At 33.3% G+C, this 71,014-nt stretch overlaps 8 protein-coding genes across 8 annotated transcripts; 3 read left to right on the plus strand and 5 right to left on the minus strand.

Moving 5' to 3' along the window:
- Positions 1–16,168: 16,168 nt before the first annotated feature.
- On the plus strand, positions 16,169–17,563 carry LOC133321076 (DNA polymerase interacting tetratricopeptide repeat-containing, protein of 47 kDa). Its single transcript, XM_061530176.1, has 4 exons — positions 16,169–16,618; positions 16,678–17,154; positions 17,216–17,380; positions 17,455–17,563. Exons 1-4 carry the CDS (start codon positions 16,170–16,172, stop codon positions 17,555–17,557), a joined length of 1,194 nt encoding a protein of 397 aa, XP_061386160.1. The 5' UTR covers position 16,169; the 3' UTR covers positions 17,558–17,563.
- A 7,211-nt stretch (positions 17,564–24,774) lies between these two features.
- On the minus strand, positions 24,775–33,669 carry LOC133321069 (probable serine/threonine-protein kinase DDB_G0282963). The gene is made up of 4 exons (XM_061530170.1): positions 33,225–33,669; positions 26,782–27,918; positions 26,282–26,661; positions 24,775–25,646 (listed from the first exon to the last, which is right to left on the minus strand). The coding sequence occupies exons 1-4, from the start codon at positions 33,667–33,669 to the stop codon at positions 24,780–24,782; spliced, it is 2,829 nt and encodes a 942-aa protein (XP_061386154.1). The 3' UTR covers positions 24,775–24,779.
- On the minus strand, positions 27,993–30,190 carry LOC133321079 (uncharacterized). The gene is made up of 5 exons (XM_061530179.1): positions 29,220–30,190; positions 29,113–29,160; positions 28,875–29,029; positions 28,657–28,810; positions 27,993–28,579 (listed from the first exon to the last, which is right to left on the minus strand). The coding sequence occupies exons 1-5, from the start codon at positions 29,299–29,301 to the stop codon at positions 28,455–28,457; spliced, it is 564 nt and encodes a 187-aa protein (XP_061386163.1). The 5' UTR covers positions 29,302–30,190; the 3' UTR covers positions 27,993–28,454.
- Positions 33,670–34,409: 740 nt separating the features above from the next.
- On the plus strand, positions 34,410–37,206 carry LOC133321070 (sister chromatid cohesion protein DCC1-like). The gene is made up of 5 exons (XM_061530171.1): positions 34,410–34,456; positions 34,535–34,616; positions 35,765–36,655; positions 36,712–36,875; positions 37,107–37,206. Exons 1-5 carry the CDS (start codon positions 34,410–34,412, stop codon positions 37,204–37,206), a joined length of 1,284 nt encoding a protein of 427 aa, XP_061386155.1.
- A 90-nt stretch (positions 37,207–37,296) lies between these two features.
- On the plus strand, positions 37,297–38,263 carry LOC133321073 (sister chromatid cohesion protein DCC1-like; the record flags this gene model as incomplete). Its single annotated transcript, XM_061530172.1, has 3 exons — positions 37,297–37,710; positions 37,767–37,930; positions 38,162–38,263. Coding segments are annotated over 3 exons (678 nt in total), but the record flags the coding sequence as incomplete, so codon positions are not given.
- A 51-nt stretch (positions 38,264–38,314) lies between these two features.
- LOC133321077 (ATP-dependent RNA helicase ddx24) lies at positions 38,315–41,820 on the minus strand. Its single transcript, XM_061530177.1, has 11 exons — positions 41,622–41,820; positions 41,301–41,562; positions 41,026–41,216; positions 40,293–40,737; positions 39,906–40,229; positions 39,716–39,835; positions 39,338–39,654; positions 39,002–39,137; positions 38,753–38,936; positions 38,560–38,688; positions 38,315–38,487 (listed from the first exon to the last, which is right to left on the minus strand). Exons 1-11 carry the CDS (start codon positions 41,805–41,807, stop codon positions 38,331–38,333), a joined length of 2,451 nt encoding a protein of 816 aa, XP_061386161.1. The 5' UTR covers positions 41,808–41,820; the 3' UTR covers positions 38,315–38,330.
- A 2,871-nt stretch (positions 41,821–44,691) lies between these two features.
- LOC133321075 (solute carrier family 25 member 3) lies at positions 44,692–46,022 on the minus strand. Its single transcript, XM_061530174.1, has 4 exons — positions 45,844–46,022; positions 45,193–45,769; positions 44,932–45,122; positions 44,692–44,862 (listed from the first exon to the last, which is right to left on the minus strand). Exons 1-4 carry the CDS (start codon positions 45,983–45,985, stop codon positions 44,702–44,704), a joined length of 1,071 nt encoding a protein of 356 aa, XP_061386158.1. The 5' UTR covers positions 45,986–46,022; the 3' UTR covers positions 44,692–44,701.
- A 4,682-nt stretch (positions 46,023–50,704) lies between these two features.
- On the minus strand, positions 50,705–57,555 carry LOC133321074 (VWFA and cache domain-containing protein CG16868). The gene is made up of 5 exons (XM_061530173.1): positions 57,043–57,555; positions 55,745–56,981; positions 54,936–55,196; positions 52,842–54,869; positions 50,705–51,534 (listed from the first exon to the last, which is right to left on the minus strand). The coding sequence occupies exons 1-5, from the start codon at positions 57,553–57,555 to the stop codon at positions 50,705–50,707; spliced, it is 4,869 nt and encodes a 1,622-aa protein (XP_061386157.1).
- Positions 57,556–71,014: the final 13,459 nt, after the last annotated feature.

The following is a 71,014-nucleotide window of genomic DNA, read 5'->3' on the forward strand; positions in this document are numbered from 1 at the left end:
GAAAATCGGATCAGATTTAGATATAACTCCCATTTATAGTTTTGTCCGATTTTATGTAAATGGTGCACCAAAGTCTCTATATGTCTTTCGATATGCGCATATAGTGTACAGATTTGCTCCCATATATAGGCTAGAATGTAAATGTGTGTCAAGTTCCGACCGGCACACAATTTTGTACAATGTACAGAAGTTACTATATTTGAATGTTTTGTACGTTGAAGTATTTCTAACAAACTCCTTTAAATATATATATTTGTTCGCTCATGACTTGTGTATTTACAGAAATTTCATGATTTTTTCTGTATTTGTATTTACACTTGATGTTGTTGTTGTTCTGCATATTCATGGGGATTTTCGTGCCTTTGTGATGGAAATCTGTCCCTGCCATAGCTCGTGTGTTATGTTTCGAGAAAATCGATTCAAATTTAAGTTCGTTCAATTTCATGTCAATGCTCCTCCGAAAAGGCGGCGTCTGTTTAGGATACAATGTAGAATATACCCAAAGTGATGAAGGGTATCATATAGTCGGCCCAGTCCGACTTTACTACTTTCCTTACTGGTTTTTATATGTCAATCTTGTTTAATCCTCTCATTAAGGATCGCAGTACTTTCTTTCAATTCCAAGTCCGCAAATCATTATTTCAACGCCGTCAAAATTTATCTCCATTACTCCACTCCCTCAGGATGACATTTACAGTATCTCTTCCCCCACAATATTTCTCTCTCATCTAAATGTTGCTAAAGAGAGAAAGAGAGAGAATCCATTATATCCTCTTCTAAAGAAAAGCCCTTCCCCACAAAGTGTTAAACTATCATCTGTCAAAACAAAAAAATGTGTTATGCGCGCGCATGAATAACAAAACTAACAAAAGCACGAAAAAAAAAACAAAACTTAAACGGAAATAAACAACTGCTGCTAAAAGTGTCAACTTTGTTGTTGACAGCAATTGCAACAACAACAACACCAGCAATATGCGACACAATGTACTGCCGGTGTGTAGTGCAATTTTTTTTAGTTAGTTCGCTTATTTGTTGTTGTTGTTGTCAACAAAGCTGGGTGTAAATCCCTTGAAGAAAATTATGATGATGATCATGATGATGGTGATGCTGTAATGTAATTGGTAAATATGTTACACCTTGAGGGGAAGATGGAAAAAAAAATTTAAAAAATTCACGCCTTAGAATGGACCATGAAAAATTTAAAAATCCACGCCAAGAAGAATTTTTTTAAGGATCTTGAAAAATATATTTTTTTAAAAATCCACGCCATGAAGAATTTTTTTAAGGATCTTGAAAAATAATTTTTTAAAAATCCACGCCAAGAAGAATTTTTTAAGGATCTTGAAAAATATATTTTTTTAAATCCACGCCAAGAAGAATTTTTTTAAGGATCTTGAAAAATAATTTTTTTAAAAATCCACGCCAAGAAAAATTTTTTTAAGGATCTTGAAAAATATTTTTTTTTTAAAACTCCGCGAGAATTTGTTTTAAGGATCTTGAAAAATATTTTTTTTTTTAAATCCACGCCTTAAAGATTCTTATATTATATATTTAGGGAGGACTTGGGAAAATTACTCTTTAAAAAATCTGGTTCCCAATGGGTTAATTTCACACTTAGCTCTCTGTTTGTGTTTCTTTTCAACAAATTATGCATAATTTTTTTTACTTCGTGTAAAGTGTGCACTGTGTGAACTTTGATGTGTGGCATGTTGCCTAATAGATTTGAGGTAGGCTACCCTCAAATGCAGGACAAACAAACATTTGGTGGCATTTGTGATGTGTTCCAATTCCAACATTACACACACACACACATGTGTGTATGTAAACGTCACACACAAATGTCAATTATTTTGTTTTGAAAAAAATAAAACTCCCCCCCGGTGAGAACAATCTTCGAAAGGGGGTGATTTGAGTGCATGAGAATTGAAACTAAGATCGGATTGGGGTTGTTGACAATGACTTTCCTGAGCTTTTTTTTCGTGCGGGCTATGCGTGACCTACCCCTAAAATGTGGTATTTTGAAATGTCCATAACCCCCTTTTCAAAAACTATGTCATTTCAATTCCAAAATGAGAGCACAACCAACACACATGGTGTTCGTCAAGAGAGAAAGTGGCAATCCAAGGGTCACATATATATGGGAATTTGAAAATGTGTGCCCATAATAAATTATTTAAAAACACGAGAATTATATTTTCTTTTCTAAAACAATAACAATTGTAATTACAAATCTAATTGCTTATTATCGCACACAAATTGAATTGAAAATAAAGAAGAAAGTGGAATAAAAATAGAATAAACCCCATAAATATTCAATTACGTTCAGACACCAATCAATTAGACCAACAACCTGGCATTGGGACTGAGTGGTCTGGGAGGGCGTTTTGAAGATTGGTGGTGAAAAAGTATTTAAAAAAAAATAATTTCATAACAATTTAGTTACGCATAAATGGAAATGTATTTTAGTAATAATTATTTAAATTAAAGGTGGGTAATTTTTATTTTAAAATTTGAAGGGGAAGAAATTTCAGCACACAGAATAAAATATAAACCAGCAAGGAAAGTAGTAAAGTCGGACGGGCCGACTATATGATTCCCTTCATCACTTTGGGTATATTCAACAGATGGAATCCTAACAGACGTCGCATTTTTGAAGGACCATTAAGATGGAATTAAATATCGAAACCTTCAAACGGCCAATGAAACCGTCACACGCTGCCCGATTGTTGTATTTTGGCTCATTCCCGGCGAAGCGCTTGCTTGAGGTGATCGACACTTTGGTATTTTTTAGTGCCAACCATGCTTTCCAAAATACTCCAGACACAATAGTCCAATGGATTGGTATCAGGATATGTTGGTGGCCAATGTGCGCTGGAAATGAAACGAGAAACCTCATTTTGTAACCATTCTTCGGTGGGTGGCGTCCACCATCGCACTCAGGATGGTCCTGTTGAAATGTCCAAGGTCTGCGGCCAAAATGTTTGCGTGCCCAAGGCTTTAATACACCCTCCAGAATATATTCGCGATAATATTCAGCATTTATTCTGATGATATTCGATTAATACTAGCGAAGAGCTACCATCGGCTGTTATGGCGGCCCACACCATCACCATGGCCGGGCGCCTTGGGTTTTGGTGGCCAACCAAAGGTCCACATTTTCAGCTGACCTCTTTGGCAAGTAAACACGATAATTTTGTTTGTTTACAAACTGCTGGACAACGAATGCTTTCTCATCGAATTAGGCAGTTCACCACATTCGGCCATACTCTTTAGCTCTTTTCAGTCTATTTTCTTTCTGTTCCATTACGAATAACATTTTTCTGGAAAATTCTTACCAAAATGCTTTGGTGCACCATTAACCTTAAATCGGACGAAAATATATAAGGGAGCTTTATATAAATCTGAACCGATTTTCACGAAACTTAATACACATCATTCTAGACGCAATTCAGTTAGCTATGCCAAATTTCGTGCAAATCGAAGGATATATAGAGACTTTGGTGCACCATATACGTAAAATCGGAAGAAAAGATATATGGGAGGTATATCTAAATCTGAACCGATTTTCACAAAATTTAACACACATCATCCTAGACGTAATTCAATACCCCGTGCAAAATTTAGTGCAAATCGAAAGTTATATAGGGTGTTTGGTGCACCATTTACCTTAAATCGGACGAGCTATATCGAAATCTGAACCGATTTTCACCAAATTTAACACACATCCTTCTAGACTTAATTCAGTACGCTATGCCAAATTTCGTGCAAATCAAAAGATATTTAGGGACTTTGGTGCACCATTTACATTAAATCTGACGAAAATATATATGGGAGCTATATGCAAATCTGATCCAATTTTCTCGAAACTTAACACACGTCATTCTGGACCTAATTCAGTGCCATATGCCAAATTTCGTGCAAATAAAAAGATATTTAGGGACTTTGGTGCACCATTAACCTTAAATCGGACGAAACTATATATGGGAGCTATATCTAAATCTGCACCGACTTTCACGAAACTTAACACACATCATTCTAGACCCTATTCATTACGCTGTGTCAAGTTTCGTGCAAATCGAAAGAAATATAGAGGCTTTGGTACACCATTTACATTAAATCGGACGAAAATATATATGGGAGCTATATCGAAATCTGAACCGATTTTTACGAAACTTAACACACATCATTCTAGACTTTATTCAGTACGCTGTGCCAAATTTCGTGCAAATCGAAAGATATGTATGGACTTTGGTGCACAATTTACCTTAAATCGAACGAAACTATATATGGGAGGTACATCTAAAACAGAAACGATTTTCACGAAACTTAATACACATCGTTCTAAAGTAAATTCAGTACGCTGTGCCAAATTTCGTGCAAATCGAAGGATATATACGGACTTAGGTGCACCATATACCTAAAATCGGAAGAAAATATATATGGGAGCTATATCTAAATCTGAATCGATTTTCACGAAACTTAGCACACATCATTGTAGACCTAATTCATTACCCTATGCCAAATTTCGTGCAAATCGAAAGATATTTAGGGACTTTGGTGCGCCATTTACATAAAATCGAACGAAACTATATATGGGAGGTATATCTAAAACTGGAACGATTTTCACGAAACTTAACACACATCGTTCTAGAGTTAATTCAGTACGCCGTGTTAAATTTCGTGCAAATCGAGAGATATTTAGGGGCTTTGGTGCACCATTTACCTTTAATCGGACGAAAATATATATGGGAGCCATATCTAAAACTGAACCGATTTTCTTCAATTTCAATAGGGTGCGTCCTTTGGCCAAATAAGTTACTTATACCAAACATCATCCAAATCCGATCATAAATGCGACCTGTACTTTGTTTACAATTTAACACCAAGAGACGGACAGACGGATGGACACGCATAAATCGACTCAGAAAGTGATTCTATGCAAATTCTCAAAAGGAACCATGTGTCTATCTCGTTTCCTTTTGCCTGTTACAAACATATACACAAAGACATTATACCCTGTACCACAGTGTGGTGAAGGGTATAAAAAGGGGGTTATAGGGGGACTACCCCAAAAAATGGGGTAAATATTAATATTTTTTGGTTTGGTCAGTTGAAAAACGCATTCAAGAACCCCAAAGTACCGAAAATTAATTAATTTTTAAAATTGAAGAATTTATTTCTATATGTGAAAAAATAATTTTTAAAAGATCTCGAAAAAAAATAATTTATCATTTTTTATAAATTATAATAAATTAAGTTTGAAAAACCACCGCTTATTTTGTCGACTTCTTTTTTTTTATATCCACGAATTTTTTGTCTACCTTTTTCAAATATTTTTTAAAAAAATCACACTTATTATTTATTTATTTTCATTTGCCTTCAAATATTATTATTTCTCACTTTTATATTTATTTTTAATAAATTTTATATTTTTTGTATATCATATTTTTTTAGGTATTTCCCAGATCCACGATTTTCAAATATACAATTCGCAATTTGTTAAATGTTAACGCGCCAACACGAAAATTGCAACTGCACTGGTATTTCGAATTCAATCATTAGTTTGAAGTTCGTTTTCGTGTTGTTGTTGTTGTTGTTGCAGTGGCTATTGTTGCTGTTTGATTAACACAGCACTGGCATTTTCGACCCTTCCTCTCTGGGTGGATAAATGGAGACACACACGCCAGAGTGTGTGTGTGTGTGCTTCTTCAAAATGTTGTCATTTTCAAATAAAACGATTTTTTTCAAAATCGTCATAAGCTGTTGTCAGTTGACGTTTTTAAGGTTTTTTGAGAAAATACGCATCCATATCCACCTTCATACAGACGGCTTACTGCTGCATCCATCATCCCTGTAGCCCAGCCAAGTTTTTTTTTTTGTTTATTTATTTGCTGTTTTGAAAAAAAAAACTTTGTTTAAAATGCAAATCTATATTTGCTTAAGATGATGTGTTGTTATTGATGAAAAAAAATCAAATAATAAAAAAATAGTAATATTATTAGTAATAAAATACAACAACAAAAAACACAATAGTGTCAGTTGAGGTGTTATGCAGAGTAATTAACCCGGTGAAGATATGAGGAATTAAAAAATAATAAATTATTTTTTTAGGAATACCGTGGATTTTTTTAAAGTATATCTCAAAAAAATATTCTCGAGTATAATTTCAAGCAAGATTTTTATACCCTTCACCTGTGGTACAGGGTACCTTGGGCATATGTTTGTAACAGGCAAAAGGAAACGAGATAGACATATGGTTACTTTTGGGAATATGCATAGAATCTCTTTCTAAGTCGATTCACGCATGTCCGTCCCTCTGTCCGTCCATGTATTTTTGTGAATAAAGTACAGGTCGCATTTATGATCCGATTGGGATGAAATTTGGCACAGCTCACTCATTTGGCCCAAGGATGAACCTTATTGAAATTGGGAAAAATCGGTTCAGATTTAGATATAGCTCCCATATATATTTTCGGCCGATTGAATGTAAATGGTGCACCAAAGTCCCTATATATCCTTCGATTTGCACGAAATTTTGTATAACATTCTGAATTAGGTCTAGAATGATGTGTATTAGGTTTCAGAAAAATCGGTTCAGATTTAGATATAGCTTCCATATATATTTTCGTCCGATTTAAGGTAAACAGTGCACCAAAGTACCTATATATCTTTCGATTTGTACGAAATTTGGCACAGCGTACTGGATTGAGTCTAGATTGATGTGTGTTAAATTTCATGAAAATCGGTTCAGATTTAGATATAGCTGCCATATATATTTTCATCCGATTTTAGGTAATTGGTGCACCAAAGCCCCTATATATCCTTCGATTTGCACGAAATTTCGCATAACGTAATGAATTGAGCCTAGAATTATATCTGCCAAGTTGAGTGAAAATCGGATCAGGTTTAGATATAGCTCCTATATATTTTTTCGTCCGATTTAAGGTAAATGGTGCACCAAAATCCCTATAAATCTTCCGATTTGCACGAAGTTTGGCACAGCGTACTGAATAGAGACTAGAATCATGTGTTTAAAATTTCTTGAAAATCAGTTAAGATTTCGATATAGCTCCCATATATATTTTCGTCCGATTTCATGTAAATGGTGCACCAAAGCCCCTAAATATCCTTCGATTTTCATGAAATTTGGGAAAGCGTACTGAATTAAGTCTAGAAAGATGTGTGTTAAATTTCATGAAAATCGGTTCAGATATAGATATAGCTTCCATATATATTTTCGTCCGATTTTAGGTAAATAGTGCACCAAAGTCCCTATATATGCTTTGATTTGCACGAAATTTGACAGAGCGTACTAAATTAAGCCTAGAAATATGATGGTGAAAGTTCGTGAAAATCGGTTCAGATTTAGATATAGCTCCCATATATATTTTCGTCCGATTTTATGTAAATGGTGCACCAAAATCCCTATATATCTTTCGATTTGCTCGAAATTTGGCGTAGTACACTGAATAAGGTCTAGAATGGTGTGCGTTAAATTTCCTGAAAATCGGTTCAGATGTAGATATACTTCCCATATATATTTTCGTCCGATTTTATATAAATGGTGCACCAAAGTACCTGTATACTTTTCGATTTGTACGAAATTTGGCATAACGTACTGAATTGAGCCTAGAATGATGTGTGTTAAATTTCGTGAAAATCGGTTCAGATTTAGATATAGCTCCCATATATATTTTCGTCCGATTTTAGGTAAATGGTGCACAAAAGCCCCTATATATCCTTCGATTTGCACGAAATTTCGCATAACGTAATAAATTGAGCCTAGAATTATGTCTGCCAAGTTGAGTGAAAATCAGATCAGATTTAGATATAGCTCCCATATATATTTTCGTCCGCAGTTTTAGATATAGCTCCTATATATATTTTCGTCCGGTTTTAGGTAAATTGTGCACCAAAGTACCTATATATCTTTCGATTTGCACGAAATTTGGCATAGCATACGGAATTGTGACTAGAATGTTGTATGTTACATTTCGGGAAAATCGGTTCAGATTTCGATATAGCTCTCACATATACATACATATATTCGTCCGATTTTACATAAATGGTGCACCAAACCCCTAATGTTTGTCCGATTATACGAAAATTTGTTATTACGTTTTGTTGAAATTGGTGCAGATTAAGCCATAGTCTCCATATGTATTTCGAACGGGTGTCCGATTGAGATTAAATTTTTAACAGTGCGATGTACCGTTTTCCATAAATTAGTCCCATGGTACACATACGACTCTAAATCTGCCCGAATGAAATTAAATTTAGCATAGGTTGCAGAAATGCATGAGTGTGTTCCTTCGAGTGCACATTGATATGCAATTGTAAGGATGCATATGTACAATGTACCCAAACTTGTGAAGGGTATCATATAGTCGCCCCAGTCTGATTTTGCTATTTCCTTACTGGTTTATATATTCATATCTTATTCTACCTCTAGATCATTTTTAACGACTACTTTCGAATATTTTCTTTAAGACCAACCACTCCTCTTGGATATACTATCAACTTCTCGGATCTATGTCCTTCAGGAGTAAATATATTCCCTATAAAATAAAACTTTTGTCATTTTTCACACACCATCGATCTTTATCAAAACAGGCATGCTTATTCTTTGGCCCAATCCCCTTCTCCATGTAAAAATTCGCGATGCTTGGATAATAATTGTGTCCTCTGGAGCGACCAGAAAAACCGACTAAATTTAAGTATTTGGTCCATTTCATCCTCTAAATCTTAACCGATCTTTACCGAAAACAATAGGGGTCTTCATTGGCCAGAACCCATCCTAAATGCAAAATTTCGTGAAAATTGTTCCATAACTGTGGCCTATATCGTGTTTACAAATTGTAATGGACAGACGGACGGACACACATGTCTAGATCGACTCAGTTAGTCGAGATATGACGATCGGTATACTTAAAGGTGGTTCTACGACCAATATTTCGCGACGTTACAAACTGTTGGGGCTACACAAAGCTATAAAAACCTGACAACATAGTTGTCTAGGGCATAAAAATCATTTTTTAACGGATCCTCTGGCATGAATTTAGCCGATCCTCTGGTGTGGATTTTTTAAAAATTCGTTAACTTTTTCTTTAATATTTTTTAACAGACCTTCACCCCTTTCATTGAATTTTGACCACCCACATAAATTTACTTATTTGGCAATCTACAAAGTTTATTGCCATCCAATTAACCCCAAAATAATTTATAAATTAAATGAAAATGTTTAACAAATAAAAAAATACAACTTAATTTTAAATATAATACTTTTTATTTGGTCATATGCCTGGAAGTCAGGTTAACATTTTTGGTAAGTTTTGTATTTACCGGTCCATAATAATTTCACTCTTGTTTGGAAAGACAAAAGGCGAAGTAAGTGTTATGATAAAGGTAATAATATGTTTACACAGTATGTATTTAAATAAATATGGCTTTTGAAAAAATTCACAATATTAAACATAATTCGCTATTGTGAATATACATCAACATTTTTTAAATTAACGCGATTTATGAAATCCTGAAAGTAAGGGGCGAATGTCACATTCTGAGCCTGAAAGCATTTGTAAGTGACAATCAGCTGATTGCAAATCAACTGCATTCCACCCTGAAACATCTGTTTAATGTGTGTCAAATGTGTCACGTTTTTTGACAATTAATTGTGATACCATCAATAATGTCAACTAATTCTAGTTTCAAATTTTAAAACTACGTTTTTATTTTTCCAATTGTTTATTTTTTTCTATTCAAATTTATTGCAACATCGCACATTGTTTTATTAACACATTTGACTATTTGATTACTAATTTACAATAATCGACAACAATTGACACCGCTTAATTAGAATGTGCGAAGAAAACAACAACAAAAATAATTATCTGTAAACATTATCAAAAGCTGTCAAATTGTGCATTGCTTAATGCCAATGTAAAGGAAATAATAAAAAACGCCACTAAATTAACATAAATAATTTGTAGAATTTGTTTAACTAATTAAGGAAGCAACCAAATTAAAAAAATATATTTCCCCTTTAGTGGGTGATTTTTCTTAAAAATAAAAAATCACATGCTTTTTTTATCTCTTTAAAAACTGACACAATTGACAGGTCCTTCTCCAGCTAGTCCACTTTCTATTAGAATAGAAGGGGATTGGGCCTCGCTAGCGGCATTTATTTCAAATTTAAAAAAGCGTTAATTTTTTCACAAATCGATAACGGATGCTTTGATTAGATTTTTGACGTTTTTTATAAGCTCTACGATCAGCTGATCATTAGCTGTGAGCAGTCTAACACAAAATATGTTTTAGCAAGAGCTTTACAATATATTTTCTTTGTTGTGCGCATTGATTCCGAGCTCCTTGGAAAATTACAATTTTTACTTGTTTCATTAAAAGTGTGGCTTTTTATTAATTTCAAGGTATGTATTACATAAAAAATCTGTGTTTGTGACCGGTCTATAAATGTGCTGATCATAATTAAGTGTATTAACAACTAGCCCGCTATAGCACGCAGCTGTCGTTCGTGGAGTAGAACTTACAAGATTCGCACGGATTCGGTCTAACTCTTTTTTAGCAGGAAGTATGAGCCATTGTGCGTCCAAAATATGTAATATGAACTTCTATTACCTGCTAACCATGGCATTTTTTTGGAGCAATGTCGGTAGCAAAACGGGTAATTTTTTTAGTATGGCATATTTGTAGATGTTGAACATACCAAGTACACATGGAATTTGTCAAAGAGAGCTGCTAAAGAGCAAAACGCCTATATATATATATATATATATATGCTACGATAAACTGCGTTGTGGTACCATTAATAGTGCAGAAAGGACCGACCGTTTTATGGAAAAGCAATCGGCCTTCTTCTACCCGATATTATCGACCCATTAAATTACTTTACGAGAAAGAATCGGCAGACTTGTCTCGCAGAGAAATTGAAAACATTAACAGCTAAATATTAAATATTTTTCCAACATTTGTGAGTACCTTTAGAATTGATCACCAATTTCAGTGCCATATCGGAATCGGCTTCGCAAACATGTGGAATCTGCAGTGCGACTCCCAAAAATATGAACGATCTAAATTTGGTGAAAAACTCTCATTTTAAGGGAAACCTATTTGAATATGGCTTATCAAGTCTCCACAAGGATGTCGTCGAACAAAATAAAAGAATTATTCAGCAGAAGCTAAGGGAAGAAATACATTTGTTGGTGGATATCCCAATGGCTGGTACTGGCAGCACGAATAACGGAAACACTACAAGGAGTTTTTTCCAACAACAACCAAATTTGGCTGCTCGTATAACAGTAGAAAGGAATGATTTAATATATCGATTTAGCGTAGTCTTACGAGCATTGGCTTGTGGATACGAGATAAATTCGGTCGCAATCGAATCTTACGCATTGGAAACTGATAAAGCATGGGACAAATATAATAAACCATTTTTCCCTTCCGATTGGTAGATGTCCGAGGAAGCTCTTGAAGCCAGGAACATGGTCTATCGAAACATACGCGAGAGCAGTACAAGAAAAAATTCCAGGAAAAATACAATCAAAGATATCATAAATGCTTTATTAGTTTCGTCAGACCCTTTGATATGTTCATTGTCAATTGGGTCTTCAATTTCGTCTGCAAAAATATTATTATGGACTATGATGTTAAGAGCTTGCTTTTAATGGATCATCTAGATATGCCTGATTCTGATTCCGAAAATAATTTTGATTTATAAAATGTGAATTATGAAATTAAAAAAAATTTAAAAATAAAAAAATTAAAAATAATTTTAAAAATTAAAAAAATAAGCAAATTTTTTTTTCTTAAAAAAGTCTACGACTTTTTTCTGAACTGTGAAAAAACCCCGGCTGAAGATATCTTTTTTCGTTTAGAAGTTATTAATTAAATGCCGCTAACAAGGCCCAATCGCCCACAGTGCGTAGTTGTAATTAACTCTTTAAATGCGTCTTTCTTGTGAGCCGTCCGAAGACGAACTAAAATCACATGTTACATTGTAGCAAAAGATTGATCCAAAGGCTATTCAGAAAGCGAAAGACAGATGGAAGTCTATTCATAATTATGGAATTTGACAGCAAACACGATAATCAGCTGATTTGCAGCTGATCTCCCCGGGTGGCCTTATTAATAGACATTGGGATAATCTAATGATTATTTTTACATATAAATCAAGCCACGGCCTTTAAATATTGCCATTCAGGGAGACCAGCTGGATATCCGCTGTTTCTCAAGTTTGCTGTCAAAATCCATTATTGTGAATTGACTTCCAATAATGAAAACGTAAACAAAGACCAACTTTTTGACTTTAGACTTGAGAAAAAAAACAGCTGACTTTCACTAGCTGAGTGACCTTATTAATAGATCTTCTATAAAACACATATATTTATTCCAATCAATATTTTATATTGCCATATATTGCCGACCAATGTGTCAATATTTCAAACACTTGCCCTTTCTCTATAATTTAGCACCTCTTTGGTAGGCGCTCACAATTTTCCGATGCATATTTATGACTACGAAATTGCAATGTCTTAAAATATGTATATATTTCCTGGTTGGCTGTGGTTAAATTGCATAAATCGGAATAAAGCGACGAAACGAGCTGTGTAGGTTGTAAAAAGAATGAACTTTGTCTTCGTTTATCGAGTTCGATTTTAATGCATGACACACTGAAACTGGCCTAATAAATTAGTACTTTTATTTGTTAAATTGAATATTTTTAAATTAATAATAAAATAATATAAAATTTATTAGTGAGCGGAGCAGTATAGTCGGGACCGACCATACGATACCCTACACAACTACCACTGAACTCTTTTTATTTGTATTTGCTAAAAAAACTATGCGGCGCCAGTGTGGTCCGCTAACGTCAGTGCAACGCAGTGGAAAAGTCTTCAATCCTGCCAGAATGCTGCCCTGAGGACTGCAACAGAGTGTCTCCTCATGACTCCAATAGACCACTTACATGAGGAGACGAAGATCCTTCCTGTGCGTCAACACAACAAGATGTTATCGATGCAATACCTGCTTGGGTGTTATAAGAGCAGCCATCCAAACCACTACCTAATGGATAGGCACCCACCACCCAGGCATGTCAGGAAAGATCTCCATGATTTGGAGAGAGAGGTCCAGAGGTACAAAAGAGAGCCTCTACATCAACAGGCTTATCAAGCAGGATTGAATAGTATTGACACGGATGCAGTTGAGGAAGCAGTTCAAGAATATCGCGTGAATACCATACTCGGAGACCATCCGCCTTTGATAGCTGCATAAGAGCTGCAGCTACCTCGACAAACTAGAGTGGTCTTGGCATAACTGAGATCTGGATGGTGTAGCCGCCTCAATTCGTATTGGGCACGAATTGATGGAGAGGTCGACAATGTCTGCCCGGCATGTGGTAACGAACCACATTACACGCTACATCTGTTCAATTGCCCAGCCAAACCCACTCAACTAACCCCATCTTCTCTCTGGACTCAACCAATACAGGTCGCAGCCTTTCTGAATTTGGAGTTAGAGGCAGAATCAGATTAAAAAAATAGAAAAATACACAGCAGTACTAGCTGCTACAACAACAACCACGGAACTCTAACTTTCTGCGGATTTTTATTCCGTGCCTGTGTAATATTTCTTTGTAGTTCCACCCTCTTGCCCTATTAGAGGTCAACAGCACCTCTTCCTTATACTGACATATTTTCCGAATATTACTAATATTCAGTACAGTCCTTCTATTTACTTGTCCATATTCCCTTGACCGTGGGTTGTGATGTTTGGCTTATAATTGTGGCCTATAGATCGACTCGGTCCACTTCATCCCTAAATTATTATCTGATCATCACCGAATATTACAGGCGTTGTCCTTCATCATAACTGAAACCTCATGGAACATTTCACAGCGCTATATCTCCGCCCTCCAGTGGTAATCAGTTACAAAATAATATCTGAATACATAAGTACCTGTAAATATTTAAGTGTAACTCCCACATCCGAATACATAAGACAATATACTTGACATCAATTTAAAGGCCAACCACTCCTCTTGGATATACTATCAACTTCTCGGGCCTATGTCCTTCAGGGGAAAATATATATGCTCAAGAATACAATTTTTTTTTCGTTTTTCACCCAAATGTCACGGCTTATTTGATCCGCTAAATATTGACCGATCTTTATCAAAACAGGCATGTTTATTCCTTCTCCATGTCAAATTTCACGATGTTCGGGACATAATTGCGGTCTCTGGAGCGACCAGAAAAAACGTCAAAAATTAAGTATTCGGTCCATTTCATTCCCTAAATATTAATCGATCTTTACCAAAAACAATAGGGGTCTTCATTGCCCAGAACGCATACTACATGCAAAATTTCGTGAAGATTGGTCCATAACTGTGACCTGTATCGTGTTTACAAATTATAATAGACAGACGGACGGACACACATGTCTAGATCGATTCAGCTAGTCGATATATGACGATCGGTATACTTAAAGTTCAAGGACCAATATTTCGCGGCGTTACAAACTTTTGGGACTGCACAAAGCTATAATACCCCGACAACATAGTTGTGTACGGTATAAAAATCCACGCCTTGTTGTAGAACCTAAAAAAATATTTTTGTAAATTTCTTGTGATAGACACTGAATAAATATTTTTTTAATCCACACCTTCTAGAATACCCTGCAAAAATATTTGAATAAAAATGTAGTTGACGGGATAACCAAAAAATACAAGCAATTAATTTTTGTTCTCAATAAATTCGTAAATAAAAACAATTAATATTTTTACATGGACGACCATAACAAGAATTAATTTTTGTTCTCAATAAATGAATGAATCGGAACCAGAACCTGCCAGAATATACAAATTTCTATAAAATAAACCCTTTTCGTAATTCTAATAAAATAACTAGCTAGAACATATCGAATCCCCTATTTTATAATTGTCTTATTACGACACAAAACAAAAATGCAGCGTAAAATTTGTGTGTGCTTTTGCCTTAAGCAAATAAACATTAATTACGTACATGCTTATAGAATATTTGCAAATAACATTAAATCAATAAATTCGAAATGTAAACATAACCTATGAGGGTCATTAAATTGTCTGTTAGCTTTGAAAAATTATTGTTTACTACGGTATTTTTTATTGAATAATAAAACAGAAATATTTTAATTTAATTTGATATCGTATATAACGACTATTGCCTATAGCGACCAATATTGCCGGTCGTCACTATATTCGATTCCGATTGTACTGAAATTTGCTACTTATGTGAGGATAGGTATTATTAAAAGTTTATTATAGTTTTTTTTTAACATATTAAGGTAATTTTTAATGTAGACCACATTTTTTTTATAAAATTTAAATATTTTGCTAAAAATTTTATTAAAAATTAATTTAAAATAAACATTTTTAATTTAAGCGCCAAAAGTTCATGGCTTTGCTACTGAACACAGCTCACATTTATTGTTCTTATTCCCCTTAGTTTGTATGCAATTTTAAGATGAAAAATAATATGTTTTATTAGATTTGGATAATCTATATTATAATCTGCAACAAAATGTTGTTTATTTTTTAATATAATATATAATATTTGATAATTTATTTAAAAATTATTCATTGGATTTATTCATCTTTGCCATCGCTTTTGAGGAGTGCTTTTTAATTAGAAATTACTTGAAATGTTTTGTAATAATATTTTCTTATTAAATTTTTATTAATCTACTCAAAAAATCAATAAAAAGTAGATTTTAATTAATATTTTTCTAAATTCATTAATTAACCGCCAATTTGTATGGTTATGTCAACTGAACACAGCTCCCACACATTGCTTGTGTGAGTAACCAGTACTCACCAACACATGACATTGTTTTTGTTGTGAGTCTCCCTCCCACACCATTCGTAAACTTTCAATTATACCATTTTGGGTTTATCTTTATCGGCCATTTTGCTTCTCCGTCCATTCGTTAGCAGGTGGAACGTTTTTCAATTTTTCTTCAGACGAGGTTGTGTCTTGGAGCACATGTAAAGTCAAGTGAGTGTAAAGAGAAGGTGCACGGTGCAATAAACATCAACAAAAATAATAAATATTAAACAAATAAAATACAATTATTAAAAAATATAAATAAAAAAGTATCCCCCTACCCACAAAATGTCCCCACCCACCGAAGAAGAAGTCAAACAGAAACAATGGTCCGAACAGGAACGTTTGGAGTTGGCTGCCAAATTAGATGCTGAATTGGATGAGTTCATCAATGGTTTGGAACGAAAGCGATATGAGGAGGGCTGGCCGGAAGATCGTTGGCAAGAGGAAATGGATAAACATCCATTCTTTATGAAAAAGGAACCACAGCCGGGCGATGAGATACATCCCATGTTCGAGGGTTTACAGAAGCTGAAATATGATCCCGAGGAGAATACCTGTGAGGAGTTGGCCCTTAACTACAAAGAGGATGGTAATTTCTATATGAAACACAAGAAATTCCGCATGGCTGTTTACAGTTTTAGTGAGGGCCTAAAGGCTAAGTGTGAGAAACCGGAGGTGCTGTCCGTGCTCTATAATAATCGTTCGGCGGCACAGTTCTTTTTGAAGAATTATAGGTGAGATAAATATATTTTTCTAAATTTAAATAAATTTAACCCTTTAATCCCCTTTCCAGATCCTCCCTGGCCGATGCCCAAAAGGCCTTGGAATACAATCCCGAATATGCCAAGGCACGCTGGCGTGCCGCCCAATGTGCCTACGAATTGGAACGCTTTGATTTATGCGCGGAACTGTGTGAAGAAATTATTGAACGTGATCCGGACAATCAAGATGCCCAAAATTTGCTGAAAAAGAATAAAACCAAAAGGCAGGATATTGAACGTAATAAACGTAAGGAGCAGGCATTGGAAAAGAAAAAACAACAACGTTACCACAACCTTCTAAAAGCTTTGGAAGAACGTAAAATTAAATTTGATGATATACGGCCGGGAAACCCCATCAACGAGGAGTTGTTGAGACCAAATTTTTTACCCCTCGAAGATTACTCGGTGCATTTGGATGAAGACAATCAAACGCTTATATGGCCAGCGGCATTTCAATATCCGGAATTTATGTACAGCGACTATCAGCAACAGCTGTCGGAGGAGGCAACGTAAGGGATGATTTGTTTCTTTATTTAGAAAAATATTAATGTAGGTTTTCCTCCTTTGTAGCATGCTGGATGTCTTGGATTCCCTGTTTGCCGAACCCCTACCCATGGACAAAACTGGCAGCTATGCTGCGGATAAAGTTAATGTCTATTATGAAAATCGTAAAGTTGGTTGTGTGCACAAGGTGAAATTGGAAAAGACCATTAAGGAAATTTTACAAGAAAAGGGGTAAGTGGTGGTCTTGAGTTTTAACTTTAGGTTGGAATTTAAATTTTGGGTTTTTTCTTTTTCTTCTTTTGCAGCTTCTTTGTTAGCGGTGGCTCTTTATTGTTTTATATTGTGCCCAAGGATTCACATACGGAAATGAAATTCGTAAACGAACCAAGACGTTGCTTATTTAAGTAGAACAAATTTTTGATATATTAATAAAAATTAAAAAAAAATTGTTTTTTAAATTATTTTTCTATATCCCTACAAAATGGAAGCCGACTCGGCTTCTATTAGACTTAAAAATATTATTTTAAAAATCATAATCAAAAACCAGTAAGGAAAGTAGTAAAGTCGAACGGGGCCGACTATTTTGGGTATATTCAACAAATGAATCCTAACAGACGCCGAATTTTTGAAGGGCCATTAACATGAAAATGGACCCATAAACATGTCATTCTGCGACCCATACTAAATTTTTCATTTGGTCAGATATAGGGTTGCTTCTTACAATGGACAAAATTATGTAAATCAATTTAAAGCAAATATCAATCCGGATGTCCGATTGGATAAACATGAGTAGTTTGCTGCACCATCGGACGAAAGAATATATAAAAGCTATATCGAAATCTAAACCGATTTCATCGAAATTTTTTTTTGACACTGAAAGGGTTAAGTTTTACTAATTTCAGTATATTTTGTACATATCGGCCACATTTTGAGTTGTTGGTGCATCATATACTTAAAGTCGTGAGAAAAAATATATAGGAGCCCTATCCAAATCAGATCCGATTTTAAAACTTTCCACACGCTAGATTATATTAACTTCAGTACCTTCTGCAAAATGTTGTGTAAATCGTCCTACCTTGGGGTCTTTGGTGCACCTTTTACTTAAAATCCGACGAAAATATATATGGGAGCTATATCTAAATCTGGATCGATTTTCACGACCTAATTCAGGAATCCATTTACATAAAATCGGACGAAAATATATATGAGAGCAATATCTAAATCTGAACCGATTTTTAGGAAACTTAACACACACTATTCTAGACCTAATTCAGTACGCTATACCAAATTTCGTGCAAATCAAAAGATATATAGGGACTTTGGTTCACAATTTACATTAAATCGGACAAAAATATATATGGGAGCTATATCTAAATCTGAACCGATTTTTTTCCAATTTCAATAGGGTCCGTCCTTGGGCCAAATACATGAGCTATGCCAAATTTCATACAAATTGGATCATAAATGCGACCTGCACCTTGTTTACAATTAAACATGGACAGACAGACGGACATTCATAAATCGACTTAGAAAGTGATTCTATGCTTATTCTCAAAAGGAACCATGTATCTATCTCGTTTCCTTTTGTCTGTTACAAAAATATGCAAAAAGACATAATACCCTGTACCACAGTGTGGTGAAGGGTATAAAAATAGTTTTAAAAATAAATGATCAATCCTAACCTCAAACTAAATGTTTCTTTGCAATAAAAAAAACTCTTTAAATTTTGTTTTTTTTTTAATATCAAAGCATTTTATTAATATTATTATCTATATAATTGTATATATAATAGTATTTATGTATATATAAATATAATATAATTTATATATTTTACAACAATTAAGCAAAAAAATGCAAATATATTTTTTTAAAAAGCCATACAATTATAAAATATATGTATATATTATTATGATATATATATGTATGTATATATTGAATCAATATGATACTTCAGTTTTTTAGGGTTACAATATTTTTTTGGTGGTATTATTTTTCAATTATTGTTATTACATTTCTAATAATTATAATAGTTTTGGAGCAAATGCATTCATTATTAAGTCTTCTTTTTGGTTTAATTGATTTCAATTTTTTATAGTAAAACCGTAAAATTAACCTATAAATTTTAAAAATCATATTCATAACCTCACTTTTAGGAAAGGAAAATAAAAATAGAATAAAATTAAAATAATAAAAAAGGGAAGACTTATAATTTTAAAATAATATTGTTTAGAAAATATTTCATTAAAGCAATTTTGAGGTTATGTGCAAATCAGCTGTTTTGTCGTTCATTAAATACTGTTATATAAAAAGCTTATTATATTATTTCTATTAAATCTAAATTCTTCTTAAAAAATATTTATTTTTTCGATATGTTTTACAGTTTTAAATTGATTTATTAATTTATATTTTTTATTTTATTTATTTATTTCTTATAAAAAAGCGATTTTTCAAATTTAGAGTTCTGCAACGAAAATGTCAGTATAAAATAATTATTCATAGACAACAAGAAGCATAAATAGTCAACAATATATATTTAATTAATTTACATAGTAAAACAATGATTTTTTTATTTTTAATATATAAAAAGGCCAAATAAAATTTTGAAAAGTTAATTTCTTTAAAGCAGTTGGGTTTTTTTGGTTTAGAAATATGTTAACTAAAATTAGATTACAACTAAATTCTAAATTAAAGGGAGGTGGGGAAAACACATGAGAGGTTGGCAAATAGAACCTCGGTTTTTTTATGAAGACCAATAGGTCTTTATAGACCTTGAGTCATTATAAACACTAATTGGTCTGTATAAAGTCCTCGAGTCTTTATAGAGACGATTAGGTTTGTATAGAGACGTAGGGTCTTTATAAAGACCATTTGGTCTGTATAGAGACCTAGGGTCTTTATAAAGTCCAATTGGTATGTATAGGGACCTATAGTCTTTATAAAGACCAATTGGTCTGTATAGAGACCTAGGGTCTTTATAAAGACCAATTGGTCTGTATAGAGACCTAGGGTCTTTATAAAGACCAATTGGTCTGTATAGAGACCTAGGGTCTTTATAAAGACCAATTGGTCTGTATAGAGACCTAGGGTCTTTATAAAGACCAATTGGTCTGTATAGAGACCTAGGGTCTTTATAAAGACCAATTGGTCTGTATAGAGACCTAGGGTCTTTATAAAGACCATTTGGTCTGTACAGATAACAAGGGTCTTTATAAAGACCAATTGGTCTCTATAGAGACCTACAGTCTTTATAAAGACCAATTGGTCTGTATAGAGTCCTTGGGTCTTTATAAAAATCAATTGGTCTGTATAGAGACCTCGGGTCTTTATAAATACCAATTGGTCTGCATAAAGACCTAGGGTCTTTATAAAGTCCAATTGGTCAGTACAGAGACCCTAAGTCTTTATAAAGACCAATTGGTCTGTATAGAGACCTAGAGTCTTTATAAAGAGGCCCGAGGGAGACCAATTGGCCTTTTTGACATGCCATATTCTTATATATTTGGGTCTTAACTAATTTTTAATAGACTTCATCTTCTATGATAGTTTTTTTACATAACATATTTATTATTATGTTTTTTTTTTTAATCTTAAAAATATTTTTAAAATAATTTTTTAAGGAATATTGAGACAATATCATAAGAAATTGAACTAATTCCGATAGTATGTAATTATTTTTCATAAATTGAGCTTTCTATATTAATTGTTTTTTTAATATATTTTTAGTATTCCATAAATATTGTTACTCTTGTACCAAACGTAATAAACAACCAACATTACATCATGCACATTTAAAAGTTTACATTTTTTTGGGCTGGACTTATTATTTTTTTTATTTTATCATAAGTGTAAAATATGTTACATAAAATTATGGCAGTTTTGTTTAGCTATATATTTTTAAGCAGGCAATGGAATAGATATGTACTATGTAAGGGATTTTTTAAGTTTTTTCAATAGTATTTTTTGGTTATAATTTCCATTTATAGGTTATGTTCGGGAATACAATTTTTTTGTAACTCATAACCAATTAGTTAATAGCTTACAACGGATATAATATTCGAATAAAACAATTTTCTTCAGCATTTGCTTTTTTGAACATAACGCATTTTGTTAGTTTTTGTAACATAACCTCACTTTTTAATAGCATTGTATGGTTATAAATTTGTTTTATAGGTTATGTTTCAGAATAAAGAATTTTTGCAACACATAACCAATTAGTTAATAGCATACAGCGGATATAATATTCATTATTATTTGTTACGATAGGGAATCTTTAGCTGTTTTCTTTAGCGTTTAATTTTTTGAACATAACCCAACTTTTTTATTTTTTGTATCTTAACCTCAATTTGTTATTACTGCGTTTTATAGGTTATGTTTGAGAAGAAGGATTTCTGTAACACAAACCGTTATATTTTTTTACGATTGGGAATAAAACAATTTTCTTTAGTTTTTAATTTTTTTAACATAACCCAACTTTTTATAGTTTTTGTAAAATAACCTCATTTTCACCTTATAAGCAAATTAGTTTAATTGTAGGCTGATAATATAGTCTATTTTTTCCAGGTCATTGTTGAGCATTGAAAAAAAGTTAGTTGTTTGTATTGTTTTTTTAATTTTTTGAACATAACCCAACTTTTTTTAGTTTTTGTAACATAACCTCATAAGCAAATTAGTTTAAAACAATTAAAGAATTTAAAAATTTAGTGTTTTTTGAGCTTTACAGAAATTGACTGTTGGTATTTTTTTTTAATTTTTTGAACATAACCCTACTTTTTTTTTAGTTTTAGTAACATAACCTCATTTTTTTTTTTAATTTTAGGCTGAACATAATTTCTTTTCTAGGTTTTTGATAAGCATTGAAATAAAAAAAATTAGTTTGAATTGTTTTTTTTTATTTTGTGAACATAACCTCATTTTCTTTTAGGATAAAAATGTTTTAAATTATGTACCGCTATTAATTATTATTTTTTAATCCCATCCCTTTAATATTCTTTATAATTGTTGATAAATAATCTATTCTATAGACGTTTAAAATATTTTGGTATCAAAGAATTTGTATAAATATTTCAACATAACCTCAAATTTTAAAAATTTATAAAATATGGAAATATACCTAACATTTATGTTAATACAATGATTATTTGAACAATATTAAGTTCCTATTATAAACTCCGAAATGAACTAACCCATTAAATGTGTTTAAAAAATTGCGATAATTACGTTAAATATAACCTCAATTTTTATACCCTTCACCACACTGTGGTACAGTGTTTTATGACTTTGTGCATATGTTTGTATAGAGCAAAAGGAAACGGGATAGACACATGGTTTCTTTTGAGAATATGCATAGAATCACTTTCAGAGTCGATTTATGCATGTCCGTCCGTCCGATGTTAAATTGTAAACAAAGTACAGGTCGCATTATCATCCGATCTCGATGAAATTTGGCACAGCTCATGTATTTGGCCTAAGGACGAACCCTATTGAAATTTGGGAAACATCGTTTCAGATTTAGATATAGCTGCCATATATAATTTCGTCCGATTTAAGGTAAATGGTGCGCCAATGTGCCTAAATATTATTCGATATGCACGAATTTTTGCATAGCGTACTGAATTAAGCCTAGAATGTTGTGTGTTAATTTTGTGAAAATTGGTTCAGGATATAGCGCGTCCAATTAATAGAATGGTAAGTCGATATGCACGAAATTTGGCACAGTGTATTGAATTAAGTGTGGAATGATGTGTGTTAAGTTTCATGAAAATCGCTTCAGATTTAGATATAACTACCATATACATAACCTCACATTTGTCAAAATGTAATTTTTAACACGATTTTCTTACAAAAGATTTGGTCAATACAAGCTCACATTATTTTTTTAAAGAGAACAATAAAATACTTTTTTTTACATATTCCTAAGTTTATATAAAATCTGGTCGCATTCATTTTTAATACATGTATATAACCTAAAAATTTGAAGTTATATTGACAAAATCTCCATTATTGAAGTTTTAAAAATTTTGAAATTGAAGTTTGAAAATTTTGTTCCAAAAAAAGAATTATTAAATTATGTATGTGATCATTTTCAAAATTTGAGGTTTTTGGTATCTTTTTTCCCTTATTCAACCAATATTTTGAGGTTATGTTCTTAAAAAAACTTATTTTTTGAGGTTATGGATTAAAAAAATACAAAGATATTTATCTTCAATAAAAAATACTAAAATATTTTTTGTTTTTAATTTGAATTTAATTTTTCCGGGTTTTATAAGGCATCTGATCGCATTCATTTTTAATATACATGTATATAACCTACAAATTTGAGGTTATATTGACAAAATTTTCATTATTGAAGTTAAAAAAATTATTACAATATGTATGTGCTTATTTTCAAATTTTGAGGTTATGTTGGTATCTTTTTTTCCTTATTTAACCTATATTTTGAGGTTAAGAACATAACCTCAAAATAAAAACCCTTATTTTTTGAGGTTATTAAAGAAACGAAGCTATTTTGCTTCATTAAAAAATACTGAAATAAATTTTTTATACATTCCTAGGTTTATAAAAATGTATTCTACTTGATATTTATGTTTCATTATTATTAAAATTTGAGGTTATGTTACAAACTTTTGCCTTTGTGGAAGTAACATTTTGAGGTTATGTTCTCAAATTAATATTATTGAAATATTAATGTGATCATTTTTAAATTTTGCGATTATATTGGCAAATTTGTCCCTTATTCAATGTATATTTTGAGGTTATGTTGCCAAAATCGCTTATATTTATGAATTGCATTATTTAAAAAAAGAACTAAGATTTTTTTCTTTCTTTAAAAAATAATAAAAAAATATATATTTCTATAATGTTATTCTTCTAATTCATGTTATAAAGATTTATTTAAATTAATATTTATTTAATAGATATATTTAAAGTTTGAGGTTAGGTTATGTTGCCAAAATAGCTATACTTTGATACTACGATTTGTTTCTTCTTTAAACAAATTGTAAAATAATTTTCTTCTATATTTCTAGTTTTATAAAAATCTGACCACATTATTTTTTTTCAAATAATTTTATATATAATCTATAATACTGATTTTTACTAATCAAATTAATTTGCTTGCAATAAAAGTCTTTGTTTTAGTTTAATCGTTAATTGACCTAGCTAAATATATGGCAAAAGAAGAAGTAAAATAAAAACAAAATTTAAATTAAAAAATTATAAACATCGTAAAACTTAGCTTTTATTTTTCAAATAAATATGCAATAAAATAAAAGAAATAATAATAATAATTGTATATATATGATCACAATAAAAATGAGACAGTAAAAACGAGTATTTTTGTTTTTTTTTTTTTAATTCAATTTACATAGATAAAAAATATGAATAAAAAATATTAAATAGAAAAAATTTATTAAATATATAAAATGCATTAAATAAAAATTATCTTAAATAAAAATTCACTTAAATAAATATAACAAGCTAATGAAACACTTGAAATGGAAGTTCGAGTTCTTTTTTGTTTAAATTCTTAAAAAGAAAGGCTGTTAAAATAAATTAAAGCTTTTTTAAAATTTACATTACATGAGAGTAGTTTTTAAATTAAAAAAATAAAATAAATAAATAATTTTGAAGCTCAAAATTCGCTATGCTGATTTCTTTGTAAAACATTGTTAATTTTAAATTTGAGCGGTGAGAAATCGATTTTCTTAAAACGAGGTAATGAACCGAATTTTTTCGTACCCATAACTTGAGCGGTGGCCGTGGATGATAGATCACCGGCAATGCCATTACTTACGGGTGAGGAGGATGATTCCAATTTGGCCGATTGTGTCATTAAATCCTTGGGATTGTTTTTCAAATGTTGCTGTAGCTGTTGTTTGATACGCATCGATTGCTTGGGTGCCAATGTGGCATATTTGTGCAGGAGACGTGTGGCATCTTTGGTTGCCTTGTAACAATTTTCATATTCCAATTCTGCCTCCTCCAAACGGCGTATACCACTTTGTTTGGGGGTGGTGTTGTAATCCTTTTCCATGCGATCCTTATTGGGAGTAGAGTTTGTGGTAGATGGATCCTCTGCCATACTTCCGCCACCACCATTAATCGTATCATCAAATTTAAAATCAATATTTTGCAATAAAGCCAATTGTAGCAATTCCGTTTGTAGCTGCTCCTTCAATTGGACGGCATCGTCATTGAGATCATTGTAGGAAGATTTTTCGGTATTATTGTTGTTATTGTTATTTGTATTGAGCATTAGAGATCTGCGTTTATTGATATTGACGGTGTAAACATTTTCCGAGATTTTTTGAGCATTTTGGGTACGTCGAGGTATGGTGGAGGTACCTCCACCGCTACCTATTGCCGCTGTCGTCTGGTTGGAGGACTTCTTACGCTGATCCATGATTTTCTGGGGCGATGATATGTACAGATTCTCTTTGCGTTCTCGGCGCATTTTGATGTTGACCAAATGTTTAAGACCCAAATGGTGGGATGATTTCTGGAAAAAAGGAAAAATAAAAATATTTTGTCAAGTTCTTATAGAAGTCGTGGATTTTTAAAAATATTTTTTTAAGGTCTAATATGAGAAGATCCTGAGATCTTCTATGAGAAGATCCTGAGATCTTCTATGAGAAGATCCTGAGATCTTCTATGAGAAGATCCTGAGATCTTCTATGAGAAGATCCTGAGATCTTCTATGAGAAGATCCTTAGCTTTTCTATGACAAGATCCTGAGATCTTCTATGAGAAGATCCTGAAATTTTCTATGAGAAGATCCTGAGATATTCTTTGAGAAGATCCGGAGATCTTCTATGAGAAGATCTTGAGATCTTCTATGAGAAGATCTTGAGATCTTTTATGAGAAGATCCGGAGATCTTCTATGAGGATATCCTTAGATCTTCCATGAGAAGATCCTGGAGTCTTCTATGAGAAGATCCTGAGATCTTCTATATAAGATCCTGAGATCTTTGCTAACATCCTCAAATTTCTATGGAAATATCCTGGTCTTTGTTAGTTGCATTTCCGCCCTCTTATATCTAAATATTTAATAAATATTCATTAATCCAACTCACCTCCTTCTCTTCCGATTTATATGCCGTTGGTGGTGTTGTCTGCAACTTCGATGGACTAACGGACCCCCTTTTCATTTTCATTGTATCACAACTATTGGGATAATATGAGGGTACCTTATCATCGATGCTGATTATAGATTTCCTCGGGGTTTGATAATAATTTTCATGTTCCTCAGCAGCTGCCATAACGGCGGGAGAATCTTTTTCCGATGCCGAATCGGTGGGTGTACTTGTACATATTGTCACTGGCATTGGTTGTTCCAATTCTTGGGCTGCCTTAATGGTCAGTAGATTCTCATAGAGATTACCACTGAAATCTTTATTCAGCGGTGGGGTATGCTCATGCGGTTTGAGTATGATACTGGCATTTAATGGTGATCCAACCTGCATATTTTCATAGATATTGCTATCATTAACGGGAATGGGAGTTTTGCGCAGCGGTACCATATCGTAGTCACTTTCTACTTCTTCCTCTTTTTGTTTTTGGGATTTTTTGGCCTTGAGGGGTAGAGGCTTCAGGGGTTCTTCGGCGCCATTTCTTTCGTTATTTAGTTCTTTATTTGGCTCAGAATTCGATGAAGAGGATGATGAGGTGGTGGAACAATATGACCCAGTGGAATAACCCGATGATGTAGATGAGGTTGTCGAGGAGGTGGCAGTATTGGTGGTTTCACGATTTTCAGTCTTTTTATTTTGTATCGGAGCCATAATACAATAACCCGTCAGATCATCTTCGATGACAATTTTATTACGTTTCATTATCTGCAGGGATGGTACCGCACCACTGGCACCCACTAGATTGATGGAGGAGGTATTACATGCAGAGAAATTAAAATTCTGTGGCAATTGTTCGGAAATATTTAAACTTTCCAAGGAACCCGATTTCGATTTCAAGGCATGCAAACGTTTGAGAACAGCACGAGAATTGCAATGGCCAATTGAGGAGTCGTCTAAACTCAAGGAGCTATAATTGTGGACACCATCAACTTCGACAAATTCATGATCCTGCTCCAGTTCATCATTGGATGATGATTGTAGCAGCAACAAAGCTGCAATCTTCTCCTCATCAAAGGTATCCAAAAAGTTGATTTTCGATAAATCGGGACTGGAGAAACTGTTCCGTTTACTTTGGCTAATGGCCATCACTTCGGGACGTTTTAAAATTTCATTGGCATACAAAGGATTACCAAAGTCGTCTTTATCCGTATCACGATGGCCTCCCGCACCCCCTGTGCTACCATTAATAATATCCTCCATGGTACATGCCTGCGACTCACTAACACTTTCCGCACGCTTCGAACGACCCGTACCGAAAATGTTATCCAAAACATTTTTATATTTTTTCTTTTTAGCCAAGTCCACTTCGGGATTTGTATTAGAACGTGGTATATCATTTAGCGACCCGGTCATTTCACTTTCCAGAGTATTGATACGTTTACGATGTGGCGGCAGTGGGGGTAAAGGTGGTGGACAATCCAGATGTTCTTCCATTATGGCATTGATGATACTCTGTGAACATGGTTTCATTTCTTCATAGATACCCGAGGCAATAGAGGCTCGTGAAAGTCTGCGGGATAGGCGTGGTGGTATATTACCTTCAAATATTTCCTCATAGATTTCCGAAGCTCGTGATAAACGACCACCCGACCAATTAAAGCTATTATTTGAAATGGGAATTTGTGGTAGGGGTCCCAAGGCTGCCAGAGCATCTTTAACGGCACTGAAAAGAGTGAAAAACATACATTTGTTGAAAAAAGTTAAATTGTGGTTAGGTACCCAGTGGGAAAATGGAAGGTATGGTAAACGAAGAGGTAATGCATAAACACTATGATTTATACATTCCAGAATTCATTATTGTTAACACGGTCCATGTCCTAGGAAAATAATGCATTCCTTTTGTTTGCCTAAGCGATTCGTAATATAATGCAATCTATATAATGCATTTTGGACAATCTTTTAAGTATACATTATATAATTGATGTATCCCAATGCATTAAATAATTAATACTTTATCATTTGTTTTATAATTCATTCCCCCAGAATACATTAAAATTATGTTCTTTTAATTTGAAATATAATAAAATAATTTATTAATAATAAACATAGTTTATATGTATTTCATAAATATATGTACGTATTCTTAGAATACAAAAACATAAACAAACAAACTCATTGTGAATACATACAAAAACATAAAATGTAATTCATTTTTGGATTATGTTTAAATAAATTCTTATTTCTCGCTACGTTTTTTAGCGAGATGTGTTTTCTTAAACTGCCTTAATTTTATCAAATGGAATGCCTTTTTAACATCCTTCTTATATTCCTTCTCGTCGTATCCTTCCCTCTTTGACACCTCTGCAAAAAATAATATATGTATTAATATGTATATTCTAAAAGTATTTAATGTAGAAAATTTGAACAATTTTACTTACCATACATTAACTTATTTATATTTTCAAAGGACTTAAAAGCCATTTTTCCTTTTATTCCTTCAAAGTTATAGTTCATAATCAATTCTTCGGAAAGTACTCTACATAAGTTTTTTACAACTCCAGAAGGAAACAATATTCTTTCCATGATGGGTATCTGGAAAAAAAGAATTTGTCGTTAATAATCATATTAGCATTTTTTAATATTATTCAATACTTACAAACGAAGCGAAGTCTTCCCCAATTTTTTTCTCAACTTTGTGGAGATCTGCCTCATTTTGTATGGGAAAGTATATTTTTTTCGCATCCTGTGTCAATAGAGTATCTAGTTTTATTTCAATTTTGGTCAGTACATTTATACATGTATCAAATTTATCTGCAAAAGTATGAAATTAAAGTGTTGATTTAAATATATATAAAATTATTTATGATGTAATGTTTATGAAATAAAATACTTACCATTTAGTATTTTAATGTTTTTCTCAATATCTTCTATTCGGGCCAATTCTATAATATAAGAAATATGTTATTTATTTATTAATGTATATATATTTAAAGTATTTTACCTGATTTTTTATTTTCGTCAGTTTGAAGTATTGCGTTCTGGGGTGCAAGAGGTGACACAAATTGTTTTTTTATTATAGACATTTTAAAAGTTTTGGTTTGGTATCAATCTTGAGAATTTAATTCTGTTTATGGAGAATTGGGAGGAATACAAATTTATTTTGGTATGGCAATCGAATTAATTTATATAATATATCATCACAGTTAAACTGTTCAGCAGTTGTGCAAGTGCATCCTTCGCTTAAAAATATTCCAATTTCTAATGATTGCATCGGCTCCGTATAAAAATTTGTGCAATTCAAAATTTTATGTCCAACTATAAAGAGTTTATTTTCGTCATTAGAGAAATGTTTTATTTCTACTGCGAATCCAGATTTAACAAAACAAAATTTATCGGCACTTTTCAAACTTAAATAGAATCCTGGAAGATTTAGAGATGTTATTACTCCTTTTCTATCATATTTTACTGCACTCTCCTCAGTATCGTCTATATAATTATCATGTACAATTTTATTATTTAATTGCTGCAATATATTTCTGGGGCTCTTAACTTGTTGTTTTAAGTGCTGCAAAAAATTTTCAAAGTCGTAGGCTGAAAAACTTCCCAAAAATCCTACTTTTTTTACACACTCCGTAAGATGCAGTAGTGAATGTACATTGTACGAAACATAATGTTCGCCAAATATCACTGGGAAGGATTCGACATAGTATTGTATCATTTGTGATGCTGTGTCTAAATATTTATGATAACTTTGTTCTGCTATCAGAATCCTATATGCACAATGTAATAAGCAAAAATGATAGTAAAAATCGTTGTCAACAATATCTGCCAAAATAACTATTCCAGTGTATAAAACGAACTGCCTAAATTCAGTTGCTTTCCAACGATGTACTTCCTTTAAACCTCTAGGTTTTCTACAAAACTCCCTAGTTATAAATGGGACAAGGGATGCTAATTTGAACGAAATTTCATCTTTTTTGATCTGATTTATTTTAGTTTTAGTTTTGTTACCTAAAAGCAAGATTATAGTTTTTTTTGCAACACCTAAATCAATGAGATGCATAGGATCTAAAGGGAATTGACTTATCATACCAATTCCAATATCCTCTAGTCCTAAAGTCGCATCCATACTTAGTCTATGGAAACTGACATTTTTTCTATCTTTAAAATCTTCATCAGTTCGGGGAGATGCAACTGTCGTACTAAAAACCGTTCTATTTTCTAGTCGCCTACCTATTTGCGTACATTTGCAACATCCCTCTAAGGCATTGTGACCAACGGTTTGACAAAGGAACGCGCGTGCGGGAGCATCACAGATAAAGCTTCTTATTTTTATTGAAATATTTAATTCTCCAAGTTGAAGACCAGTTTCTTTTAAATCATTGAATTCCTTAAGAAAGTCGTGTAAATAACTATTTACACTAAACGGCTTTATGGTTCCTAAATAAATTCCAATTGGAAAAACTTTAGCTCTCGGGTTATCGGCAATTCTTGCCAAAATTGGCCATAGTGCCAAACTAGAAGATTTATAGAGTGGAATTCCATCCACATTTATATCTAAATAAATGTTATCGCAATGTTTTATTATACTTTCGAGTTTTAACAGTTGATTTTTTAGTCCAATGTGCAGATATGAACCAGGTGTCACTGTCCTAAGGGTACATGTTTGGTTTCTAATTAAGGATTTGGATGACACTGGCATATTAACTGACAGACTTTCGGAAGATAAAACTTTTAATAAGTCATCAAAACACTCTCTAGATATATTATGTTTCACTGCCCAATTTGTTAATCTGCGGTCAAAACTTTCTTCTGCTTCTTCTTCTTCGTTTTCTATATTCAAAGTAGGAATTTCTTCTACACAAATATTTTGTTCACTTGCACAAATTAAATTATTTTCATTTGATGCACTTGCACAACGTTTATTTTTATGTGATATTAAACGCCTCCAATGTCGCTTTGAATACATTTTATAAACTTACGTCTTCACTGTCACACAAATGAAACAAAACTAAACAAATTTACAAATTTCAACAATAACGCGACATGAAGTCGCCCGAAAATAACGGGACACAAAAAAAAAAACAAGAAAAAAACTATGAAACTACACATTCCATTATGTATAGATTCTGGAATATAGACGGTAATCAATTTGCAGATTTCGTCAAATGAAATTACCATTTCGCTTCTATTGGGATGAATAATATAATGCATTCCATAACAATAATGTTATAATCATTTTTTTCTCAAATTGCATTCTTTTCTCGAATATTTTAGACAAATTCTGTAATGTAAATCATATAATGCAAGAAATTATTCATTATCAATGTAATGCATTCTCCATTTTCCCACTGGGTAAGAGAGAGGGAGAGAAAAAGAGAGAGAATTAAAAAAAAAAATAAATAAATAAATTGAGGTTAGGGAAGAGATCGAGAGAGAGAGAGAGAAAATGATGATTGTGGTTAGGAATTATTAAAAATAAAATATTTGAGGTTAGGGAGGATAGAGAGAAATTACTATGCTCAGGAATTACTGATCTGATCTGATGGAAGACGCGAATTTTTAAAAATATTTTTTAGGTCTAGTGGAAGGTGTGGATTTTTAAAAATATTTTTTTAGTAGATCCTGAGATGTTCTATAAGAAGATTCTGAAGAAATGACTAAGCTCAGGAATTACTGATCTGATCTTTTAGAAGAGCTATCATCTTGACCACTAAGAGATATTTTCCAGTTCTTAAAAAGCCTTTCGTAGTAATTTTTTTTAGAAAACTGCTAGAAAGATTTTCGGATCTTCTCTCACAAGTCTATTCAGGTCTTCATTAAGGAGATTATAAGAAGGATATTCTGAATATCTATTAGTAGACGTTTCATACATTCAATTTGAAGGCATTTCTGAAGGCCCTAGACAAAATATTCGTTAAAAAATCTAATGTCCTGAAGGTCCTAGACACAATATTCGTAGAAAATCTACCATCCTGAATATCCTGGACAAAACGGACCTTCCTGAAGGTTCCAGAAAAAAAATCGACGGTCCTGAAGGTCCTGGACAAAATACATTTTTTAAAACCTACCTTCCTGGAGGCCCTACACGAAATATTCTTTAAAAATCTACTGTTCTGAAGGTTCTAGACACAATATTTGTAAAATATCTACGCTCCTGAAGGTCCTGGACAAAATATATTTTTTAAAACCTACCTTCCTGAAGATCCTAGACAAAATATTCGTGAAAAATCTACGATCCTGAAGGCCCTAGACAAAATATTCGTTAAAAATCTACGGTCCTGGGGATCCTAGACAAAATATTTTTTTACAAAATCTACGCACCTGATGGTCCTAGACCAAATATTCTTTAAAAAATCTGCACTTCTGAAGTCTTTTTGGCGAGCTGAAGGGAGTCACTGTAGACGAACTGAAGGGAGTCTTTGTAGACGAGCTGAAGGGTGTCTCTGTATACGAGCTGAAGGGAGTCTCTGTAGACGAGCTGAAGGGAGTCTTTGTAGACGAGCTGAAGGGAGTATTTCTAGACGAGCTGAAGGGAGTATTTCTAGACGAGGTGAAGGGAGTATTTTTAGAAACGCTGAAGTTTTTATAGACTATCTGAAGGGTGTGTTTTTAGACGAGCTGAAGGCAATCTTTTTTGACGAGCTGAAGTTAATCTTTTTAGACGAGCTGAAGTGAACCTTTTCAGACGAGCTGAAGGGATTTTTTATAGAGGAGTTGAATAAGAGTCTTTTTAGACGAGATGAAGGAAGTATTTTTAGACGAGCTGAAGGAAGTCTTTTAGGCGACCCAAACGGAATCCATTTAGGTGACCTAAAGGGAGTCTTTTGATACGACCACAAGAGAGTATTTTTAGATGAGTTTAAAGGAATCTTTATTGACGACCTGAAGAGAACTTTATATAGATATGTAATTAATCTTTCTAGAAAAATAATAAAAATCCATTTACAATTTATTTCAAACCAAAAAAATTCCACATTTCAATTTCCAACTTACCTCAATTCACTTTTCGTACCCGCCCTACTGCTGCGGCGTTGTTCAAAGAACACTTGTCTGTATACTTCTAAATTCTTAATCGATTTCTTAATCCATTTCATGTGTTTGCGACAGGTGGCCTCTGTGTCCTCGGCAAAGTAGATAAAACAATCACGACGATTATGGGTCCAGAACAAACCGTACGAAAATTGTTTGGTACGCGAGGTGGCCAAACTGATGCTGACACCAGGCACATTAACCGATACACACAACTGTGTGTCACCTCCTCCTGAGGCTGGCTGCTGCGATTCCATTTCCAAAGATTTTATTGTGATCCTTAGGAAACAGGGCAAACATTTAATGGCTTCGATTTTCACTTCACATCGTGTCCATGCTTTGAATTTCAACGATAATGGGCGTTTATCATAGATATCTAATTTAATATCTGTTAACATCGAAATTTCATTTGATTCCATAATGGCAGGATAATATCAAGTTTAACACAACAACAAGGATTGACTTTTAAAGAGTAGAGGAGTATTAAATTTCTTCGATTTTTTTTCAACAAAAAACAAATAAATTCTTATTAAAAATGACTAACATATTCTTCTACATGTAAAAAAACCTAAGTAACTAAATTTTCTTTCTTTTTCCTTCTGTGCTTCTTGTTCCTCTTGTTCTTATTGTGTTATGTACAACAACAATGGCAAAGAAAAGGACTCTCCCATTACCAAATAAAGGCAATGATGAGAGAGAACGAACAGTGATGCATGTTTTTGATGGGTTATGTGGGAGAGAGAGAGAGGGCAAACAATGGATGGCAAATGAGTAACGGCGTTAAAATAAATGTTACAGGCAAAGGGTTTTTATAGATCCAAAGGAAATATTGCCATAGCAGAAAAGGGAAAAGGCAATAGGAATAGGTAATGGACAATGGGAACAGCAATACTCACATTGTTGTTGTTGTTGTTTCCAATGGTAAAATATCCCCCTCTTTGCTGTTGACTTTAGTAACGATTACCAACTACTTAACTGTTGTCACTCTCTCGAGCTCTCACTAATCAAAATCAGCTGTTTTAGTTTTGGCGCCTTTCAGCGAAGACACCAATAGGGGAAACAATTTGTTGATTCTTTTATTTGTTTTAAATTAAATTCAATTAAAATAATTTAATTATTATAAAATATATTTATTTGGTAAACTGTAAATACAACAACAATGGCAGAAGAGTCATATATGGAAGTGGAGGAGCCAGAGGAGACATTGTAAGTAAGAAGTGTGAAGAAAATTTTATTTTTTGGGATGTGTCTTGGGATTGAAATCATGATTATTTCTACATCTAGGTATGTCCGCAACTTGGATGATGTCAAGGGCATAATCAAACATGCCAAATTGGATGAAAGGAATCTAACGCATATAACACAGGTAATTGTTAATACATTTTGCGACCCAGACGAACTGGAGGGAGATTTTATATACGAGTCTTTATTAGAAGAGTTAAACTGAGTCTTTATAGACGAGCTTATGTCTTAGTCGATTTTATGCGGTCTATATTTTAAGGAGCACCTAATCTGAAATTCCTGATTTTTCAATGATAGAGTAACTTCTGATAATGTGGACCATGCGTCAAATGTGGACCACCCCCCATATCTAATAAAATGCTTGAAATAAGTCAATGCCGCCTTGGTAAATGTTTTCCTAATTAGTGAAAACAAACATCAAACTTGGTTTTTAATAAATAATTGCAATGTTGAAAATTTAGTAGGTGAAAATGTTGCTCTGATTGTAAAAGTGTGATTTAAAAATTTTAAAGCACAATAGTCGAACGATTTTGTAAAATAGTCGAACATTTTGTTTTTCTCGAATATAAAGAGGTTATGTGGTTTTCTTGTTTTCTTTAACAAAAATACACGTTTATCTGTAATTACAATCGGTTATTTTTAAATTTTTATTCATTTTTGAAGCCGATAATTATTTTTAAATAAAAATATTCAATGTCGGGTAATGTGGACCACTATAAAAAAGTGGGACATTTTCATGAGGACGAGTTCGAAACAAAGACGCATTTAATATGCGAGGAGGTATTTATCCTCTGAAAACTTTATATCCGAAATTATAGGTGCCTCGGTTGGATAATGAAGCAAGGACCTTCAAAATACCGCAAATGGGGTGGTACCCTTAAATGGGGGCTATTCTAAAACATGGATCCATATATTTTTGCATTCATTGTTACCCAAGAGTCCAATAAATTGAAATTTATCACAATTAATCCACAACCTACCTTTAACTTACTGATCCTCATTACCCACACACACTGGTCCACATTACCCGCCAAGTTATTTTTATTTGCAGTTTAGAGTTTTTTGAAATATAATGCAATAACATTTTTATGGACAAATATATATAATTTTTGACCTGGAGTATAATTAGCCAACAAATCTACCATGTTGAGAAAACAATTTGTTTTTATTTTTTACCTTTGTTACGCCCACAATATAAAAAAAAGAAAATGGTGGTCCACATTACCCGAAGTTACTCTATATCTCTAATCAAATTATTGTCTCTCCTTTCAGGCCATTTACTATCCATCCGCTGAAATTGTTAGCGACAATCTAAAACTTCTCGAATTGGATGATCACATGATCAAACAAATCCACGAAGGACAATCTTTATACTTCAAAGGTGGTCACAATGAGAAGGTGGTACTGTGTACCGATGAAAAAACCTATGATGTAAAGGCAGCAGAAATTTCCAATAGCCTACTGTTGATACCCGATTTAAAATTTGCCGCCGCCACCAGTACATCACCATTGAAAAGTCCACGTACCGCCAATAATACTTCCCTCGAACGCAGTCTAAACGATAGTGCCGATGACGATTTGTTAATGGAACGTACCTTGGAGCAGAGGAAAATTCTAAAAATATTTCATGAATATTTTGAATGTCGTGAAATACGACCGAAATTTCGTAAAATGGGTGATCTACTACAATTGACACGTTATTCCGGCCCCGAACATGAAGAGGCAATAGATCGTAAATTGTTGTTTACATTCAATCAATTATTGGACACCATACAATGTAGTCGTAAGGAATTTGTTGAGGGTCTAAAACAGTATCGTGCCATAGAATTTGAAGGGTGGATGCGTGTCCTAGAATGTGAATATGAATATCGTATTGTCAACTTGATGGTGGGATTGATTGCAGAAAATTCCTGGCCTCTTGATGAGGTGGAACGTGAAGAGACCATCAATGCTTTGGAGGGTATTGCCCCAAAACAAATTGTTGAGGGCCTCTTTGATGTCTACACTATACCCACAGAGGGGAAGGAAAATCGTTATACTTATAAGGAAGATTTGGTGGCCCGAATTGTGGCACAAAATATTTTACAACCAGGTTTGAAATTTCGGGTGGATGAGTTTTTAAGCACCTGGCAAGAGGCTGTGCCCGAGGGCATGAAATGTGATGTGAGTAAAGAATTATAATTTGAGAATTTTGAAAAATTAAAAATGTATTTTTTTAGGAAAAATATCTAAGAGGTTTGGGTATATTCGATAAGGAAGGTGCGGTGCCTTGTATACGCTCATTGGCGGAAGAAAATTTGCCCCTGAATATACATGATCGCATGAGAATGCTGTTTAAAACAAAACCGAAATGGACTTTGGATGAAATTGAACCTTATATTGAGTAAGTAGAAATGTTTTTGAAGGAGATTTAAAAAACATTTTTTTCAAGACCTATGAATGCGTGGATTTTTTAAAAAATATTTTTTCAAGACCTAGGAAGGCGAGAATTTACAAAATTATTTTTTCGAGGGCTAAGAAGGCGTGGATTTTTTTAAAAATTTTTACATTTTTTTAAGAATATTTTCATTTTCTTTTTGGAATAAAATATTTCATATTTTTCCTTTCTTTTCAGATGCTTCTCCACCCCCATCCTTTCCGTTTCCCAAATTATGGCCAAATATGCCCGTTCATTAATGGAAAATGGTGTTCGTTATTATGTTACTAAACATTAAAGTAACCACTAGGAATTATTTTATTATTACTTTACTACAACAAAAATATCATTATTTACAAAATCAAATTTATTTTTTCTTTTTATTACGTTCAATCAATTATTGGACACCATACAATGTAGTCGTAAGGAATTTGTTGAGGGTCTAAAACAGTATCGTGCCATAGAATTTGAAGGGTGGATGCGTGTCCTAGAATGTGAATATGAATATCGTATTGTCAACTTGATGGTGGGATTGATTGCAGAAAATTCCTGGCCTCTTGATGAGGTGGAACGTGAAGAGACCATCAATGCTTTGGAGGGTATTGCCTCAAAACAAATTGTTGAGGGCCTCTTTGATGTCTACACTATACCCACAGAGGGGAAGGAAAATCGTTATACTTATAAGGAAGATTTGGTGGCCCGAATTGTGGCACAAAATATTTTACAACCAGGTTTGAAATTTCGGGTGGATGAGTTTTTAAGCACCTGGCAAGAGGCTGTGCCCGAGGGCATGAAATGTGATGTGAGTAAAGAATTATAATTTGAGAATTTTGAAAAATTAAAAATGTATTTTTTTAGGAAAAATATCTAAGAGGTTTGGGTATATTCGATAAGGAAGGTGCGGTGCCTTGTATACGCTCATTGGCGGAAGAAAATTTGCCCCTGAATATACATGATCGCATGAGAATGCTGTTTAAAACCAAACCGAAATGGACTTTGGATGAAATTGAACCTTATATTGAGTAAGTAGAAATGTTTTTGAAGGAGATTTAAAAAACATTTTTTTCAAGACCTATGAATGCGTGGATTTTTTAAAAAATATTTTTTCAAGACCTAAGAAGGCGAGAATTTACAAAATTATTTTTTCGAGGGCTAAGAAGGCGTGGATTTTTTTAAAAACTTTTACATTTTTTTAAGAATATTTTCATTTTCTTTTTGGAATAAAATGTTTCATATTTTTCCTTTCTTTTCAGATGCTTCTCCACCCCCATCCTTTCCGTTTCTCAGATTATGGCCAAATATGCCCGCTCATTAATGGAAAATGGTGTTCGTTATTATGTTACTAAACATTAAAGTAACTACTAGGAATTATTTTATTATTACTTTACTACAACAAAAATATTATTATTTACAAAATCAAATTTATTTTTTCTTTTTATTACGCATTTTCTTTGCCTTTTTCATATCCTCAATAGCTTCCTGCATTGCTTTGACAGCTGTATTGGGTTTTTGGTCACTATCTTGTACGGGTCCGGCAGATATATCAGGCACTTGCAAACCACCAGTGGCCGTGGGATATCTAAAGGAAATTTGGTGGAGCAAATTTTTCAATCAATTTAAAATCAAAATATAAACAATTCCATGAACCTACTTGAAACTAAAGCCTCGTGGGAAAATTGGTGTGGCCAATAACGATTTCAATTGTTGCCTTACATTGGCCAGGTGAATGCGATTGCGTCGTTTTTCTATGATAAAGGCATCTTCGTCTTGATCACTGCCACTGGAAAGGAAAAAAAACAATTCAAATTTATTTAAGATTTATAATCAATTTCCCTTCGACTTACGATTCATCATTGTAGCCCTCAATAACCATATCCATTTCTTCGGCTGTCTTCTTCATCCAACCCATTTCACTTTGCACCCGTTTCAATTTCAATTCTTGGCGATCAACTTCCCGGGCCAAATCCACACGTTCTCTAACAGCAGCCAAATAACGTTCCGAGACGGGGAAAAGGGGCAAATCCTCAGCTGCAATTTTAGAATATTTTTTGAAGGTAAGCAATATATTTTGTTTATATAAAAGTAGTTCGTACTTCTCTCTAAAGTTTTATAAAGCTTCACATAATTCTTCACTTCACCGGGTTCCATAAACATCACAGTTATACCATCCTTATTGGCTCTGGCTGTACGACCGGAACGATGGACATAATTTTCACTTGTACGGGGTACCTAAAAAAAACAGAATTTTTAATATGCAATAAATACAATTAACATTAATTTAAAGTAAAGAAAGAACTGAGGTAACAGCCTCTGGACTGGAGACTAGATACGACTTGTTGGTAGCTTAGCCTGTTGTTTTTACCCAATAGGTTTTGAGATTGGTTGTCGTTGGCCTAGTGATCCATTATAGTTGTAAATTATTATCTTACCTGATAATGTATAACATGTTCCACATTGGGTATATCCAAACCACGAGCCGCAACATCGGTAGCTATCAGCAGGCCACAGGGATTATCACGAAAACGTTCCAAATTCTTAAGACGTTGTTTTTGTATCATATTGGCATGCAAGGGTAAGGGTTCACATTTCAAGAGGCCAAAGAGGTTGGCCAATCTCTTAACACAATCAATGGAATTGCAAAAGACAATGGTACGTCCCGGATGTCTTTGGACAAAATAATACAAATAATAATCCTTTTGTTCCAAGGGGCAAATCAAACGGCATTCCGTCAGATTTTGGGCAGTTTCTAAAGAAGAAGAAAACATATTAAAATTTTCAATCTCATAAATGTTTCCCCATTCACTTACGTTGTGACCTTGTGATATCCACAATTTTGGGTTGTGATATACCCAATTCCTCAATCAGATTTTGGATTTTATCTTCGGCAGTTTGTTTTACAAATTTGGGACGCTTGCCATAGTTACGCTCTAAAAAAAGAAGAAAAAAATTAATAATCATCTCCCTCTCTCCATCTCATTTTGTTATGTGCCCCCTTACTCTGCATATGTTCCGGCAAATCGTGGACCAATGTCAATGTGGCCGAGAAAACAAAATTCTGTCTCGATTGCTTCTTCTGTTCATTGTCATTGATGAGCTTCAAAATTTGTCTCAATTCTTCAAAATGGCCCTTTTCCACCATACGATCTGTTTCGTCAATGACCAAAAAGCTAATATCCTCCAAATGCCTTAAATGTTTATTATCCTGCTGATAAAGTTCCCAAAAACGTCCTGGAGTGGCCACCACAATTTCCGGGCATTTTTTCAAAACACGTTCCTGTTTGGCCACTGCCAAGCCACCAAAAATGGCAGCCACTTTAATGCCTAAAAACAATATTTCAAAATTAATTATTTTTATTCAAGAAAAAAATAAAACCTCCGACCCACCTGTATACTTGGCTGCCGCCTCAATGTGATTTTTAACCTGCACCGCCAATTCACGGGTGGGTGTCAGCACCAAACCATAAAGAGGACTTTGATTTTCATCTTCTTCGCTTTCATTGCCACTTTCTTCATCCACCTCCATGGGCACTTCATATTCATCTCCCTGCGGCAATTCTTCTTCCGCTTCTTGATGTTTGTCCTTGGCCTTTGTTAAAGGTTTTCTTATACCAGTCTTTGAGTTTTTCCTTTTCAATTCCATTATACCCGCCAATAGAGGTATACCAAAAGCCAATGTTTTGCCGCTACCCGTCTCCGCAGCACCGAGAATATCTTTTTTACCCAATATGGCGGCGGGCAATGTTTTCGATTGAATTTCGGTGGGTGATTTGAAACCTTTTTCGGCCAAGGCTTTTAGTATGCAATCGGGGACACCGAGACCATTCCAACCCTGTTAAGAAAAATGGAATTTTTCGTTATTAAAATTAAAACTTCTAGGGCAAAGAAGGACGGAATACCAAATTAAAGCCTCTTCTTTTAAAAATTATATAAAAATATTTTAAAAAGCGGGACCTTCATGTGGGTATAGTCCAAAACATTAACCCATGTATCCTATTTTCAATATTAAACATTCTAGGAGCTTATGGTGTATAAGTCATTGAATGTCAAGGATCATGGTAATTCATATCTTGCAGTATTTTACAATAAATCATGACTGATCTTGCCCTGAAATACATACCACCAAATCATCCATGCTTACAGCATTGCCATCCACCAATGAGGGTGCCTCATTATCATCACTATCATCCTCATCGCTGTCTTTTTCTTCTTCATCCTCTTCATTTTCGTCCTCCTTTGGAGGCCTCAATAACTTGAAACGATCCTCGTTGTATTCCTCCTCCTCATCATCTTCACTTTCCGCCTGCTTGCCTTTCTTGTTTTTGTTCTTTTTATTTTGCTTATTCGCCTTTTTATCATTTTTAGTTTCATTAACCTTTTCGGCAACCCCTTGACCACCCTTCTTGGCCAATTTACGTTCCAGCTTCCTTTGTTCCCTTCTTTCACGGCGTTTTTGCAGCTTCAATGCCAAACGTTCTTTGTATGAAGCCTTTTTGCTTTTCTTGCCACCGACTTCGTTGTCATCATCACTGTCATCCTCGGATTCTGAGAGGGAAGCATCACTATCTTCTTCCTCGTCTTTTTCTTCACCTTCTTTTTTGGGTTTCTTGCTGGCCTTTTTACGTTCCATGCGTTTTTCTTTGCGTGTTGTTTTGGGCTAAAAAGTAGGAATTTTAATTTAAAAATCATTTCCAATGTGTAGTCTCCTCCACCTACCTTTGACATCTCCACCAAATTCGGATCATAGCTCTCCAAAACCTCCAGACCAATTAAACCCTCCAAACCCACACCATCCTCAGAGATAACATTACCTTTTAGTTTGACTTTCTCCCAACTGGCATCATTTTTGTTAATTCTGGGAAGTTTGGCCTTGGGGCCACCCTTCTGTTTATTCTGGACCATAATAGGGTTCTTCTTGCTTCCTTTTTCCTTAAGAAATTGTTTTATTTCTGTTGAATTAATAAATTAATGCTCCGCTGCATAAAACAATCCCGGCTGCACGTGTTTTTTTGTTTTGTTATGATTGCGTTGAGGGGATCACTAGATCGACTTTGACCATAACTGCGTATCCCTACTCTTGTTGTGTTGAGAGAACTGTCAAACAGAGAGAACAACTCTGCGTAACTGGTGGAGGCTATTTTTCTTCTGTGGCTGTTAAATTTAATTGTAAATTAATTTAAAACCATTATTAGTGGCACGAATTGATCTCCAAGTTAAATATATGTTTCAATATATTTATTAAAATTAAATAAATATTACTTGTGTATAAAATAACAACAAATTAAAATGCAAGAGACTCTTTTACTACTCTATTGTGTTAGAGTGATATGATTAGAACAAATGACAAAATAATGCGCGCCAAAATGTTGTGAAATTCTGCTTTAATCGTTAATGGAGGTCCAGATTTAACTTTTGCTGGCTTTAAACAATACAAATATTTCAAAAAGTATGCTAAGTTAAAGGGAAATGGGTTGGTTATTTGAATTGTATGCCCATGACTTAATTGATTATGAATTTTAAGATGTTTTTATTGTTTTTTTCTTTCCCAGTGACAGTGACGAAGTGAAGAAGCTGTTGCATGTGAATATAATTTTTTGTATAAAAATAAAAAAAAAAAACACAACCGGCAGCAATTATCCGAGATGATGTGTTTGCTGCTGCCGGCCAGAAAAAAGTGAGCCGGATACAGTAAGCTCAGTACAGCGGTTGAGAAATTCATGCGTTGCCATCTGGTCTGAAATTTAGGCCTGGCAAATACAACCCTGTCGAGTGTAGGGATCAAGAGGTAAGATAAAGGAAAAATGATAAATGTCGGAAAATGCGCGAGAATCCCAGAAAAGAGGGAAAATGGCATCTGGCTGCGGGGGTATAAAAGGCATAACGGAGGGGAAAATTCGATCAAATTTATTTGGTGTTTGGTCGAGAGACTATAATTTATAACAAATTTTCAAAACAAAAATCCCCAAGAAAAACAAAAAAATCCCCAAAATTTATTAAGACTTGTGTTTGTTTTTTATTGTTGAGTGCCTTATGCCTGCGAGCGAACAAAATAAAATCTCGCCAACATCCTCATCAACTAAAAAGGCAAGCATTGGCCCCTCCAAGTCGTTGCACGGAGGAGGTCATCCAATTTTTTTTTGGGCTTATTCGGCGAAAAGATTTATGTGGCATGGTTTTAGCCGTAGAATAGTTGGCTGGAAGACGGTTAAGTCCAAAGTGAAGACAGCACGTCAACGCAAGCTTGGACGCAGTTGGCCAATAAATTGATTTGTCTGTCCGTCCAAAATAATCCTGGAAAATAAGTATCTGGAAACCAGGTAACCTTTGTCGAAATTTAAAATTGAGATACGAATGTCCAGAGCCGAGCGCCTGGAAGAAATCTGAAAGTGGAAAGAAAAATGAATTAGTAATCAAAGACCAAATTAAAAACAAGCAAATCACCAAATGACAAAAAATTTAAAAAAACCAAACAAAAATATATTTACTAAATTTTAAGTGTTAGATTAAGTGTGTTATGTGTTAGTATTTAGTGATTAATATCTAAGATTTTAAATTGTGAGAATTTTTAACGCCTAACAAATGCGACAAGTGTAGGGTTACCCCAAATATCTTATTGGAAACTTGCGTTTGCCTATTTTGGGTCCAAATGGTAATCTCCCCAATAACGACTTAAGAGAGCTCTTTAGGTGAGGTAATAATATAATAGAGTGGCCAGAAGGAGCCGTTTCAATAGATTGTGTGGGTAGTCTGAAACAGTGACTTATCGATAGCTTTAGGTGTTAGGAATTCAGAATATTGACTAAGTGTTTATGTTAGGTTTAAGTAATCAAGAAATAATGAAATTAATAAATATTGTTTATGTGTAAATGTTTAGATTAATATGAATTGCTAGTTGTTTTCTGTGAGGGAGGAAGATAGGACGATGTTGCAGTAAGGTGAGTGTGTGTGGAATCAGGGGCCCTTTAAAATTAAGCCTTTATGAGGACGAAAAGGGTCAAGGTTGGGCGGGCGAAGTGCGGGAATAATTGACACCAAATTCCCTCGATATGGTCGTATGTGTGTTGTCATTTTGTATTGTTGTTTGTTGTTCTATTTCCGTTTTCCTTCTTGATTGTTCGACCCCTAGGGCTGATGGTGGTAGGGTTGGGAATTCACCCCTAAAGCGGTGCCCCGACTGAGCTGGTTGGAACCCCACCAGGAGCCGCAGTAGGCGGTACGCAACAAAGCCTTTATCATTTTCCAGACGAATGGTAATTCCCCGAAGGATTTAGTTTCAAGTAAGTTCATCAAATTTATTAAATGTTGACTATACATTTATTAAAAAAAAATCCCCCACCAAATTCTCTGGAAATTACGTGGAAAAATATTTGTTAAAAATCCTTGCCTTTCAGCCTTTGAAAAAAGTATTCTTTTAAATTTTCACACCATTCCAAGGCCTTGAGAAATGTCCTCTAAAAAATTCTCGCCTTCATAGGCCTTGAGTTAATTTTTAGAATGATATTTTTAACGAATATTTTTTTAATCCCTCCAGCAAATATTCTTTTAAAAATGTATGCTCTGCTAATCCTTGATAATAACATACCACCTTCCAAATTCCATACCAAATTTTAAAAATTTACTACATTTTTCCTCTCTTTATTAGACATTACTTCGTTTCATCATACAATCGTTTTAACAATTTTAAATACATTATCTTCCTCATGGATGCACATAGCATCCAGCAGCGTACAACGTTTTTTCTTCTTTTTTCATTAAATTTACAATAAAATAATTAGCTAAAATTTACAATCATCGGTTTATTGTGTGAGGCCCAACTTCTTTTTCAATGATTCGGGCATTTCTGGTGGTGGTGGTCTAGGCATACGCAAGTATACTTTAACGGCATCATAGATGAACCATTGGGCAGCGGTCAAGGTACCGATCATGACAATTCTGGGTACTAAGCCACCCCACAAACCTGTAAGTACACACACACACGTAACGATTAGTAATATTAAAATATATATTTTTTCTTTATAGAACTCACCACTCCAGCCCAAGGCCTTGGCCACATCCAAAGCCGATGAACCCTTGGCGGCTTGATTCAATTTGGAAACAACAGTATCAGCAGGATGTGAAACAATGGCACAGAATACACCAGCAATATAACCGGCAGCAAATGTGACAACCAACTGTTCGCCCTTGGTGCATTCTTGACGTGGTTTGGGTACAACATAACTTGAAATCGAAAAGAAATCAAAACATTTATTAATGTGCACTTTTTTTCTAGCACCCTTGTCATACTTACGCATACAACAATTCCAAAGTTCTTTCAAAGCAGGCAAACTTCATCATGGTATAGGGGATTTGACGCATCCACAATGGCACCAAACCCTTGTAGAAAGCACCCAAACCCTCTTGGGCCGACATCTTGGGCAATGCCTCCCTCAAGGTATTGGCAAAACCGGGTGTGGTCTGAATCTTAACCTTGGCCGCTTCCATGGGAGCCAAAGCAATATCAGCAAAGAATTCAGCCGAAGCGGAGGCGGCCAAATACAATGAAGTTCTGTACAAATAGGAATTCTCCTCACCAATGGCATTGGAATAGATAACTTTGAAGACTTCATAGAGACCGAATTTGCACAGACCCTGGGCTGAATAGCCAAAGAAGGTGGGTGCCCAACCCTTGGACAAACCCTTAAAACCATCCTCAGCCAATGTTACACGGAAACCGTTGACGACACTCTTATATTTGGCTGGATCGACTTGCAAACGACACTTGACCAAATCCAATGGTACGACCATTGTGTGTGTGGTACCACAGGAGATGACACCGCCCAAACCGCACAGGGCAAAATATAAATTCGAACCAAATTCACAGGAATCTAAAACGTAAGATTGTTTTGAATTAAGTTAAAATTATTAAAATTGTAAAAACTATTTTTGTTGTTGTGCTTACCGCCCTCAGCAGCTGCAGCAGCTTGGATATGATGATGTTCGGTCAATTGACCTTTTTCCATAGCTGGTTCACAGCTGGCTGTGGTGAAGGGCTTTTTGAAAGGCGAATTTTGAGCAGCCTCAATCAATGAGGTGAACAACATAATGATGTTGGGTTTTGTTTACGGGAACAACTGGAAAATGAAAAAAAGAAAACAAAGGTATGAAGATAAAGAGAAATTCTTGTTGAAAAAAATATTTAAAAAAAATCTACGCTTGTCTTTAAGCAATAAGAAGAGTCCTATGGATAGACTCTAAAAAAATATTCAAAAAAATCAACGACTATGAATAGACCATAAAAAATCTACGACTATGGATAGACCCTAAAAAATCTACGACAATGGATAGACCCTATTTTTTTTAAATTCACGCTTTGGATAGACCCTACAATTTTTGTTTAAATCTACGCCCATGGATAGACCCTGATTTTTTTTAAATTATAGTAGTTTTAAAAAATCTACGCTCATGTATGGGCCTAAAAAATTATTTTAAAAAATCTACGCCAGTTGATAGGCCCAAATTCGCCTCAGAAGAACTTTCCGACTGGACTCTACTGTGAAAAAAGTTCTGTAGGAAAATTCACCTCTGATTAAATATTCTGTAGACAAATTCACCACTGATAAAATCTTTCATAGAAATATTCACCTCCTATAAATTTCTATATAGAAAAAATTATTTTCTTTTTTTTATTCCGACCATATTTTTGCTGTAGCAAAAATCCTATAGAAATATTCACCTTCGATGAATTATTTTGTAAAAATTTTAAACCAAAGTCTTCATGCAAAAATAATCTCAGAATACACCTCAGAAGAACTTTCCGATTAATTCTTCTGTAGAAAACTTCACCTTCGATCAAATCTTTTGTAGAAAAATTCACTACCGATGAACTCTTCCATAGGAAAATTCACCACCGATGAACTCTTCTATAGGAAAATTCTTACTTTCCTGTATGAAAATTCACCACCGATGAACTCTTCCATAGGACAATTCACCACCGATAAACTCTTCCAAAGGAAAATTCACTTCCGATGAACTCTTCTATAGAAAAATTCACCTCCGATAAACTTCTATATAGATAAATGAATTTTCGATTTATCTTCCGATCATCTTCCTCCTGTAAATCCTAGTTAATATTAATTTCTTCTCTTGAAAAATTCACCTTCTTTGAAATTCAGAAAAATTAATTTTTGATTAATGTTCCGATTCATCAGGAAAAACTTGTACCCCTTCCCTTTGGCCTTTTCCAAATTCAATGTTATTTTGTATATATTTTTTATTTCATTGTTGTTTCGAAATTAGAACTTGGCAAGGAAATCTTTAATTTTTCGATTTCCGTCTTCAATGCCTGATCGATGTCCGATCGATGGGCAAATTTCAAGTTCAAGGGTTAATGTATTGCGTCACCGAAAATTCAATTTTTTTGTGGTTCGAAAAAAGCCTAATGAAACAGTGTTTTTCAAACGTAAACACTGTTTTTTAAAAGCAATTTTGAGGTTAGGGACGATTCCCGTCCATTGTAATTTGCCAAAAATGATGTAACTTTGCATTGGAGACAAAAAAATCGCGTGCAATAGAAGGTCATTAACACTAATTGGCCATAAGTGATGCATAATCAAATTGACATAATCCAAGGCGAGGATAGTTGGAAAATTTCGAAAAATTTTAATTTATTTTTTTTTTTAATTTTTATTGAAAAAAAACTGTAATGTAGTCTTCTTCAGCTTGGGTTTGTTTTATTTTGAAGAAAAAGGTTTTTTAATTTCCAATTTTTTTCACAAAGTCCAATATTTTTTTCATGTGTATTTTTTTTACATATAAATATGCACATATTTATATATACATTTTTTTAAAACAACAAAAAAATGGAATCTATACTACAAGAAAACCTTATGACATTTCATTATTTTTGTAAATTATATATATTGCATAACACTTCGTATATTTTTGCACTATCAACGAACTAGTCTTTTTTAAGTTTTTTTTTAATTTTTGAATTTATTTTTGTAATTGTTTATAAAATTTTTGTTATTCTGTTTTAAAACTCACTTTACAAAATCTAAAAATTTATTTTATTTATCTACGAAATTTATCTTTTGGGAAAAAAGAATAAATTTCGTTTTTTGTGGTTTCTATTTGAAACTTGGCGTATGCTACGCGTTCGTTAAACACCCAACAACTGAAATTAATTTCAAATTTTATTTGAAAATCTAATGAGATTTGAATACAAGATGCAAGAAATTGCATTTCTTGTTGCATACAATGAAGATGCACTCTCTGAGTAGAGAGACACCTGGGCGCTCAGAGAGAATTTCTTGAACTATTTTTAACCCATGAGTAGCGGAAATGAAGGGACAAACAAGAAACAATTTTATAAAATTTTTAATATATATAATAACTTTCCAAAATTATCAAGTCCTTTCTACCTTTCATATGGACCCAATAATAATATTCTCCTATTTTCCTTTTTGCAGATAAACTGCAGCCAACTCTCCCACTCTCATCCAACACAAATAAATAACAAAGTACACCAGTTTTCACCCACATATCCCGTTATGGTCCCCTATGGGTTAAGTACAAACAAAAACAAAAATGCGTGAGTACAATTTTCTGTTTTTACTTGCAACTAAAAAAATTGCAAAAAAAAAATATTTAAAAATAAATTTCATTACCAAACTGAAAGATGTTCTCAATGCAAGGCCGCCACAGTCTTTATGCAATAGCAGAGACCTGTGGGAGAAGAGTTCAATTATTTTGTTGTGGTTTCCCGTTATATTTCTCTTGACAAAAAATAAGGACTATTAAGGCAAACAATAAATATTTTAAAAAATCCAGTCAGTCTAAGGACCCTGAAAAACTATTTTTAAAAAAATATCTAAAAATTTTTTTAATCCACGCCTGTTGGTAGACCATAAAAAAATATATTTAAAAAATCCTGTCTAAGGACCCTACAGCGGACGTTCTTCTCAGATGCCATAAGGAATCCTGTCCGCTTACATACCCTGAGAAAACAGGGACTTAGTGAGCTCATGAAAGCGACCAGACGACATACAACAGGGCGCATAACTCAAAACTCGATATTGTTGGAACTCCTAGATCAAACGCGCAAAGAAAAAGTCTAGGATAAATTTCTGTGTGTCGATAGAAGGAGTCAACGACGCTGCTAGGTTTCGAAGACTACTATCCCAGGATCCGAAGTCCATCGGAAGTATCAAGAAGAAGGATGGAGCGTGAACGCACTCTGGTTTTGAGACTCTTAATCTCCTAGCTGAGACTCATTTCCCAGGTTGCAATGATATGGGTACCATCGACGGTGAACGTGATGACACTCAGCCCCTTGTGACTCTAGAACAGAAATAAGATACGATGGGTAGTCAATACATTCAAACCGTATAAATCGCCGGCGATGCTTCAATTTGCCTCCCCAAGAATATATCCTATCCTTGAGATAAGAGGGCAAGTCTGTAGAATCTTCACTGCACGAGGTGGGTACATTGAGAGGAATATGGAAAATTCAAATTTTACGCTGGCCGCCTTCCTAGATATATAGAACAACGTTAAACTTGAATCCATAAATCGCTCACTTAAATAAGTTGGCATTCCTGATACCCTTACGTATTGGATACAGCAGAATTATGCATTATATATACAGCAGAATTATACATTCTATGGTTCTCTTGTGTGTTGGAACTGTCTGCGCCACAAGTCGACATCCAGTAAACTAGATAAGGTACAAAGAGCCGCCTCGATTTTAGTTACAGGAGCCAGGAGGAGTACGCCACAAGCAGCTCTGAGCGCAATGCTGAATTTTAAGCCTCTGGCCCTCAGCATTAAGTATCAGGCATTTCTTGTTGCATACAAAGCCTTCTGGCCTTCTATACAGACGGATCCAAGATGGAAGAAAGTACAGGGGCGGGCGTCTACTGGTAAAAGCTAGGCCTTGACACATCCCCAAACCTAACCTAACCTAAGGACCCTACAAAATTTTTTTCAAAAAATCCACGCCAAAATTAAAACCTTTTTATTAATTTTTAAAAATAATTTTAATTTGTTTATTTTTTATATGATTTTGTCGATATCTTAAACTCAGTATAGTATACAAAAATGTATTTTGATTTTATGTGTGTTATGTATGTATGGTTGTTGTTGTAGTAGTTATGTAAAGCAATAATACTTTTAAATAAGTACATATTTTTTTAATTATTTATAATTTAAATGGACATGAGTTAGTGAGGGCGAGAGGAGTAGGGGATATTTTGGGGCTGCCCAATATAGCGGTGAACACATATTTATATTTTTTTGTTTGTGTGTGTGTGTTAAGCACCGCATGGCTATTTTTTTCTTAATTAATTATTTTTTATTGAAACATTTAGTATGTATATATATAAAAAATATAATACTCAATTATTATTTTTTGTTTAAACAATCTTAACATAAACATATATATCTAAGCATTAAAAATGCATGCAAAAGTTTAGTAGTTACAACAACATGATGGATTTGGATTATGAGAGGTCTCATCAGGGCCATAATACTGCCGCATGTATTATGTGGAGACCCCTGGCTGGTTATATTATATATTTGTTTCCATTTCTTTTTTCCTTTTGTATAGTTAAACTATATTTAAAAAAAAGAAGTTCGGTGTATACCTTAAATTAAATGCTTAATTGGATTGGATTTGAAAATAAAAAAAATACCTTAAAAACTAATATTGGCAATCAAATTTGTTGTTGGAATTTAATTTTCTTACCATAAGAAAATTAAAATCGAAACAAACAAAAAATCTACAAAATAAAATATTTATAAACAATTATACAAAATTATGGCTATGATTCGGAAGTTTCCATGTGTCTGTGTACAGTAACAGGAGCTAAAATAAGATGGGTAGCTCCCGGCACGGAGCCACCACCATCATCACAAGCATTACCCCCAGCTGCCAATGAACTTTGTAGGGGTATTGTGGTCGGTTCATATACCCCACGACTGGGTGAATGTGAATATTTTTTCGGCGAGGTTAAATTATAACGCGACTCCTTGGACGAGGGAAATCCATAATGTGATGATGATGAATGGTGTTGTTGTTGTTGCTGACGATTTGTGGGCGATGATATGGATGTTGATATGGACATTGTATCGGATTTACTGTGACGTTTATCGTTCAGCAGCAGCGGCTCGGCCAGTGTAAAACATTGATGATCCGATGAATCTTCATGTGGTGTCATGGTGGAATAACCATGATCCGATTCACCATTTGGTGGCCGACGATAACTGCTACCCGTACTCATGTGGTAGGGGGATATATCCGCCGCATTCATAAGGCTACGTTGGGCGGCAGTGTGATCATAGCCACCACTAATACCACCACCTCCCGGGGGATCATCTGCCTGGCAATCATCAAAATTGAAACGTGACAGGGGGAGGCCATAGTTCTCTTCTTGCATGGAATCCATATAGAATTGTTCCTGGGAGGAGCTGTCGACATTGTGGCGATAACAATAGATGGCAAAACCGATGACAATGGCCAGGACAATTAAAGCACCACCTACTGGGCCAAATGCCGAATAATTGCTGGGCTTTTGCGAAGGATTATAGCCATGGGCAGCCATCAAGTCATCATCATACAAGTCACCATAGGGTGACAAGCTGGCAAGGACACCTGGAAGAGAGAGAGAGAGAGAGAGAGAAAAAAAAAACAAAAAAATTATTAAAAAAATAGTCGATTTTTTTTTTAATATTTTTTTCAAGGCGTGGATTTTTTTTAAATATTTTTTTCAAGGCGTAGATTTTTTTAAAATATATTTTTTTCAAGGCGTAGATTTTTTAAAAATATTTTTTTCAAGGCGTAGATTTTTTAAAAATATATTTTTCAAGGCGTAGATTTTTTAAGTATTTTTTTTTTCAAGGCGTAGATTTTTTTAACATATTTTTTTCAAGGCATGGATTTTATAAAATATTTTTTCAAGGCCTACCTTTTTTTAAATATTTTTTTTTTCAAGGCGTAGATTTTTTTTAAATATTTTTTTCAAGGCCTAAATTTTTTTAAAATATTTTTTTCAAGACGTAGATTTTTTAAAAATATTTTTTTCAAGGCCTAGATTTTTTTAAATTATTTTTCAAGCTGTAGATTTTTTTAAATAATTTTTCAAGGCCTAGATTTTTGTTAAATATTTTTTTCAAGTTGTGGATTTTTTAAAATATTTTTTCAAAGCCTATATTTAAAAAAAAATTAAGGCCTAGATTTTTTTAAATATTTTTTTCAAAGCGTAGATTTTTTTAAAATAATTTTTCAAGGCGTAGATTTTTATAATATATTTTTTTCAAGGCGTAGATTTTTTTAACAATTTTTTTTCAAGGCGTAGATTTTTTTTAAATATTTTTTTTCAAGGCGTAGATTTTTTTTAAATATTTTTTTCAAGGCGTAGATTTTTTTAAAATATTTTTTTTCAAGGCGTAGATTTTTTTAATATCTTTTTCAAAGTGTTTTTTTAAGGCGTAAATTTTTTTTAATATTTTTTTTCAAGGCGTAAATTTTTTTTTAATATCTTATTCAAAGTGTTTTTTTTAAGGCGTAAATTTTTTTTTAATATTTTTTTTCAAGGCGTAATTTTTTTTTAATAGAGGCCTAGATTTTTTAAGATATTTTTTCAAAGCGTACATTTTTTAATATTTTTTTCAATGTTTTGAATTTTTTAAAAATATTTTTTCAAAGTTTTGAATTTTTTAAAAATATTTTTTTAAAGTTTTGAATTTTTTAAAAATGTTTTTTCATGGTTTTGAATTGTTTAAAAATATTTTTTCAAAGTTTTGAATTTTTTAAAAATATTTTTTTCAAGGTTTTGATTTTTTTTTTTTTAATATTTTTAAGATTTTGAATTTTATAAAAATATTTTTTCTGGGTTTTGAATTTTGCAAAAAAATATTTTTTCATCGTTTAGAATTTTTCAAAAAAAGTTTTCAACTCACCATTATAGCAAGTCGATTGGGCACTACAGAAAGCCGCCGCAAATCCATTACCATCCACATCCTGCTGGCACCATTCACAACCCATAACACCCAAACATTCACGCTGAGTATTGTAAATATCACAATTGATGTTGACACAAGACGGTAGACCGAGCATCTGTTCATGCATTAGCTGGGAAGACTCCATGGTATAGGATTCATAGGGTGGCTCACAATACGGATATTGTTTGGTGATATTTAAATAGGATAAATTCGGACCACCGTCATCAATATCCTCATCTTCTGCATCAAGTAGAGATGTGACCGAATCCACACCCACACCATTTGTGGCCACTGTCATGGGACATTCACAGGGACACTCACAATCCGATTGATCCATACGCTTGCAATTTAGGCATTGGCGATCAATGGTACTGCAGGGGCAAAAGGCACCACCATCACAGGTGGAATTGAGGACGGCAGCAAAGATGTTGGAACCCTTGATAAGGGCTATGGCATATTTGGTCCGCTCACCATGTACCACATTGGTGAGGATCTCATTGAGAGAGGTGTTGAACACGTAGTAACGTTGCAGGGTACGATTTTGATAATTGGCACAGGCCAATTTGCGTACCAAACTTTTGTGATTCAAGATGTCATTGGCCAAATAGGATTCCTTGTGGGTAATGTGTTCATGGGGCCGCCTTTGATTACGTGTGGCCGTCTTGGCCTCCATCATCGAGGGGTGGGCCACCAAATAACCCTCATTTTCAAAGAGCAGACACTTGATGTTGTGCATCAAACACAGCGGCGTGGAATCCAAGATGATCTTGTAAAGATAGGCATAGGGAACATCCATGGCCACAATGGCCACCGGTTGATCACGTTCTATGGAATGTAAAGCATTTGATTTTCCTTCAAATATGGTGTGGGCAATGGTGATGATGTAACCTGCCCCGGCGGCATCTAGGTAAGGTTCTGTAACCACCAATCTGCCTGGGTTTTGTATGGCCTTGCGATACCAGGTGCGTTGTGAGGGATCAAAGAGATTGTTAAGCAGGCAACCGGGATAGACCTGCAACACACCATTCACCGAGGCAATGTAACGCCGGATGATGAAGTTCCTCAACGATCCACGGGCATCTTGATGGCGCTTTTTCAAATGCTGCATGGCTGTGTAGAGGGCATTTACTTCTTGCCTAATTTGTGGCCTTAACCCTGGATTGGCCAGCAGCCCCGTGGAATCTTTCAAATAGGCAATGATACTTTCCGATATGGTTTTCAATTGATTTTGTGACGAACTAACACGATTATTGTGCAGGAAGGTAAATGGCGATTCAAAGGCCAATGAACTTAGAAATAATGTGGCAGCATCCATGGTGGATATTTGTCGAAAGTAGCGGCATAAATTTGTGGTTCCCGCCGGTGGTAGCAGATCCAAACGATGATAGATTAAATCAATTGTCGTGAAATACTGTTCATAATCATCGCTATGGGGTGGTGGCGGATACATGGGTATATTATTTTTTGAGGCAAAGTGTTTCAGGGTCAGTGGCAAGGCGGCAGGGAGTTGAAGATTTAATTTCAATTCTGTATTTTTATTCGCTGTAGAATTGGCTTCCTCCGTCCTCCTGGTGTTGACCATACACAGGACATAGAACCCCAAAATATTATGCCATTGATATGTTCGTATGAATTTCTCTTGCTTTCGATTTTTGGTCAAATAAATTGTGGTGGTGGCATTGCCATTTTCTTCCGCCAACATTCTCTGACGTATTTCGGCAAAATTTGTAGAATTTTCCAAATATTGTATATCCACGGGGAAAGGGGTTTGATTCAAAGTCACCGGTCTGGGGAAAGCTGGATGTGTTAGGGTATTACCATTTGTCTCTATCAGGAAGGCATACGAGTTGTCACCCTTATTACTCAGGGCAAATTGCTGTTGCTGATAATGATAGCTATTCACATCTTCTATTAAATCGGAGAGATATAAATTTACACCCACTACACCGAATGGGGCGACAGCATGGGTTATGGACACAATGCTATCTGTAAGGAGAAAAGAAAAAAAATATTAGAAAAAATATTATTTAAATTGAATTAAAAAATCCTTACCCTTACTGCTCGCATCCACAATGGGTGGGTGGACCTGCCATGTCTTTATCAAATAGGGATCTTGAAAATCTTTTTGAAAAATGGCCGTGGCGGTGCGTATTATTGTATCCTGTTGCATTTTGGTTAGAAAAAATAAGTTGCCCTTTAATTGTTGTAAATCTGCTGGTTTATACCAATCCTTGACATCGATATCATATTTGGTGTAATTTTGTGAGGTTATGTCCGTGAGGAATTGGCGCTCATACATTATGCGTTTTTCATCTGAAAGAAAGACAGAAATGGGAGATATTAAAAAATTTTATTTAAAAAATATAAAAATATTTTTTCAGGGTCCTTAGAACAGGTCTTAGAACCGGGCGTACATTTTTAAAAGTATTTTTCAATGCCTAGAACTAATTTTTAGGACCACTTAAAGACCTCTAACCTCGTGAATTTGTATGTCACCTTTATGTCCTCAGAATGTGGATTTTTTAGACCACCTTTAAGGCCTCAAAGTGTGGATTTTTAGACCACATTTAAGGCCTCAGAATTTAAGCCACTTTTAAGGCCACAGATTTGGAATTTTCTAGGCCACCTTTAAGGTCATAGAGTGTGGATTTTTTAGACCATCTTTATGGCCTTAGAATGTAGATTTTTAGGCCACCCCGAATACCTCAGAATTTAAGCCACACTTTAAGGCCACAGAGTGTGGATTTTTAGGCTTCACAGTATGGATCTTTTAGGCCACTCTTGAAGGCCTTTAAGCAAGGACTTTAAACCTCTTCAGTCCACCTTACCGCCATCTGAAATTATTTTTTTCTATTACTCACCCAAAACCACCCCGCAAGCATTGATGACAATTGGCTTCTGTAGCAATTTTTGGCCCTTGGCCACAACATTTAAAACATGCATGGCATCGGAGAAATTCGTTAGCAATCCTCGGGTAATATAGACAAATTCGATGGGTGTTTGGGCACCAATAAGGCTGGCATTTTCCAAACGCGATAACATTTTGAAAGCATACTCAAAACCCAATGAGTGATTCGTTAACGTGCGACTCAATGACAAACTTCCAATATAATTTAGAATTTCCTCTTTACGTTCACGCGAACTCAAATAGAGGCCATTTGCTGCATCCGTATCGGAGGCATCTAGTAGCAGCATATTTTCCACTTCATCGGAAACACATACCAGGCTTATTAAATCATTCGATGATAGTAATTGTAATATATTTGATATGTATGATTTTGCCAGCTCCAAGAGTTCACCACTCATTGCCGAACCCACATCGAGCAGAAGGAAGACATATTTCTTTTGTATGACCGAGGTAAAGAGATAACGAAAATGGGAGTCGTGGTAGAAACGATTATACGAATCACTGGCGTCATCACTGCGTGAGAGAAAATAAATATGTTTAATGTGATTTCCCACATGGGGTTTCTCCAGATTCCAGGGTGATTTGTCGTTTTTGAGAAGCGATTGTTTTAGGGATTTGATTTTTTCTTTGATATAAGAGTTCGCCTCCATTGTTAGTTCATTTTTTTCGTTGAGCAAAGAGGTGTCTATGTAATTTTTCATTAATGGAGCCGTGTAATCATCAGTCTTATCATAATTGAGTATTTCGATTTGTTGTTTATTGTAATTTTCCGCCAATGAAGACGATGACGAGGTGGTGAAACTTGTTGAGTCCACATCGTAACAGGATTGTATGAAAGTGTTTAAATACAGGGGTTTTATGTGTGGACTCAATGGACGTTCTATGTCATTTAATTCCATATCAAATTCAGGTTCGGAGTCAGAGTCATCTTCCTCTTCTTCTAGGTCTTCTTCATATTCCGCGGTGAATTGTACAATTTGGGTGATATTGGTTTGGAAGAAATCTCTTAGGTCGCGTACAATATGCAGGGCTTTTTCGATTTTCTCCGCCAATCTTTTGCTGAAGTGCTGCAGATCTTGTTGTAGTTTATATTCCAAAAGGGCCAGGGGTATGCGATCACCATTTATCGAGAGATTTTTATTGAATGTAAATGCCGAGGAACTGGAGAAATGCATGGAATCGAATATTTCCTAAAAGACAAAAGGGAAGGGAAATTAGAAATGTTTTTAAAAGGGTGTTCCAAAAACTAACCTGTATGGTTGCCACCCGCATTTCCACATTACGCATATTCTTGAACCGCTCATCCATGTTCCTTAGCAGCTGCCTTACATTTTGTTGGCTATTATAATTGGTAAAGAAAACATTGGCCGGAGTTTGTAGGAATTGTTGGGGTTGTTGTTGGCCAGCAACATTATTTATTAACACTGAAGATGATGATAATGGTGGCGAGGATCCTCCTGCCACCATCACATTCATTGCAGCTGCCGCCGCTGCTGCTGGTACCAATTCAATCGTTGCATTATTATAGTGTAAAGGCACTTTTGTTTGCTTCAGCCCAGGAAGACCAGCAGCCGCAGCAGCAATCGATGCTGGTATATTTATGGCAGCTACTTTTGCTGCATCTCTATCCTGCTGCTGCTGTTGTTGCTGTAGTTGTTGTAATATAGTTGGTGTTAAAGGAACATTTGGTTGTTGTTGTTGCTGTTGTAGTATTGTATTTGAATTGGTGGTTTGTTGTTGTGGTTGTTGATATGTAAATACCATTGATGGTAGTGTTGTTGTTGTGATTATGGCCAGAAGGCAAATAGCAACGTGGAATTGCCGCCGCCTCCACTGCCGACATTGTAACACACATCTATTAGTTGTGGGCATTTTTGTTGTCCTTTAGTGGTGTTGTGATGTTCTTCCTCAGATTCGGAATCCTTTATTTGTTGCATTTAGAAAAAAACAGATAAAAAATCCTTGGGAGGGCAAAAAGTAGAAACTTTTTGTTGTTGTTTTTAATTACAGGAAAACACGTTTCTGGAAGAGAAGAAACACAAGGGAATGGATTAGATTTTATTTTGGGGAATATCTCTTAAAGAATTAAAAAATGGATTTTTTTAAAATATTTTTTCAGGGTCCTTTGATATGCTTGGAAATTCGATATTTTGGTCACTATTTTCAACCGAATTTTGACTGTAATTTAGTATTTTGGGTTCTCATAGGGTAGCAAATCTTCTTACCAAAGATAATCAATATTGACTCAAATGTCGGGGTAGCAGCAGTGTAACGGCACCCCCGAAATTCGATAGTTTGGTCACTATTTTCAAACGAATTTTGATTGTAATTTAGTATTTGCGATTATCATAGGGTCGCAAATCATACAACCAAAAATTATCAATATTAACCCGTGTCGGGGTAGCTCCAGAGCATCGATATTTAAAAAAATCGATATTTTAGGCTCTTTTTTCAAAAGAATTTACGGTAATTTAGTATTTGCGATTCTCATAGGGTAGCCAATCAACCTACCAAAAATAATCAATATTGACCCAAGTGTCGGGGTAGCTCCAGTCAAAGGGTACCCCCGAAATTCGATATTTTAGGCACACTTTTCAACCAAATTGGCTGTAGTTTAGTATTTTGGGTTCTCACAGGATAGCAAGTCATCCTATCAAAAATAATCAATATTAACCCAAATGTCGGGGTAGCTCCAGAGCATCGGTCGGTACCATTAAAATTCGATATTTATGGCACATTTTTCAACCGAATAGGCTGCAATTTGATATTTTGGGTATCAAATCGTACATCCTTTTTCTGATCAATATAGGTCCAATTTTCACGCTAGTCCCCATATGAAAGTACCTCCAAAATTTCAGTTATTTTTTTTGGTTTGCTCAAGTTTTTCAATTGATTTGGTTCTAATTTTGAGTTCTCGTTGGGTGTCAAATCTCGAAACGACAAATTATTTATATTATACCAAGTCTCGGAATAGACCCAGTTTAACAGTATGCTCAATATACGGTATTTAATGTACTTTTTCAACCGAATTGGCTCTAATTTCACATCGTGAGATCTAATTGGGTCTCAAATATTAAATTTTACTTTTGTTTTTCGGTATTTTGGGTAGGTTTTTCAACCAAATTGGCTCTAATTTGGCATCTTGAGGTCTAATTGGATCCCAAATCTTCAAATTTTACTTCTGTTTTTGTAAATGATTGTCAGCCGAATAGCCTATTGGTTCTATATATTTTTATCGAAATCGAAAGATTTACAAATTTCCTCTTAAATCCAAATTTTATACTGTTCCCAAGAAATATTTCCTCAATTTTAATCTAAAATTATAAGAAAATAATATTAATTCAGTTTCTTTTCAAAATAAGAAGAACATAACCTCATGTTTTTTCTTTACTTAATAGAGACTATTTCCATAAAAATACAATTTTTCGCGTCTAAACAAAAATATTGCCTCAATTTTAATCTAAAAAATAATAAATATTAATTCAAATTTTTTTCTTAAAAAATATAAAAACAACCTCACGTTTTCCTCCTTCTTCCTTTGAAAAGGCCTATGGAAACACGTTGGTTATTTTTATTGTTATTGCCTTTTTTGTTCAACCTCTTTAATGATGATAGCCTTTGGTCACGGATCACTACTTTGAATGTAGAATGTTTTTTTTTTGTGTCTTCATTTTGATACAGCATCCAAAGTGAACATGCATGCACATAGCACATCATCGTACATCCTTCCGAGCAAACTTTAAACTTTTTGATCTAAATACATAGATACATGAAACAAGTTTTCAAGCAACAAAGGATTTCTTGGAAGAGGAAGAAAACAAAAAACAACAACAACAAAAAATACCATACAAATGCGGCTTGGACATCAAAAGAAATGATTGCTAGTTCTCTTCCTCTCCTCTCTACCTTGGTTTTTCACACCGCAAAAAAAAAAAAAATAGCATTCCACAATAGCCTGTCATTCAGTTTTGTTCATGCTGTTGTAGGTGTGTATTGTTTTAGAATAAAATATTTTTTTTTTTTTCGAAATGCAACACACTTTTTTTGCCACTATTTTTTGTTCCATAAATGTTTTTTTTTTGCTTTGCTCATCATATTGGTTTTATTATTGTTGCCATTTGATGTTTGTTTTTTTTTCTTGTTCTATCTTGCCTTCATTTCATTTTTTTCCCAACCCACAGTACATTATTCTGTTCATATCTGTTGGTGTTGTTGTTGCTGTATTTTTTTGTTTATTTACAATCGTCGTTGTTTTTTTTTCTACGTTTGCTTTGTTGTTTGCCGCCGCCGACAACAGCAGAAAAAAAACTAAACCAAAAACCACACACAACAACAATAAAAAATATTGAAAACAACCTCCTCACAGATACTCGCGCTCGCCGCGCCGTTTCATGTTTTTACACATGCCATCACACACACACACTTCAACACTTGTGTGTTCTCCACACTCACACACACTATCCATATTTTTCTTCTGCTTTTTTTCTCCATGTCAATTGATAAAATTTCTTTGCAATTCCATTGATTTTCTTTTCGTATACCTTTTGTTATGAATTAAACAACATTTTTGTTGTTTTTTATTTATTAAATTCACACATTTTTCTATATATTTTATTAATTATTTGGCTTTCTATTTGTTTTTTGTTGTTAGAATGGGGGAAAATATACAACAAATCTTTTTTAACAACCAAACGAAATGATAAACGAGCAAGATACTAGGGTTCTATAGTTCTCTTTGTGGACAGATGGCTGAGTTAGGGCAGGTAGAGAGCGAGAGAGTGTCAAAACAACCACTGAGCGGCCCATATGTGTGTGAAGTGGTTGTAGATGGCGCCAAAATGAAAACACATGGCGTATGACGTAAAGAAAACGTTGATTTAAAAGGGATTTAATTGTTATTTAAATTAAAATAATATATAGAATTAATTAATAGTATTGAATAAATAATATACTAATTAAAGAATATTTTTAAGTGATAATAGAACATAAGAACTGGTTTATATAAAAAAAATATTTTTCAAGGCGTGGATTTTTTAAGAAATATTTTTTTAAAGTGAAAAAAATCTTATGTATCTTAACGTCGAGCAAAATATGAAATAAAAATCAGTTTTTTATTTTCATCTAAAACACCTGACCAAAAAAGCTCAACAAAAAGCATCAATGATTAATGAGTGAAAAAAATCGATTTATTGAATGTTATCGATGTGACTTAAAGAACTCAAGTGACTTTGAACCGTGGATATTTTAAGAAATATTTTTTTCTTTATTCCAAAATATACATTTATCGAATGTTATCGAGGTGATTAAAAAATCGATTTATCGATGTGATTTAAAAACAATTTATTGAATTTTATCAAAGTGATTTAAAGTATAAATGTATCGAAAAAATGTAAAAAAACGGATTATCGAATGTTATCAAAGTGATTTAAAGAATCGATTTATCGAATGTTATCGAAGCGATTCCATACAACTGAGTTATCGAACTTTAAATTTGCTATTGAAAATATTTTTTTTCCAAAAAAGTAATGTATTTAACGAAAGTTATCGAAAAATATTGGATTTATCGAAAATTATCGAAATTGAAATTACATTTTATTTCATGATTTTATTGGAATATTCAAAATAATCCCTTAAATTTATTTATAAATACCCAACAATTTTGAAAATTTTATAAAAATAAATTCTGAAATATTTAATTTATCGAAACTTATCGGAATCTAAATTCTATGCGAATTATCAAAAATCGTGGAAATTTGAATTTCATTGTATAATTGTGTTTTATTAATGTTAAAAAATATGATATTTTTTGTTAAATAATCGATTTATCGAAAATTATCGAAATTCAGATTAAATTTTTTCATCGATTTTTTCAATTTTTAAGAAATTGATAGAAATACGATAGAAATATACAAAATTTATAAAAAATTAGTCTAAAATACAAATTTATCGAAACTTATCGAAATGTAAATTGTATACGCTGTATTGAAATATACAGAAATGTGAATTATTATATTATTATATTTCCTAGTATATTTGCGATTTATTAATACTAAAAAAATAATATTTTTAGAAATAATTGATTTATCGAAAATTATCGAAATTAAAATTACTATATTTTCTTCAAATTTTATTTAATTAAAAATATTTATAAATGATAATTAGGCCTAAAAATTAAATAGAATTATCTGTAATATTCGATTTATCGAAATTTATCGAAATGCAATTTATATACAACGTATCGAAAATGACAAAAATATGAATAAATTTATAGTTTATAGACAATGTGGAAATTTTTAGTATTGAAAAATAAAAAAATTATAAAATAATCGATTTATCGAAAATTATCGAAATTTAAATTACGTTTTTTATTTCATTTTTGTAATTTTTAATGAAATTATAAAAAATATTTGAAATTGTATAAAAATGTATTAAATATTCAATTTATCGAAACTTATCGAAATGTAAATTGTATACGACGTATCGAAAATTATAAACAATTTGAATTAAATTATTTTTTATAGACTATGTGGGCATTTTTAATGATGGTAAATATTGCAAAATCTTAAAAATCGATTTATCGAAAATTATCGAAATTTAAATAAAATTGTATTCATCGAATATTTGAAATTTTTAAAGGTATTTATTAAAATTTCCTTATTAATTAAAAAAAAATGCTCAAAATGTATAGACATTTAGCTAAAATAATCAAGTTATCGGAAATTATCGAAAAAAAAAAAATGATTTTTTACATTAATTTTTCTCGCTTTTAATGAAGTTTTCTTTTGGAATCCAAAATATATCCCCTTACTTCTTAACTATGCGCACCAATTGCCCCTCGGCATTATATTTGTACAGTGGGTCCTTAAGTTCCCCAACTTTGGTATATTTCAACTCGGCAGTGAAATCATTATCTTTGGCCTCCTTCTCATTTTGTTTCGTAACAAATTGTACCTTCTGCACTGATTGATCAGGATTTACAACAAAATATTGGCCATGAGAAATTTTATCTGCATGATTATCCTGCAAACGATTATATTTCTCGATGGCAGCATTCAGAGCATCCAAGGCGTAATGTTTTTCGATTTCATCTTGATAATCATAACCACCGGCTTGTCGAGGATCTACATTAAAGGGAGCACCATATTGGGCAGCAGGTTGCTGAGGTATTTGCTGAGGTTCGAAGCGTTCATCGGTTTGGGAATTGGGTAAACCTTGTGGTGGCGTGAAACTACCACCCTGTGGCTGTTGTGGGAAATTCGGTTGTCTGCCGGGAAATGAGGGGCGTCGATTGAAGGGGCGACGATTGGGTCTGCCAGCACCAGCATTTCCTCCATTGTTATTATTTATTCCTGGTTGTTGATTACTGGTTGGTGGTGGTCCATATCGCTTGTGGGGTTCACTTACCGGTACATATTGTACCTCCTGCCCGGCAAATTCTACTCGCTGTTTGGAAATCTCAAAATCGTAGCCTTGATTGTCGGCAAATGGAAATTGTTGTTCAGCAGCAGCATCATCGAAACTAGAGGGTGGCAAATATTCTCCGGGTAGATTGAAAGGTATGTCAGGACGAAAACCTGCAGGAGCATAGGGTGCTGAACGATGTCGTGCCAAGGGAGCTTCTGCTACTGCAGAGCTAACTGCCAGGCAGGAAATGATTAAAAACTGAAGTAGAAAAATTATTTTATATAAAAATTTTAAATATTATTATTATTTTTTTTTTTGAAAATCAAATTTTCAAAATCTGCAAAAAAATACCTAAAAATTTTTGCGCATTCAATAGTTTAAAGAAATTGAGAACAAAAATTGAAAAAGATTTTTAGAAATTTTGAATTTTTTTCAATGCAATTTTGAAGAATATTGAAAAATATTAAACAAAATTTGAAAAAATAGAAAAAAAACACAAAAAAAAAAACGTTGAATGAAATATTTTAAAAATTTTCAATGAAATTTTTTTAAATTGTTATAAAAAAATCAAAATTGATTTGTAAACAAATTGAAATTTTTTTTCAAAAATTTTAGAGATATTCTAATTACGTTTAAACAACATTTTAAGAAATATTTGACAAATTTGAAAAAAAAAATCAAAAAACTTTTGAAAAATGTATTTAAAAAATTATATTTTTTTTGGAAAAATTTAAAAATTGTAAGAATGTTTTTTTTTATTGTTTTGAAAAAAAAATATTTACAAATTTTTGTTATATTATTTTTAATTAATTTTAGAAACATTTTTTTTTCAAAATTTTTGGAGAATTATTCTATAAAAGTTAAAAAAAATTAAAAATTTTGAAAAAAAATTTTTTTGAGAAAAATGTTTCAATAATTTTTGAAAAAGAAAAAATCAATGAATGATTTTCTTTCAATGCGTATTTTGAAAAATATTGAAAATAAATAAAAAAATTGAAAATTTTAAAAAATGTTTGACAAATTTGAAAAAAAAAATCAAAAAAATATTTGAAAAAATGTATTGAAAAAAATGATAATTTTTTGGACAAATTTAAAAACTTTAATTGTTTTGAAAAAAAATATTTACAAATTTTTGTTATATTATTTTAAATAAATTTAGAAACATTTTTTTTTTTCAAAAATTTTTGAGAATTATTCTATAAAAGTTAAAAAAAAAATTAAAAATTTTGAAAAAATTTTTTTTTTTGAAAAAATGGTTTCAATAATTTTTGAAAACGAAAAAATCAATGCTTCAAAATTAAAAAAAAAAAATTCGAAATTTTTCAATGCTTCAAAATTTAAAAAAAAAGTTTCGAAATTTTTCTGAATAAAATAAATATCTTTTTTTTCCAAAACTTACCTTAAAAACCATTTCGATTATCCTAGATGTTGTTGTTGGTTGTTGTAGACTATTTTGCTTGATTTTGATAACTGATATCAATATTCTAGATTTAAGGCGTATTTATATTAAATATTTTTTTCACACTATTGTTTTAAAAACTTAAAATAAAAAAAATTCCCAATTAATATTCTAAACACGTAGAAATGCATCAAGATTGCAGCAAAGTTCGAGGCACCCTCATGTCTGCCAAAAAAACGAAATGTAAAACTAAAATCTGAACATCTTCGCCAAAAATTCAGTACTTACGCACAAAAATTCTTCGTAATCAGCATGGTGAACACGTTTAAATATGTTTATTGAACTGTAATTAGTTCTTTTTGTGCGAGTTTACAAAAAAGTGAAATCATTCTCTATAAAAAATATTACAACATTTTTGCTGTCTCCCCCACAAAAATAAAATAAAACAAAAAAAAAAAATAAAATAAAAAAATAAAAATAAAAAAAAATCGTTTCAAGTTCATTGCCACCGGATCCCATCATAATTGCACAGCTATGTTACAAATTCATATTATTATGATTTTATTTAAATGAGGCGGTTAAAAATATAAATCTTATTAAAATATTTTTTCGGGTTCAAACATTTTCAACGCCGTTGCCATGGCCACAAACATATTTTTTCAAATATTTTTTTTTTTAATATTTTTTTATATATTTTTTTTATATATATTTTTTTTGAAATCAACACATCCACTCATTATTTTATTTTCATAAATTTTTAATTAATTTATTTCAATATTTATGTTTAGTAGGCCTTTTTTGCATTTGAAATGCATTGGAATTGCCTTATCATCACAGAAAGACTTAAGACACAAACCTACCGCTTAGTAACACATCTAGTTTGTGTCTTAAGTCTTTGTTGGGGGGACAAATATTTGCATAGTTTATTTATATTCTCAAAATTATTTATCGATATTTTTTCTTGGAATTTTAAAAATTTACATCAAAACAAAAGACTTAAGACACAAACCTCATGTACTACATTATTATAATATTCAACACAATCTGTAAAGGTCGTATATGTCTTATTTATGATCCGAATGAGATTAAATTTGCTATAGGTCATTTATTTGACCCAAGGATGAATTTCAATAAATTTGGTGAAAATCGGTTCAGATTTAGATATAGCTCCCATATATATATTTTGGAACGATTTCCCGTAAATGCTGCACCAAATAGCCATTGTTTGTCGGAGTGTGCACAGCATACTGAATTGAACTTACAGTGAAGTGTATTAAGTTTCATTGAAATCGGATCAGATTTGGATATAGCCCCCATACAAAACTTCGTCCGATTTTAGGTAAATGGTGCACCAAAGTCCCAATGATTGCCCGATTGCCTCGAAATTTTGCACAGCGTACTGAATTGAGCCTACAAAGCGGTGTATTAAATTTCGTTGAATTCGGTTCAGATTTTGATATAGCTCCCATATATATTTTCGTCCGATTTTAGGGAAATGGTGCACCAAAGTCCGAATGATTACCCGATTGCGACGAGATTTTGCACAGACTATTAAACTGAGCCTACAATGAAATGTATTAAGTTTTATGGAAATCGGATAAGATTTTTATATAGCTCCCATATAAATATTCCGCCGATTTGAGGTTAATAGTGCATCAAACACCCAAAGTTGATTCGATTGCGCCGAAATTTTGCACATCGTACCGAATTGTGCCTAGAATGTTGTGTATTAAGTTTTATTGAAATCGGTTCCGATTTAGATATAGCTCCCATATATATTTTCGTCCGATTTCCATGGCCACAAACATATTTTTTCAAATATTTTTTTTTTTAATATTTTTTTATATATTTTTTTTATATATATTTTTTTTGAAATCAACACATCCACTCATTATTTTATTTTCATAAATTTTTAATTAATTTATTTCAATATTTATGTTTAGTAGGCCTTTTTTGCATTTGAAATGCATTGGAATTGCCTTATCATCACAGAAAGACTTAAGACACAAACCTACCGGTAACACATCTAGTTTGTGTCTTAAGTCTTTGTTGGGGGGACAAATATTTGCATAGTTTATTTATATTCTCAAAATTATTTATCGATATTTTTTCTTGGAATTTTAAAAATTTACATCAAAACAAAAGACTTAAGACACATACCTGATGCACGATATTTTTATACCCTATAACACAATCTGCAAAGCTCGTATATATCGTATTTATGATCCGAATGAGATGAAATTTGCTATAGGTCATTTATTTGACCCAAGGATGAATTTCAATAAATTTGGTGAAAATCGGTTCAGATTTAGATATAGCTCCCATATATATATTTTGGAACGATTTCCCGTAAATGCTGCACCAAATAGCCATTGTTTGTCGGAGTGTGCACAGCATACTGAATTGAACTTACAGTGAAGTGTATTAAGTTTCATTGAAATCGGATCAGATTTGGATATAGCCCCCATACAAAACTTCGTCCGATTTTAGGTAAATGGTGCACCAAAGTCCCAATGATTGCCCGATTGCCTCGAAATTTTGCACAGCGTACTGAATTGAGCCTACAAAGCGGTGTATTAAATTTCGTTGAATTCGGTTCAGATTTTGATATAGCTCCCATATATATTTTCGTCCGATTTTAGGGAAATGGTGCACCAAAGTCCGAATGATTACCCGATTGCGACGAGATTTTGCACAGACTATTAAACTGAGCCTACAATGAAATGTATTAAGTTTTATGGAAATCGGATAAGATTTTTATATAGCTCCCATATAAATATTCCGCCGATTTGAGGTTAATAGTGCATCAAACACCCAAAGTTGATTCGATTGCGCCGAAATTTTGCACATCGTACCGAATTGTGCCTAGAATGTTGTGTATTAAGTTTTATTGAAATCGGTTCCGATTTAGATATAGCTCCCATATATATTTTCGTCCGATTTCAGGTAAATGGTGCACCAAAGTCTCAATGGTTACCCGATAGCAACGAAATTTTGCACAGCGTTCTGAATTGAGGTTAGAATGAAGTGTATTAAATTTTATGGATATCGGTTCAGATTTCGATATAGCTCCCATATATATTTTCGGCCGATTCCAGGTAAATGGTGCACCAAAGACGCAACGTTTGTTTGATAGCAATGAAATTTTGCACAACGTACCAAATTGAGTCTATAATGAAGTATGTTAAGTTTCGTTAAAATCGGTTCAGATTTACATATAGCTCCCATATATATTTTCATCCGATTTCTGGTAAATGGAGCACCAACGTCGCTACGTTTGTTCGATTGCAACGAAATTTTGCACATCGTACCAAATTGAGCCTAGAATCAAGTATAACAATTTTCGTTGAAATGGGTTCAGATTTCGAAATAGCTCCCTAACATATTTTCCGCCGATTTAGTGTAAATGGCCCATAAAATACTCAAAATTGGTTTGATTGCGACGAAATTTTGCACAGAGTACCAAATTGAGCCTAGAATGATGTGTGTTAAGTTTCATTGAAATCGGTTCAGATTTTGGAGTACCTCTCATATAAGGGTTTCTTCCGAATTTTGATATTTTTGGGAGCTTGAGGTGTTTTTTCAACCAATTGAGCTGTAATTTGGTATTTGGGGTTCTCATTGGTTAGCAAATTCACTTCCCAAAAATTATTAATATTGGTCCACGTTTTGATATAGCTTCCATATAACAATACCTTCCAAAATTCGATATTTTTGGGAAGCTTGGGCACATTTCTCTATCAAATTGCCTGTAATTTGGTATTTTGAATTATCATTGGGTAGCAAATCTTCATACCAAAAATTAAAAAAAAACATTCAAGTGTCTGGGTATCTTCCATATAACCTTACCTTTCAGATTTCGATTTTTTGGGGAGCTTGAGCACATATTGCAACATAATTGGTTGTAATTTGGTATTTGAGGTTTTCATTGGGTTGCAAATCTTCCTGCCAAAAATTGTTTATATTGGTCCACTTTTTGCGGTAGCCACCATATAGATGTACCTTCCGAATTTCGATATTTTTGGGAGCTTGGGCTTGTTTTTCAAACAAGTTGGCTGTAATTTTGCATTATGGGGTCTAATTGGGTAGAAAACCACCCTACCAAAAATCATCGAAATTGATGCAGGGTAGCCCCTTTTAAAAGGTACTTCACTCATTTAATTTTTTGTGGATTTTCGGATCGGTTTCTAACCGATTTGGCTGTAATTTGGTATTTTGGGTTCTCATTGGGTAGAAAGTCGTCCTACCAAAAATTATTAAAATCGGTCAACTTTTTAGGGTAGCCCCCATATACCTGTGTATCTCCAAAATTTCGATATTTTGGGGACCTTGGGTACATTTTTCCACCAAATTGTTTAGAATTTGATATTTTGGGTTATCATGTTATAACTTATCGTTGTACCAAAAATTATTAATACTGGTCCATATTTTGGTTAGCTCCCATATAACAGTACCTCCCAAATGTCGATATTTTTGGGAGCTTGAACTTGTTTTTCAACCGAAATTGTCTGGAATTTGGTATTTTGGGTTCTCATTGGGTAGAAAATCTTCCTACCAAAAATTGTGAAAATTCGTCAACTTTTTAGGGTACTCCCCATATAAGAGTACCTTCCATATTTCGATATTTTGGGGAGATTGGCTACGCTTTTCATGCAAATGGCCTATAATTTGATATTTTGTGATCTCATTGTGTAGAAAATCTCCCTACAGAAAATTATGAAAATTGGTCCACCTTTTGAGGTAGCTCCCATATAAGGGTACCTCCCAAATGTCGATATTTTGGGGAGCTTGAGCACGTTTTTCATTCAAATAGGCTGTTATTTAGTATTTCGGTTACTCATTAGGTAGAAAATCTCCCTACTAAAATTTATGAAAATTGGTGGAAATTTTGGGGTACTTCCCATATAAGGGTACTTCCCGAATTTCTATATTTTGGGGAGCATGGGCTTGTTTTTCCACCTATTTGGCTGTAATTTGGTATTTTGCGCTCTCATTGAGTAGAAAAACTTTCTACCAAAAATTATGAAAATTGCTCAATTTATTAGGGTAGCCCCCATATAAGGCTACCTCCCAAATATCGATATTTTGGGGGCTTGGACACATTTTTTCACCAAATTGGCTGTAATTTAGTATTTCGGTTACTCATTTGGTAGAAAAGCTCCCTACCAAAAATTATGAATATTACCCCATATTTTGAGATAGCTCCTATATAAGGCAAACCTTGCAAATTTCGATATTTTTGATAGCTTGGGCTCGTTTTTCTTTTCAAATAGGCCGTTGAATTGTGGTATTTTGGGTTCTCATTGGGTAGAAATTTTCTCTACAAAATTTATGAAAATCGGTCAACTTTTTAGGGTAGGCCCCATGTATGGGTACCTCCCAAATTTCGACATTTTGGGGAACTTGGGCACATTTTCCACCAAATTGGATGTAATTTTGAATTTTGGGTTTTCATCAAGTGAAAAATTTCCTCACGAAGAATTATCCATATTGGACTATGCTTCGAAGTAGCCCATATAACGGTTCCGCCCCATTTTTCGTATTTTTAAGGTTTATGTCGAATTTCACACCGACATAAACCTAGAGGGAGAAAAAAAAAAAACAATTTACAGAAAATGTTCATGAACTATGTTCATGAACTTAACACATCCCCACAGGTATAGAGGTTACATCCGATTAAAGTTCGAGAGTCCCATTTTTGGGTTTTTATAGGTTTTTGACACAATTTCTCATCGAAGTGGATGAAATTTGGCATTCCGAATTCCTGGTGACTGAAAAAAAAACTTTCTTCCTAGAAAATTCCCACTAGTTTACTTGTATATCTTTTCAAGGTTCCAAGTCCGGATTTTTTTATGTACATTTTTTTAAGGCTCAAAATAGTTTTTTTGGGCTTTTGGATGAATATTGTTTTTATGTTTCGTCTTGCTTCAGGTTTCAGACTTAGTTTTTTTTACAGAATATTTTTTTCAAGGCTTTGGAATTTTCGTTTTTACTTGCCTGACCTCTAAGAATTTTTATTTAAATATAGTTTTAAAATTTGTTATCATCGAGAATATTTTTTTCAAGGCTTGGTAGACCTCCAAGTATTCTTGAGATTATTTTCAAAATTATTTTTTATTAAATATTAAAAAATATTAATTAATAATATTGACCTCCATTAGGGTCGTATTTTTTTCTAATTTTTTTTTTGATTTAGGTGAGAATTCTCTTAAATTATCAATGAAAAAAATATTCTTAAAAAAATTTAAATAAAATAAAATATTAGAATGTAGAACATATTTCCCATGTCAATGGGCCAAGAACACCCTTTTAATAATAAAAAAGAAGAACAAAAAATATTTCACAATCTTCAAAAAAAAAAAAAAAAAAAATCAGAAATAAAAACCTCAAATAGCACTGAATTCTTGTTTACTGTTATAA

This window comes from Musca vetustissima, unplaced genomic scaffold (assembly GCF_032173495.1).
Source record: "Musca vetustissima isolate MV318-11 ecotype Yass unplaced genomic scaffold, APGP_CSIRO_Mvet_v1 utg42679, whole genome shotgun sequence".
Classification (NCBI taxonomy): domain Eukaryota; kingdom Metazoa; phylum Arthropoda; class Insecta; order Diptera; family Muscidae; genus Musca; species Musca vetustissima.

What these genes read in the sequence shown, in the direction of transcription:
- LOC133321076 (XM_061530176.1), top strand. Translation starts at nt 16,170, where the DNA reads ATGTCCCCACCCACCGAAGAAGAAGTCAAACAGAAACAATGGTCCGAA. An exon ending in TTCTTTTTGAAGAATTATAG is followed by an intron (nt 16,619 to 16,677) that starts GTGAGATAAATA and finishes TCCCCTTTCCAG; the next exon opens with ATCCTCCCTGGCCGATGCCC. An exon ending in GAAATTTTACAAGAAAAGGG is followed by an intron (nt 17,381 to 17,454) that starts GTAAGTGGTGGT and finishes CTTCTTTTGCAG; the next exon opens with CTTCTTTGTTAGCGGTGGCT.
- LOC133321079 (XM_061530179.1), bottom strand. Translation starts at nt 29,301, where the DNA reads ATGTCTATAATAAAAAAACAATTTGTGTCACCTCTTGCACCCCAGAAC. An exon ending in AAACATTAAAATACTAAATG is followed by an intron (nt 29,030 to 29,112) that starts GTAAGTATTTTA and finishes ATACTTTTGCAG; the next exon opens with ATAAATTTGATACATGTATA. An exon ending in GGGAAGACTTCGCTTCGTTT is followed by an intron (nt 28,811 to 28,874) that starts GTAAGTATTGAA and finishes CTTTTTTTCCAG; the next exon opens with ATACCCATCATGGAAAGAAT.
- LOC133321069 (XM_061530170.1), bottom strand. Translation starts at nt 33,669, where the DNA reads ATGGAATCAAATGAAATTTCGATGTTAACAGATATTAAATTAGATATC. An exon ending in CAGTAGGGCGGGTACGAAAA is followed by an intron (nt 27,919 to 33,224) that starts GTGAATTGAGGT and finishes ATGCTCTGGCAG; the next exon opens with CCTTGGGACCCCTACCACAA. An exon ending in TGAAAATGAAAAGGGGGTCC is followed by an intron (nt 25,647 to 26,281) that starts GTTAGTCCATCG and finishes CCTTTTTTCCAG; the next exon opens with AAATCATCCCACCATTTGGG.
- LOC133321070 (XM_061530171.1), top strand. Translation starts at nt 34,410, where the DNA reads ATGGCAGAAGAGTCATATATGGAAGTGGAGGAGCCAGAGGAGACATT. An exon ending in GAGGAGCCAGAGGAGACATT is followed by an intron (nt 34,457 to 34,534) that starts GTAAGTAAGAAG and finishes TTCTACATCTAG; the next exon opens with GTATGTCCGCAACTTGGATG. An exon ending in GAAATTGAACCTTATATTGA is followed by an intron (nt 36,876 to 37,106) that starts GTAAGTAGAAAT and finishes CTTTCTTTTCAG; the next exon opens with ATGCTTCTCCACCCCCATCC.
- LOC133321077 (XM_061530177.1), bottom strand. Translation starts at nt 41,807, where the DNA reads ATGGTCCAGAATAAACAGAAGGGTGGCCCCAAGGCCAAACTTCCCAGA. An exon ending in AACATGTTATACATTATCAG is followed by an intron (nt 39,138 to 39,337) that starts GTAAGATAATAA and finishes TGTTTTTTTTAG; the next exon opens with GTACCCCGTACAAGTGAAAA. An exon ending in GAGGGCTACAATGATGAATC is followed by an intron (nt 38,689 to 38,752) that starts GTAAGTCGAAGG and finishes TTTCCTTTCCAG; the next exon opens with TGGCAGTGATCAAGACGAAG.
- LOC133321075 (XM_061530174.1), bottom strand. Translation starts at nt 45,985, where the DNA reads ATGTTGTTCACCTCATTGATTGAGGCTGCTCAAAATTCGCCTTTCAAA. An exon ending in TGCTGCAGCTGCTGAGGGCG is followed by an intron (nt 45,770 to 45,843) that starts GTAAGCACAACA and finishes CTTACGTTTTAG; the next exon opens with ATTCCTGTGAATTTGGTTCG. An exon ending in ACTTTGGAATTGTTGTATGC is followed by an intron (nt 45,123 to 45,192) that starts GTAAGTATGACA and finishes TTCGATTTCAAG; the next exon opens with TTATGTTGTACCCAAACCAC.
- LOC133321074 (XM_061530173.1), bottom strand. Translation starts at nt 57,555, where the DNA reads ATGGTATTTACATATCAACAACCACAACAACAAACCACCAATTCAAAT. An exon ending in TGCTTGCGGGGTGGTTTTGG is followed by an intron (nt 55,197 to 55,744) that starts GTGAGTAATAGA and finishes TCTTTCTTTCAG; the next exon opens with ATGAAAAACGCATAATGTAT. An exon ending in TGTGGATGCGAGCAGTAAGG is followed by an intron (nt 54,870 to 54,935) that starts GTAAGGATTTTT and finishes TTCTCCTTACAG; the next exon opens with ATAGCATTGTGTCCATAACC.